This window comes from Bufo gargarizans, chromosome 9, assembly GCF_014858855.1.
Source record: "Bufo gargarizans isolate SCDJY-AF-19 chromosome 9, ASM1485885v1, whole genome shotgun sequence".
Classification (NCBI taxonomy): Eukaryota; Metazoa; Chordata; class Amphibia; order Anura; family Bufonidae; genus Bufo; species Bufo gargarizans.
This window is the reverse complement of record NC_058088.1, coordinates 159,991,543-160,063,631: the sequence shown is the minus strand read 5'-3', so window position 1 is coordinate 160,063,631 and position 72,089 is coordinate 159,991,543. Positions and strand designations below refer to the sequence as shown.

The 72,089-nt window shown below is 44.9% G+C and overlaps 2 protein-coding genes across 4 annotated transcripts; one reads left to right on the top strand and one right to left on the bottom strand.

The window, feature by feature from the left end:
• Positions 1–4,260: 4,260 nt before the first annotated feature.
• On the bottom strand, positions 4,261–7,345 carry ZBTB26 (zinc finger and BTB domain containing 26). Of its 3 annotated transcripts, none has more exons than XM_044306379.1 (2): positions 7,218–7,345; positions 4,261–5,969 (listed from the first exon to the last, which is right to left on the bottom strand). In XM_044306379.1, the coding sequence occupies exon 2, from the start codon at positions 5,900–5,902 to the stop codon at positions 4,658–4,660; it is 1,245 nt and encodes a 414-aa protein (XP_044162314.1). In that variant the 5' UTR covers positions 5,903–5,969; positions 7,218–7,345; the 3' UTR covers positions 4,261–4,657. The 3 variants fall into 3 exon arrangements, with proteins under 3 accessions (XP_044162314.1, XP_044162315.1, XP_044162313.1); XM_044306380.1 differs by having other exon boundaries at positions 7,233–7,345; XM_044306378.1 differs by having other exon boundaries at positions 7,205–7,328.
• A 9,751-nt stretch (positions 7,346–17,096) lies between these two features.
• FBXO4 (F-box protein 4) lies at positions 17,097–32,379 on the top strand. Its single transcript, XM_044305904.1, has 7 exons — positions 17,097–17,385; positions 18,477–18,712; positions 23,494–23,714; positions 24,447–24,522; positions 26,487–26,662; positions 28,988–29,163; positions 31,293–32,379. Exons 1-7 carry the CDS (start codon positions 17,206–17,208, stop codon positions 31,374–31,376), a joined length of 1,149 nt encoding a protein of 382 aa, XP_044161839.1. The 5' UTR covers positions 17,097–17,205; the 3' UTR covers positions 31,377–32,379.
• Positions 32,380–72,089: the final 39,710 nt, after the last annotated feature.

Below are 72,089 nucleotides of genomic sequence, written 5' to 3'. Positions count from 1 at the left end.
TCTTTTGTACCATTCCTTATGCACTATAGCCATGGCCGCTTGACCATTTTTCTGATCTCCACTCACCGTTTACAATTTACTATTTCTTAGGTCTGTACCTATGGGTTGGTCATTGTACCACACATTATTATTTGTCTTTTCCCATATTTACAGTAACCTTATAGATTATTATATCTTGTGACCAGTGTGTCCATCCAGGATGGCGCTCGTTTTCTTTTCCTCTGCTCCCTTACCTTGTCCTTGGCATTCATCATATGTGTGTTTTTTATCATGTATTTAATAAAAACGTATATATTTTTCCTAATTAATGGTACTCTAAGCTCTTTTCTTCTGTTTTCTTCTGTCACAAAGGGTTAACTTTTTTCCCCAGCTGTGTGAATTGTACTTTTACTTTGTGCCGGTCATCTAATAAACCTTAACTGTAAATTACTATTCGGTCATCTACACTTATTTAAGCCACATCTCATCAGTAAGATAAGAATTGAGCTATGAGTGTTTATAAGATCAGAGATAAGGAGCCTTCAGCTGAGCTGCCTGACGGGAAACAGTAAAAATACAGAGCCTGCAACTAGAGAATCTCAAGGCTGTACAGAGAAAGGGGCTCAACATTTTTAATAAAGACCAGTTGAAGAAAAATGATTTTTAGCTCAAAATGCAATAAAAAAAATAAATGCTGCCAAACGGTTGACATGGCCTTTAAAGCCCCCTTATACTTCTTTCTGCTGGATCCACTTCTGGTTTTGACCTTGGCTCCAATTTTCCATTTTTTTTGTCAGTCATATATTTTGGCTTCTTTTTTATAGAACAAATTGTGTTTTCTAACGACACACTTTAATACTGCATACAATGTAGTGAGAAGGTGGAAAAATTTAAGTGGGAAGGAATAAAAAAATAAAATAAAGCCATTTCACCACTGTTTTATGGATTTAGCTTTTATGGCGTTCCCTATGTGGTAAAGCTGACACGTTAACTTCATTCAACAAGTCACTACGATTACAGTGGTAACACATTTTTATAGTTTCTAATCTTTTAACACAAAAAAAACTTTTAAAAACAAAACCTTTTCTTTGCATCTACATATTCTGACACCCAGAACCTTTTTATAGCTACCTCTACCAAGCTGTGTGAGTGCTTTTTTTTTTTTTTTTTTTTTTTGCGGGGTTATCTGTAGTTTTTATTGACACCATTCTGAGGTATGTATGAAAATTATCATTTTTAACCCTACTTGCTTGCTCCCTGCCTACATTGTTCCAATCCTTGCAGTGTTAACATCCGATGCCGCATGGGCATGGTCACATGCTCTGCTGTAACATAGGCTGAAAAAAAATACACTTGTCCATCCAGTTTAGCCTGTTATCCTGCAAAGTTGATCCAGAGGAAGGCAAAAAAGTAAAAACAACCTCAGGAGGTAGAAGCCATATTTCCGCTGAAACCAGTCATTGGCTGCAGTGGAGCACGTGACCATGCCTATGCTGCACCGGATGTCAACATTGTGGGGATTGAAACACTGGCACAGCAGAGGCGGTGTGGAGCGGCAGGGACCCGGAAAGTATGAATCTTCTGTTTAGAGAGGCAGGTAGTGGGCATTTGCTAAAAACTGATTATTCTTGGAGAACCTCTTTAAGGTTTTATTTTTTTTGGTCAGCCATAACTTTATTTTTCTTTAGTTTTTTTGCGAAAATAGTATTTTGTAATGGCACCACTACTTACCAAGCAGGAAAAATAACATGATATCTTTATTTTATGGTTTGGCACAATTATGGTGCTACCAAATATATATTTTTTCTAAGTTTTAGTACTCATGTATAATAAAAGCATGTTTTCTGGAGAAATAAAAAAAAAAAAAAAACATTTGTGTCTCCCAAGAGATAACTTTTTATTATTCCGTCAATGTCTTCTTATGTGGGATAAGTAAATAATATGTACCCTAAAATGGTACCTATTTTTATTAATCATGTTAGAGGGTAATGGGAATAAAAAAAAAAAGGACAGCAGATCGGTCATTGTTTTTATACCATAAACAGTAAGATAAGGCCGTGGACGCCTTTGGGGGAATTTTTTATTTTATTATTATTACATTTTACTCATTTTGGGTTAAGAATATTTTTTTTCAATTGGCCTTTATTAAACATTTTCAACAGTTTTTCTTCTACAGCTTTCACTTTCAGTGTCCTTGCAGACTAGCAGGCTCTCTGCTAGCTCTGAAGGCTCAGTGTAGCCCTTATCTCTGAACTTCTGACAGCTCATAAACATCCCCTTATACTAAGGGGTTCATTTACAATCAGAAATACACCTATATCAGGTGTATTTCTGGCGCAGATTGCGGCACAAAGATTATTTGCGCCACAATCTGCTACTTTTTCCCACTCACGCCAGGTCTAAAAAAAAAAGTGTGCGTGATGTGGGTGGGCAAGGGGACAGGCTGGCAGATCTGTCTCATTAATTTTCTACGCCTGTTTTAGGCGTAGAAAATGGTCTAAATGTAAGACAACCAGGAACCTGGCTTACATTTAGACCGGCGCTGGATGCGCCAAAGTCATGTAGAGGTTTATTAAGACCGGGGTTTTAGTCCCCCTAATTTCTTATCCAACTGATAAGAGTTTAGCTACAAATAGGTATTTATGAGCTGTTAGGAAAGTACAGGTAAGGGCCACAGATCCAGCCAACAGAGCAATTCTCTGACGGATTCAGTGTGAAAGCTGTAGAAGAAAAACTGTTAAATAAAGTCCAAATGATAAAGTTATTGTAGTCCAAAATGAGTGTAATATCATAATTAAAAAAAGATTGGGCAAATGTTCACTATAAAAATTATTGCCAAATCAAGGACTATCAATAGAATAAAGTTAAAGGCTATGGACACCTTTTGGCAGCATTTTTTTAATTAATGTATTAGACTCATTTTGGGCTAAAAATCTTTTTTCAATTGGACTTTATTAAACATTTTCAACAGCTTTCACTTTCAGTGCACATGCAGACTAGCAGGCTCTCCGCTTGAGACTGAATCCCTCAGAGAACTTTTCTTGGCTGCATCTGTTACTCTTAGGGCTCATTCACGCAAATGTTTTTTGCGTTCTGTATACGGGCCGTTTTTGGAGTTCCATATACGGAACCATTCATTTCAATGGTTCCGCAAAAAAAAACGGAATGTACTCCGTATGCATTCAGTATTTGTATTTCCTTTCAAAGATAGAACATGTCCTATTATTGCCCGCAAATCACGTTCCGTGGCTCCATTCAAGTCAATGGGTCCGCAAACAAAACAGGACACATACGTAATGTACTCCGTATGTCTTTCGTTTCCGTTCTTGCTGAACCATCTATTGAAAATTTTATGCCTAGCCCAATTTTTTTCTATGTAGTTACTGTATACTATATATGTCATACGGAAAAACTGAATGGAACCGGAAACACTACTGAAACAAAAAACCGACCCGTTAAAAACGGCCCACAAAACACTGAAAAAGCCATAGGGTCGTGTGAACAAGCCTTTAGGCTGGGTTCACATCATGTTTTATGCCTCCGTTTGACCTATATGTTCCAAAACAAGGATACAAAAATGCAACAATGGTGAAAAAAAAAAGTGTGTGTGTATATATAATTTTTTATATTTTTTTTTTACAATGGAACTCTATGGTGAACAGATGCCACTGTATGGCATCAGTCTGAGGCATCCATTTTTTTAATATGTTAAACGGATGGGAAAAACATGATGTGGCCCTTACCTGTACTTTCCTAACAGCTCATAAATACCTATTGTAGCTAAACTCTTAGCAGTTTGATAAGAATTTAGTTTAAATGAGAGTTTATGAGCTGTCAGGAGTTTAGAGATAACGGCTACTATTTTTAGCTACATTTTTGCTGTTTTTGGATGAGGGGCTTTTAATTGCGCAAACTTTTTGTCCAACTAGGGGACTAGACGTAGCAATCACTTCTATATAATGCTTTGAAACAAAGCATTATTACCCATCAATGTATGAAGGGAAATCTAGGCAGATGACATCTGCAGACCTGACAGCCTTGGTCAGTCCCCAGCTGCCCTCTAAACCCACTGCCACCCTGCAGTCATTTTGCCAAGTGCCCCAGCAGTGGTTTCCTGCTCTGTAGATGACAGGGTTGCTTCTGTCCGCACTGTTCAGGGGTTTAATGGCCATTACAGTGGGAGCTCAGCTGTCTGCCACCATGAGAACCCCACTCTTGATCACACAAATGTAGCTTTTTGAGCCACATGCGATCCCATCACATAAATATTCAGCACTTCTATAGGGTTATACATAATTTTTTGACATACACATACATAAAGGTGTGTTACTAGAGAATTACATCTCTATACCTTCCCCTACATTAGCTGCTGTGTTCATGCCGACTGCAGTACAATGAACACTGTGCTCGTCAGACCTGCAAAATCATATCCAATAGTAAAAAGTTGCACAAAGCATAGCTGCCTAAAAGTTACTATTAAGTCACTCCATTTTCCGATTATAAAAACGCCAAAACCGGCCAACAAAACCACATGGTTCACGTTAAAAACCGCTACATAAAGTTGTTTCTCAAAACGTGAGTAGCCTTTATATGACCGATGTCCACCTATAGTCACTCCGCAGCTGAACAGTCTGCGGCTGCATTTAAAAGCGTAATTCTTAAAACACGTCCTTTTATTTTACTTATGTAGACTCTGAGTGATCATTTCGCTGCCGTCGTGGCCACCAGCAAAAGAGTCAAAGTCCAGACTGACGTCCTGGCTGCCCCTCTCGTGGGCATTGTCAAAGCTGTTTTTACCGTGCAGCTGCTTTAGGTGTTTCCGTAACACGGGCTTGTGGGCAAACACCATATCACAGTAGTTGCATTTGTGGGGCTTATCTCCACTATGCAGGTTCAGGTGGTCCTGTAAGGAGCATTTCTGAGAGAACGTTTTGCCACATATCTTACACTGGAAGGGTTTGATGCCTGCGTGTACCCGCATGTGCCTGTGCAAGTTGCCCTTTTGAGTAAATGTCTTTCCACATAGTAAACACATGAACAGCTTGTGCATCTTTAAATGGTTGGCGTAGTTTTCCAGATGGCGAAATACTCGAGTACACTTGGGACACTGGTGATGCCACTGCAGGGTTTTGTCTAAAATCCGGTTGCTGGGACCAAAGAGTTCTTTGGGTGATGGCCCCATATTGTCGCTGCTGTTGTCGGACACCGTGTAGTTGTGGATTGGGTTGTTGTCCGTCTCTCCAGCTCGGTTTTCTACAGTGGAGTTTATAAGCGAATGCTGAGGCTCCAAGGAGTGCAGAGACGTCTGTTCAGAAGACAGGAACTGGCTTTGGCTTACTTTGGCTTTGTCACTGGACATGTCACCGATAGACTCTACCTTGACGATCTGGATGTCATCGTTATCAGAACTATCTTCAGAGTTGGTGGTCGCTGGTGAATCTGGTTGCAGAGTATTGTCCATTTCCTCCTCGGGTTCCACAACTTCAGGTACTCCACCGGTTTCATCTTCTTCCTCTTTCGCCTCCGGTGCCTGCCTGGGTTTAATAAACTTCCACAAGGCCTGTGTGCATCTTTCCACGACATGACTCATCTGCAGAAAGCTGGCGGCCGTCAGGTAGTTCACAAGCTCCATCTCCGGGAATTCAAGGACGCCAGTGTAACAGGACAGAAGAAGGTATTTCCCAGCTTCGGAGTTCTGCAGAATGGAGATGTGCACTTCCTGGGCATTACTTAGAAGAAACTGGTCCCTTAAATAAGGTGACCCAGCGGCAAACACCACCTTATGCCCTGGGACCTCAACCTCATCAATGTACACGGTGACATCACAGAACTTGTTCTGTTCCCTCAGAGCATTCATCCTCCCCAGCATGGAGTCCCCATGGTTGTCCAGAGTGAAGTGGAGCATTCCAGTTCCCTCACTCATCCTTAGACATCTGCTTGTGAAACCTATTCAGAAACTCTAAGCATCATCCAGATCCGGAGCGGGACATCTGAAAACCAAACGTGAAAGGTAAAGATACAACAAAGGAGTCATTTCTGATGAACATTATCTCTTATGACCATCAAAGCAGTACAGGCCCCCATTCATATTAGTGTACTGTCTGCCAAACCCAGTTGTTTTTTAGCTCAGTCTAAGGCCTGTTTCACACTGACGTTAATGGTTCTGGCAGCCTGCTGGATCCGTAACTACCATGTTTGCCGTGCTGCGTCCGGATCTCTGCCAGTCCCCATTATAGTGAATGGGGTCGGGCGGTCTTCCACCAGCACAAGGTTGTTACAGATCCACAGTAATTCCCAGTAAGGTGTCCACATCCCCTCCTCTAAGGGAACTAACATGGCGGTTATTGGGGGCACTAGTTCTTACGCACCCCCCCTTCTCTAAAGGAACATGGTGGTTATTGGGAGGCACTAGTTATTACGCACCCCCCCCCCCTTCTCTAAGGGAACATGGCAGTTATTGGGGGCACTAGTTATTACGCACCACCCCCTCCTCTAAGGGAACTAACATGGCAGTTATTGGGGGCTCTAGTTATTACGCCCCCCCCCTTCTCTAAAGGAACATGGCGGTTATTGGGGGCACTATTTATTACGCACCAGCCCCCCCCCCTTCTCTAAGGGAACATGGCGGTTATTGGGGGCACTAGTTATTACGCACCGCCCCCTCTTCTAAAGGAACATGGCGGTTATTGGGGGCACTAGTTATTACGCACCGCCCCCTCTTCTAAAGGAACATGGCGGTTATTGGGGGCACTATTTATTAGGCACCCGCCCCCCCTTCTCTAAGGGAACATGGCGGTTATTGGGGGCACTAGTTATTACGCACCACCCCCTCCCCTAAGGGAACTAACATGGCAGTTATTGGGGGCACTAGTTATTACACCCCCCCCCCCCTTCTCTAAGGGAACATGGCGGTTATTGGGGGCACTAGTTATTACGCACCACCCCCTCCCCTAAGGGAACTAACATGGCAGTTATTGGGGGCACTAGTTATTACACCCCCCCCCCTCCCCTAAGGGAACTAACATGGCAGTTATTGGGGGCACTAGTTATTACACCCCCCCCCCCCCTTCTCTAAGGGAACATGGCGGTTATTGGGGGCACTAGTTATTACGCACCGCCCCCTCCTTCCCTGCCCCCTGATAGATTCCCACAGTCTCTCCCCCCAAGTGACCTCCCCTCCAGGTGAAGGTAGGTTGGCCACCTACAGCACATAGAAACCACTGACCCCCAGGACGTACATCTCCCGTCCCCACCGGTGTGTGGCGCTCTGCCCAGGTAACGCCTCTCCACGGTAACAATCCCAGTCCTCACTCCGCATCCGGTCCCCATAGAGTCACTGAGAAGTCGCGCCCAACATGACGTAGGCAGGCAGAGCTGTACAGGCTAAAGGACCTTTGATGATGTCATGACCATGTGATCAGTCACGTGTGCGGGCGGAGTCAGGCGGAGCTGCTGGGGAGATTCATGCAGTTATGTGAGACTTTCCAAGTTTCCTCATGAGATGTGTGCGCTTCTGAGCCCTGGACACACACAGCTCTGCACTGCACAATGTACACACAGCTCTGCACTGCACAATGTACACACAGCTCTGCACTCTACTCTATACATACACAGCTCTGCACTCAGTAATGTACACACACACCTCTGCACTGTATATACACACAGCTCTGCACTGCACGCGTTATACACACACAGCTCTGCACTGTACACTTTATACACACAGCTCTGCACGCGTTATACACACACAGCTCTGCACTGCACGCGTTATACACACAGCTCTGCACTGTACACTTTATACACACAGCTCTGCACTGCACGCGTTATACACACAGCTCTGCACTGTACACTTTATACTCACACACGCCATAGACCTCCCCCCCCCCCCCCCCCCACAAATTTAGTTTGCATTTTTTGGGTTATAATGATGGCAGAATACCACATGTGGTTATCCATCTGCATTATTTGCATTTTTTTTGGCAAACGGTGTTTCCTTACCACAGTTTTCTTCATGGCCTCTTTCTCTGAAAACCCCACCAAGAGCTCCAGCGCGCTGCGTTTTCAAAAATAAACCATAAAGACAGAAGAAACTCCCCCAAATTATCAAGGAGTAAGAACACACTTGTGTGTCCTGCCTTTTATAGTTCCCAGGGACCTTCAACTAACGTGAAGCTAGAATGTTTACCACCAAAATAAAAAAAACACTGAAGTACCGAAAAACACCAGCACAATCCTACATGTTACCGCAGCCTGGCAACCTTAGGCCTCTTTCACACGGCCGTAGTGCTACCGGCCTACGGCGGTTCCGCAATACACGGGGCACCGGCCGTGTGCATTCCGCATCTCGGATGCGGACCCTTTACCTTAAATGGGTCCACAAATCCGGAGATGCGGTGCGGAATGGAAGCACGGAACGGAACTTAACTTGTTCTAACATTTTGCGGAACAAACGGATCACGGACCTATTCAAGTTGAATGGGTCTAGATCAGTCCCGGCCGCCGCACGCAGGTTGCCCGTGCATTGGGGACCGGAACCAATACGTTTGTGTGAAAGATGCCTCACCTGGAGACGCTGTGCAGGAGCCAGGACTGCACCCCCATGGTTTAATTTTACATGTGTAGTTTAATTTTTCTTAATGTATCTTTGGTAAAATGATAGCGCAGAGCAGCGTGTGGGCAATAGGTCCATCTCACTCAAAGGAAACAGGCTCATGGTTAGGCTTATTGCACATGAACGTGTGCGCTCCGTGGCCGTATTGCGGACCGCATTTGCGGATCCGCAATACACGGGCACCGTTCCGTGTGCATTCTGCATCACGGATGCGGACCCATTCACTTCAATGGGTCCGCAAATCTGGAGATGCGGAATGGAACCCTACGGAAGCACTACGGAGTGCTTCCGTGGGGTTTCGTCCCGTACTTCCATTCCGCAAAAAGATAGAACATGTCCTATCTTTTTGGAGAACGGCCGGATCGCGGAACCATTAAAGTGAATGGGTCCGCAATCGGCTGCTCCACGGTGGGTGTTCGTGCAGCACGGCCACGGGGCGCACACGTTCGTGTGCAAGAGGCCTTACACAGTCTAGGCACAATTCTTAACCCCTTAAGGGTACTTTCACAGTTGCGGCAGAGGATTCCAGCAGGCAGTTCCGTAGCCAGAACTGCCTTCCGGATCCGGCAATCCGGACGCAAACGGATGGCATTTGTCAGACGGACCCATCTGACAAATGCATTGAAATACCAGATCCGTCTCTCTGGTTTCATCCGCAAAAAACTAATCCGGTATTTATTTATTTTTGCATTTTTAAAGATCTGCGCATGCGCAGACCGGAAAACCGGATCCATTTTGCCGGAACACATAATACCGGCACTAATACATTTCAATGGAAAGTGTTCCGGCATTCAGGCAAGTGTTCAGGATTTTTGGTCAGAGAGAAAACTGCAGAATGCTGCAGTATTTTCTCCGGCCAAAAAACGTCAGGGGGACTGAACTGATGCATCCTGAACGGAATGTTCTCAATTCAGAATGCATTAGGATAAAACTGATCAGTTTTTTCCCCGGTATTGAGCCCCTGTGACGGAACTCAACACCGGAAAAGAAAACCGCTAGTGTTAAAGTACTCTAAGGTAAGGTAATTCATTGCAGTCAATGGGACAAGCGATCTAACAGTTAAATGTTCAAGTCCCCTAAGGGGACTTTACAAAAGTGAGAAAAATAAAAGTTTATAAATGTTTTTAAAAATAGAAATCAGACCCCTCCTTTCACCATTATAAAATAAACAAAACAATTAAACCATTAGCGCTGCCACGTCCCAAAATGCCCATACTATTAAACTATGAATGTTACTTATCCCAGACATGCACCGAATAGAGAATATATATAAATAGCAGCTGCACTTTTTACATCTTTAGACTTGCACATGAGTCTCTGCTTTTCCAGGGCGTACATATAGAGCTTCTCTAACCTTTTCTGAGGACAAATTCTTAGGCCTCTTTCACACGGGTGTCCCGGATTTGCTCCGGATGCGTCGCGTGTGCATTGCAGGAAAACCGCACGAGTAGACAAGCAATTGCAGTCAGTTTTGACTGCGATTGCATTCCGATATTCATTTTTTTTCTGCGTGGGTGCGTGAGAAAAAACTGAATATGGTACCCAGACCCGAATCCGGACTTCTTCACAGAAGTTCGGGTTTGGGTTAGGTGTTATGTATATTTTATTATTTTACCTTATAACATGGTTATAAGGGAAAATATTAGCATTCTTAATACAGAATGCTTAGTAAAATGTGCCTTGAGGGGTTAAAAAAATAATAATAATTAACTCACCTCATCTACTTGTTCGCGCAGCCGGCATCGTCTTCTTTCAGGACCTGCAAAAGGACCTTTGATGACCTAATCACGCTCACCACGTGGGGAGCACGGTGACATAAGCGCAGGTCCTGCTGAAAAATAAAAATAAAAAACATAAAAATTCAAATCACCCCCCTTCCCCCCCCCCCAAAAAAAAAAATTAAAATTAAAAAAATACACATCATGGGTGTCGCGAAGATATATTCCCCAAACAGCAAAATGGAAAAAAGTGTCCAAATGGCCGATTTGCCATTTTTGGTTGCTTTATTTTCTACAAGAAAATTTAATAAAAAGTGATCAAAAAGTCATACACACCCCAGAATGGTATCAATGAAAAGTTCAAATCGCCCCGCAAAAAATGAGCCCCTAAACAGCTAAACACATAATTACAAAAAAAGTTATAGAGGTCAAAATATGGTGACAAAAAAATAAAACTGATTTTTTTTCCCACTTTTTATTTTTTATATTACTATCAAAATGCAAGAAAAACTATACATATAAAGGTATTGCCGGTTTCGTACTGACCTGTAGAATAAAAGTAACCAGTCAGTTTTATCGCACAGCAAACATCGTAAATAAAAAAATAAAAAAAATTAAAACTGTGGTGGAATATCTGGTGGAAATCTGTGGTGGAATAGCTGGTGGAATGGGCAATTTCACCCCATTTGGAATTTTTTTCCCACTTCCCACTACATCATATGCAATATTAAATGGTGGCATTGGAAAGTACAACTTGTCCCGCAGAAAACAAGCCCTCATATGGCTATGTGAACAGACAAATAAAAAAGTTATGGCTCTGGGAAGGCAGGGAGCGCAAACGCTAAAAAAAACTCTGAGGCTGAAAGGGTTAAGTGCATAACAGTGTTTTCCAGTTATTAAATGCATAATGCGTTCCATATTTACTCAGAAATTTAGAAAATGTCAGGAATTTCAGAAATTGTATTCCAATAAATCCGGTTGTTTTAGTTCTGTTTAAGTTGCCTGATTACTTACGCGATGGAGGAAATTTGTTATTACTGAATTATTAGCCATTTATGAAGGGGTCAGAGTTGGAGTCGGAGTGATACAATGTAGGAGTTGGAGTCCGAACCTTGGCTTACCGACTCTGCAGCCCTGGGGCCAGGACACACTGGAGATGATAAGGATGGAACAATACACCATGAGCCAGAGCAGAATGCATAATCCAGATGATGCAATGATGTCATGTGAGTCTTAGGTGACCTCAATGAGTCCATTAGGAACAGTATTACTAAACAAGTGCATACAGTCGGTCAGAAATACAGTGCATTTGAAAAGTCCCTTTTACTTTTCACATTTTGTTATGTTGCAGCATTGTGCTAAAATTAAAATCAAGATTTCCCCCCATCATTCTCCACTCCGTACGCCATAATGAGAACGTGATAACAGAAGGTTCGAAATCTGCTAATTTATTGAAAAATAAACACTAAGCTCTTGCATTGACATAAGTATTCAGACCTTTTACTTAGTACTTAGTTGAAGCTCCTTTGGCAGAAGTTATAGCCTCAGCCTTCCAAGGTATGATATGGGTTTACACCTGGATTTGGGGATTTTCTGCCATTCTTCTCTGCAGATCCTCTCAAGCTCTGTCAGGTTGGATGGAGATATCAGTGGACACCCATTTTCAGGTCTCTCTTGAGATATTCGATTGGGTTCAAGTCAGGGCTCTGGCCGGGCTACTCAAGGACATTCAAGAAGAGTTTTTCCTAAGCCACTCCTGTGTTGTCTTGGCTGTGTGATTAGGGGTATTGTCTTGCTGGAAGGTGGACCTTCGGCCCAGTCCTAGGTCCAGAGAACGCTGGATTAGGTTTTTATTAGGATTATCTGTGCACTTTTGTTCTACTTTCCCTCAACCCTGACCAGTCTCACTGTCTCAGCTGCTTAAAAACAACCCCATAGCATTATGCTGCCACCACCCTGCTTCACTGTAGGAATGGTATTGGGTAGGTGATGATCTGTGCCTGGTTTCTTTCAGACATTACGCATAGAAGTGAGGTCAAAAAGTTCAATCTGGGTTTCATCAGACCAGAGAATCTTGTTGCTCACAGTCTGATAGACCGGGGAGGTGCTTTTTTTTTTTTTTTTGCAAACTCCAGGTTGTCTTTCATGTGTCTTACTGTGGAGAAGCTTCTTTCTGGCCACTCTGCCATAAAGCCCAAATTGGTGGAATATTGCAGTGATGGTTGACCTTCTGGACGTTTCTCCCATCTGCACTCAGGATCTTTGGAGCTCAGACAGAGTGACCATTGGGTTCTTGGTCACCTCTCTTACCAAGGGCTTTCTCCTCTGATTACTTCATTTGGTGGGGCGGCCATCTCTAAACTTCTTCTATTTAAGAATTATGGAGGCCACTGTGCTTGTGTTTGGGAATTGTTTTGCTGATCTTTATTTTCTTTCTCTTCCATACAATGTGAGAGCTGTGTGTGACCCTCTCTGAGCCCCAAAAATCTTTCTGAGGTGCGACATTTAACCTCATTCAATGGAAGAATCCCAGGAGAAAGTGAAGAAGGAGCCGCCACCTCCCTTAAAGGGGACAAAGCCACAGAAATCCAAGAACATTTTATAATAAATAAAGTTTGTGTATGTGTTTCTTTAAAAATATATATTTTTTTTTTGTTATTAACTATTACATTTCTCCTTTTGTTGTATTGAATGGGTACAGGGTTGAACCATTGAAGGCTGGATGGCTAATAAACTCCAGAGGGGAAATTTATTAAAGGGATGTCCACATTTGGAACCTTTATAGTACATGTATAGCGCTAAGTTATGCCAGAAATGTCAGATAGGTGCAGGTCCCACCTCTGGGACAGGCACTGAAGTGAGTGAAGAGCACCCCAGGCGCGCACAGTGTCCTCTCCATTCACTACTATGAAAGGAGAGCCCCCAGTATTTATAATTCCCCTTGTAGTGCCCCTAATGTGTATATTGTCTCTTGTAGAGTGCCCAGTATTTATAATGCCCCCAGTGCTCATAATGCCTCCTGTAGTGTCCCCAATAGTTATATTGTCTGTTGTTCCCCCAGTATGCCTCGTGTAGTGTCCTTATAGTTATAACACCCCCAGTATTTATAATTCCCATTGTAATGCCCTCAATAGTTATGCTGTCTCTTCTAGTGCCCCCAGTACTCACAGTGCCCTCTTTTGTGCTCCAGTATTTATAATATCTCTTGCCAAGCAGGTGTGCTATTTATCTCATCATGTGTGATACTGTCTGCTGAGCTGTGTATCTAATCGTCGCCTTGACTGCCCTCATTAGCAACAGTGCCCCTAGTAGTTATATTGTCCCTTGTAGTGCCCCTAGTATTTACAATGCCCCCTGTAGTGCCCCCAATGTTTATAATGCCCCTAGTAGTGCCCCATTATCTATAAAGCCCCCCTGTAGTGTTCCTAATAATCATAATGCCCCTTATAGTGCCCACAGTATTGATCCTGTCTTTTGTAGTGCCCCCAGTATATATAAAGCCCCAATGTATTACCCTCAATAGTTGTAATGCTCCCAGTAGTTATACTGTCTCCTGTATTGTCCCCAGTATTTATAATGCCTCCTGTAGTGCCCCAACAGATACATAGGTCCCAACTTTTAAGAAGCCAAGGGAGAGACAATATTGCCAGCACCTGCAGCATGCCATAACAATTTTTTTTTTTTATGGTAATCAACACCTTTAACTCTGTCTAATGTCACAGTTAAATCCAGTAGAATTCCTTAGTGCCCCTACATCGTAGTTAGGCCCTCTTAGTGTCCCCACATGGCAATTAAGCCCCCTTAGTGCCCCCACACAATAGAAAGCCTTAGTGCCCCCATATAGTAGAATGCCCCCTTAGTGCCCCTAAACAGTAGAATGCCCTTTGTAGTGCCTCGCACTGTAGATATACCCCTTTAGTGCCCTGAGGGTACAGCTACACAACGACATTTGTTGCGTGACTATTGAAGTAATGTTGCACAATATTTTTTATAATCACATTCTATGGTGTCGCACTGTGACATTCAACATGTTGTGACTGTAACACGTCAGTCGCACAAAGATCCATCCAAAAATAAATACATTTTGACTGTTGTGTCGCAGTCGCAGCATGTCGCAGTGCGTGATCGTAGGCCATCATTACAAAAAATGTTGCGCAATATTACTGCAATATAAATTTACTACATCAAAAACAGGCCTTGCAAATCACTTCATGGCTCAGGAACCCTTCCAGCTATCATTGTCTGTGAACACAGATTCACAAATTCAAATTAAAGCTGTATCAAGCAAATAAGAAGCAATATGTAAACACAATCAGGAAACAGCATCTTCCTATCTGAGCCAAAGCTCATTTAAAATGGACTGGGGCAAAATGGAAAACTGTTCTGTGGTCAGATGGATCTAAATTCTATGTGGGAAACACGACTCTGTGTCCTGTGGATTCAAGAGGAGAGGGACCTTCCAGCTTGTTTTCAGCGCACAGTTCAAAAGCCTACATCTCTGATGGTGTGGGGGTTGCATAAGTGCCTATGATGTGTGCAGATTACACATCTGGAAAGACGCTATCAATGCTGAACAGTATATGGAGATTTTAGAACAACATATGTTCCCATCCAGACAATGTCTCTTTAAGGGAAGGCCTTGCATATTTCAGCAAGACAATACTAAACCACATACTACATCCATCCCAACAGCATGGCTTCACAGAAGAAGAGTCCAAGTTCTAAATTGGCCTTCTGCAATCCAGAACTTTCACCAATAAAGATATTTGGCACATCATGAAACAAAAAATCCGACAAAGAAAACCCAGAACTGTTGAGCATCTAGAATCCTACATCAGGCAAGAATGGGGAAAAAAATTCCCAAAACTCCAGGAATTGGTCCCCTCACTTCCCAGATGATTACAGAAGTTTTTTTTTCCAAGAAGAGGGGATGCTACACAATGGTAGACATGGCCATGTCCCAAGTTTTTGGAGCTACCATCAAAGTTCTACAGGAGTTTTTTTATGAAATGATAAAATGTCTCACTTTCAACATCTGATATGTGTTCTATGATCTATGTCAGGCATGCTCAACCTGCGGCGCTCCAGCTGTTCTAAAACTACAACTCCCACAATGCCCTCCTGTAGGCTGATAGCTGTATGCTGTTTGGGCATGCTGGGAGTTGTATTTTTGCAAGAGCTGAAGGGCCGCAGGTTGAGCGTGCCTGATCTATTGTGAATAAAATAAGGGTCTATGAAATTTACAAATCGTTGCATTCTGTTTTTATTAACATTTTACAAAGCGTCTCAACTTTTTGTTTTTATACAACGAGTTTTGGTTGTATAAAAATTTTTACAGGTGTCAGAATATGGCAGAAAAAGTATTAAAACATTTTAAAAAACTATATAAATTTGGTATAGCTGTAATCGTACTGACCCTCACAATAAGGGCTCGTTCAGACGACCGTTGGTGTCCCGTTCCCGTATTGCGGACCGCATTTGCAGATCCGCAATACACAGGCTCCGTTCCGTTGTCATTCCGCATCACGGATGCGGACCCATTCATTTCAATGAGTCCGCAAATCCGGAACGGAACACTACGGAAACACTACGGAGTGCTTTTTGGGGTTCCGTTACGTCCCTCTGCACCGCAAAAAGATAGAACATGCTCTATCTTTTTGCGGAACGGAGGGATCGCGGACCTATTCAAGTGAATAGGTCTGCGATCCCCATGCGCCTGCCCCACGGAAGGTGCCCGTGCATTGCGGACCGCAATTTGCAGTCCACAGCACAGGCACAGGACACCAACTGTCGTGTGAACGAGCCCTAAGGTTTACAAGTCGTTTTACAGCATAGTGAAGACAGGAAAAGCAAAGCCCATAAAACAATGGTGGAATTATGTTTTTTCCCCCCAATTCCACCCCATTTAGACTTGGATGGAATAGCCTGCAATATTAAATTGTGCCATAAGAAAGTACAACTTGTCAGGCAAAAATCAAGACCTAAGGCCTCATGCACACGACCGTTTTTTTTAAGGTCCGCAAAAACGGGGTCCGTAGGTCCGTGATCCGTTTTTTCGTCCGTGGGTCTTCCTTGTTTTTTGGAGGGGCCACGGACATGAAAAATGAAAAAAAAAATCTAAGTCAAGTTTGCCATTGAAAAGATAGGAAAAAACGGACACGGATCACGGACGCGGATGACAATCTTTTGTGCATCCGTGATTTTTCACGGACCCATTGACTTGAATGGGTCCGTGAACCGTTGGCCGTGAAAAAAATAGGACAGGTCTTATTTTTTTCACGGCCAGGAAACACGGATCACGGATGCGGCTGCCAAACGGTGCATTTTCCGATTTTTCCACGGACCCATTGAAACTCAATGGGTCCGCGAAAAAAAACGGAAAACGGCACAACGGCCACGGATACACACAACGGTCGTGTGCATGAGGCCTTATACAGCTAAATGAACAAAAAAGTAAAAAAGTTACAGCTGTTGGAAAGCAGGGAGTAAAAAACTGAACTGAAAAATCCTAAATGGCTGCAGCAATAAGGGGTTAAAGGCTGCAGAGTGCGTTGACTGACAGATCTGTCAGATCGCCTGCTCATGGCTCCCTCTCCAGCCCCTTTCTCTCCTAGCAGTTCTGCAGCAGAGAGGCTTCAGTCCTCCTGTGTGCCTGCTGCTCTCTAGTTCCTCCCTCCTGTAGACTTTAGACACATGATCAGCAGTGTATGCTTGGTTGCTATGTACACTGCTTGGGTTGCTAAGGACAGGTCACATGACGAGGAAGTACCTTGTCGAGGCAGTGACACTGGTTTGATGATGCTGGAGATCCCTGCAAATGAGGAAGTAGTTTTCTGCATCCGATGAGGAATCACTGCAGGCTGTAGCAATCGCTCATTACTGGGGAGAGAGGGGGGCAGGATGGCTGAAGGGGGCGCTGTGCCAGTCGTGGAATGGAGCCGGCTTGAAGCTGCTGTAATAAATGGATTCAGACAACTGAGGGATCGGTATCTGCACAGAGTGAAGGGTCGGGGGGCGCTGGAAGATGAAAGTGATGGTCTAGAGCAAGTGGATGGTGGTAGTCTCCTGGACACATTACCGGTAAGTGACCCTCTGCCCCAATAGACATACCTCCCAACTTTCAAAGAAACCAAAGAGGGACAAAGTCTGCAGCGCGCACAGCGCACCGCGGAAACTTTTCACGTGAGAGTAATGATACTCCTTAAGAGCCCCACACAGTAGTTATACCCCCTCACAGTAAGAATGCCCCCTTAGTGCACCCTCTGAGTTAGAATGCCCCTTTAGTGCTTTCCCTACACTATGAATGCCTCAACCCCAGAGAGAATGCCCCCTTTGTGCCCAGCAGAGTAATTATGCCCCCTTAGTGCCCCCTTAACAGTAAGAATGCCCCTTTATTTCCCCAACATAGTAGAAAGCCCCTTTATTTCAACCTGACAGAAGTAATGCCCCCTTAGTTCCCCTCTCAAAACAGTGTTGCCACCTTGGTGCCCTCCGATGAATGGAGCACATCAACCCCTGGCTTGTGCTCAGCAGGTGCTATGATGTCACTGCATGGTTCCTGCTCTGGAGAGCACAGGCCAGGGACTGGGGGAGGGAATGCGGATACAATTGAAACTGGGACCTTCTGCAGTCCTTCCTGGACAGCAGTTGAAATTCTGGACTGTTCTGCCAGACCTGTGATGGAGACATGAATACACATAACACACATTTATACAAATGTACATAATAGTAAGCTAAGACTACAGCAGGCTGACCGTCACCACTGCGGCCAGTGAGGCTGAGAAGGAGACCAAGCCACTTCCTGTGTTTCGAGCCCACGACCAGGAAGTGGTGAGAAGCAGGGACCTGAGCAGCATCAGAACAGCATAGGTAGGGGATCAGAGAGGTGAGTAATGATTCTTTTTAACCCATTACACTTCTTCTTTAGTTATTACCCTTGAAAAACCTGTTTTACACAGGCCCTGTCCAGTCACGGGATGTAGACTTCAGCCTTATGTATCTTGTTTTTGTGATGACCCTGTGGAAAGCTTGCAGATTTCATGCCTGAAGAACAACTGGTGCTGTGGTCCCATGCTTCTTATTACCAATGAATGGGTCCATTCTTGTAGGACTCTTCTCTCACCACATAGTAATACATGTTCTCTTCATGTTTCTGCTTCTGCACTTTGTAGGTTGATATGCAGTTATATATCCTGACATTTCTCTCACCACAAGACTTATGCAGGCTTGGAATGACAAACCAGTACTGGCATTCAATGGTGCAAGACCGTCTACTGTGGAAGTACTTTCTGCTGCGAGACCATCCATCGTGGTCCTCCATTGATTACCTCAGCCTGCCAGACTTAGACGTCCTCAACTCTTGTTTATGTGAATCACCAGATGGGAAGGAGTGTAATTATATGTCCATGTAAGTAAAGGGACTATCAGCCTACTATGGGCAGAATGCAGCACTAAAGGGGCTTGTCTAATTTAGGATACCCATTTCCATGTACTCTATTAGGTGGGTTCACAAAGAGGGGGGACTTCTGTTCAAGGTCTTCACCTATTGGCCTTAGCAGTTACACAGAGCATGTCCTAAATTACACAGACAACTCACAGATTTCGTACTTGAAAACTATATTACACTGGCGCTTTTATCCTCTGTGAACCTATAGCTGACGCTGCGGTACCGCCACTACTGCAAAAAACGGCAAAACTATTATCAATAATCTGGTTCCTACAATACCGTCTGCAGAGGTAAACGTGCATTCACAGCATCGATCCAAATATGTATATATGTACCTGTTTGAACCTAGCTGTCACTTTTCTGCGCGTGCCGATCCTCCCTTGTATGCTGGTACTTGTATTCAGGGTGGGTTAGACAGCCCTATATAATCTTATAAAAATAAGCTTGCTAAGATGTTTAAAACATTATTAAAAAACATTGAGATATTTTGAAAGAAGACAAATTAGTAGGTGATTATATCCCCAAGGCCACCAAATTTATATATAGGAAGGCGAGAAATGTGGGGAATATGGTGGCACCAACAAATACATATATAAATATACAGGTGAACAATCAGGGAAAATAAAGCAACCATTAAAAGGTTTTTTTTCCATGTGGGGTATGTAAAAGATTAAAAGAACTATACAAAAAAAAAAAAGAATACAGATGGCTCATTTGTACATGATATAAGAGATTATGTCACATGTAATAGTCGAGGTGTCATTTGTTCATTAACCTGTCCATGTAAGAAGATATACATAGGACGTACAAGAAGGTCATTGAATAAAAGAATCGGTGAACAAATTTATAATATCCATAGAAAATATGATGGCCATCCATTATCCCGACACTATAAGGAAAAACATGGGGTAATTAAGTGGAATATAAATAGTTAAGGGAGATAAAAGAGGAGAAGATTTTATAAAAAAAATGTCTAAAGTGGAGACACATTGGATTTTTAACATGAACACATTAGTACCAGAGATTGAACTATTTGCATTTAATGAAGGAGAAAAGCAGGCTGAAACATCAGAGTATGATGAGAGAGAACTAAGGGTTAAAAATGGCAGGGGAGGAGAATCCTATATAAAGAATACTAGGAGAGCCAGTCTATATCCCTGATGAAGAATAACGATTATCCGAAACGCGTTGGAGTTTTTTTGACACTCCTAGATACCCGTAACTCAGTTTAGTGACTTCACGAAGCGCTCTGATTTAAGCGCGAGTTAGCGAGTTTAATACTGAGCGGGGCCACCAGCTTATTTTTATAAGATTATATAGGGCTGTCTAACCCACCCTGAATACAAGTACCAGCATACAAAGGAGGATCGGTACGCGCAGAAAAGAGAGAGCAAGGTTTAAACAGGTACATATATACATATTTGGATCGATGCTGTTAATGCACGTTTACCTCTGCATATGGTATTGTAGGACGTGTGGGGAATTATCACGTGGAACCATATTATTGATATTAAAGGGAGTCTGTCAGCAGATTTACCCCTTTTTAACAGTTGCCATACCGCTGTAGCCGCAAAACAGATGATTAACACAGTACCTTTATATGCTTTGGTGGACTTTTAAATATGCCAAAAACGAACTTTGATGAGGGCTCGCAAGTGCCCAGGGCGGAGTCCACCGGGTTGGAGCCCAGGCAGCTCTGCCTCTTCGGCTCTTATCCCCGCCCAGCCTCCTCCTCTGCTCGCCTATCTGTTGTCTCTCCCCCTCAGCGAGATCCCGCGCCGACGCGATGACTTCCTTGGTCGGGGCATGCGCATAAGCTACTGCGATGCCGTGTCAGCAATGGGCATGGCAGTGCGCATGCCCCGACCAAGGAAGTCATCGCGTCGGCGCGGGATCTCGCTGAGGGGGAGAGACAACAGATAGGCGAGCAGAGGAGGAGGCTGGGCGGGGATAAGAGCCGAAGAGGCAGAGCTGCCTGGGCTCCAACCCGGTGGACTCCGCCCTGGGCACTTGCGAGCCCTCATCAAAGTTCGTTTTTGGCATATTTAAAAGTCCACCAAAGCATATAAAGGTACTGTGTTAATCATCTGTTTTGCGGCTACAGCGGAATGGCAACTGTTAAAAAGGGGTAAATCTGCTGACAGACTCCCTTTAACTCACAGATTTCATGGAACACAGTGTAATTCTTAATTTTGCCTGTGGTTGGCGCTGCAGGGAAATTGAACTCCCCACAGATGACAGCTAATTGAAAAAGGTCCCCACAGCAGGACTCCCAAATATTACGTTATCGTCAATGAAGCCCTTCTAACAATTTGGATTTGGGTACAAGACGAGCTTCCATGCCTCTGTATGAAATCGGAGCTATGTCAATGTACAGTAGAGGCTAGGGGATATACTGCTATGGGTGTTTTATAGATCAGAGCCGTCCGTATGTCAGAGGCTTAAAGGTTCTGCTACTCCTAACTCAGTCTATATAAAAAAATTAAATGTTTATTCATCAACCTAGCTAAACCGGTTGCGCAAAGAGCTTCTATTTTTTTTTTCATTTATAGTAGGTATAATACCACTTTAATTTAGTATAATCCCTATTTCCCAGTTTTATTGTTTGTATGTGAAATGTTGTGCTGCCATACCTGTTTTTGTTTGCTTCCTGCATGCTACTAGCTTTATGGATGTGCACCTGCGACTATGAATGTTCTAGTCTAAATTTTGTTGTTCCTGATAATTGGCTTAAAATTCGCTCAGTCTAATAGGGATCTTTCTCTCCTCATCCCACTGAAAACACATGCATGCTCGGCCGAGTTGACTGTACATGTCCATGGAGAAGTCAGGAAGAACAGCAGTCAGGCAAAGGAGCCAACGGCTATTCAAGGTGTATGGGCATCTTAAAGGGGTTGTGTCACTTCAGCAAATGGCATTTATCATGTAGACGCAGTTAATACAAGGCACTTGCTAATGTATTGTGATTGTCCATGTTGACTCCTTTGCTGGCTGGATTCATTTTTCCATTGCATTATCACGACCACACTGCAATCCAGCAGCAGTGCCTGTACTTGTGCAGTGAGCCCCTTAGGAGCCGGTGCAGAGGATCGGAGTGGTAGTGGTTCTGATGAGATGTGTCACAGTGTCCTCCCTCAGGCCATTGCTCCCTCAGCATCGGTGCAGTGGAAAGGTGGTTTAAAGAATCAGGACAGAAGTAAACATAGAACAGTCTCTCTTTACTTAGTGCAGGCACTTGTGGATATAGTTATCCAGTGTAATACAAGTTTGATATTTATCTGGCCTGGTGGTTGTTTAGGTAGGTGATGGTGTCTGAACTGTAATCCCTCACCTTGCAGCAGTGTTTGTACAGCGTATTTTACTGACCACTCTGCTGGTGCTTTCTGGGCTCTCTGAAGTGTTGGTCTCACAGGGGAATTAGATACGGTTCTTAAGAGTAGGAGCTCTGCATGTGCTTCCTTTCTCCCCCACTATCAGAACACAAACTCTCTTCTCCTCTCCTTTCTGTGTCTCACTAGCCTGGAACACCCCTTCCTGGCAGAAAGTAGGACCAGCCTACTCCTACCAATAGGGGAGGAGCAGGGCGGTTAGCCTTGTTCATGCCAACCATTACCTCCTCTGCTGGAATAAAATAGCATAGCATCACATTACATTGCATATAAAAAATAAAAAAGTGCAGATACCCCAAGGTGTGGTGGACAGCACTTACACACTATAGGAAAAGCACCGGTCTCTCTGGTGGCTAGGACTATGGGAGTGCGCATAGGCACGCATGCGCAGCAGCTTCTGTCCCAACCAACTTGAATCTGCGCTGCAGAGGTGGTCGCAGTCCCTGGGCATGAGCCGTGTATTACGAGATGCAAAAATCAATCAAGCCAGGAGGGAAGCAATATGGACAATCACAATACATTAGTAAGTGGCTTGTATTAACTTTCTCTACATGATAAATGTCACTTGCTAAAGTCAGACAACCCCTTTACTACTGACCTAAGGGTACTTTCACCCTTGTGTTAGCAGGCATGCTCAACCTGCGGCGCTCCAGCTGTTGTAAAACTACAACTCCCACAATGCCGTGCTATAGGCTGATAGCTGTAGGCTGTTCGGGCATACTGGGAGTTGTAGTTTTGCAACAGGTGGAGGGCCGCAGGTCGAGCATGCCTGTGTTAGAGGATTTTGGCAGGCAGTTCCGTTGCCGTAACTGCCTGCCGGATCCAGAAATCCGTATGCAAATGGATAGCATTTGTTTGCGTATCCGGCTGACAAATGCATTGAAATACTGGATCAGTCTCTCCGTTGTCATCCGGAAAACCGCATCCGTTTTTCCGGAACACTTGGTACCGAATATGGCATTGATACATTTCAATGGAAATTAATGCCGGATCCAGCATTCCAGCAAGTGTGCCGGAATTTTGGCCGGAGAAAATACCGCAGCAAAGGCATCCTGATGCATACTAAACGTAATGCTCTCCATTCAGAATGCATTAGGATAAAACGGAAGCGTATTGAGCTCCTGTGACGGAACTCAATACCGGAAAACTTTAACGCTAGTGTGAAAGTACCCTAATTCATCAAGGCCAGGATATTAGAAATGTCCTTTCTCTATGACTTCTCTTTCATGCAGTTGTCATGTTATAAACCAATTCTTAGGGACATAAGCAGGTCATCCATATATAACATTTCATATTATGGTGTAATCTGAAACTTTAACAGTTTAGTGACTGCAGTGCTTTTTTGTGGTTTAGCTACCTAAGGAGCTGCCCAAAAACCAGAAGGTCTATGCGGACCAGGAATCCCATTTATGGAGCCGTGACCTCATTTCTGCAGTCTCTTGTCATGCAGGGAGAGCCCCGCTTTGCTATGTTTGGTCCTGGTCTTGAACAGCTGGATGATTCTTTGGTCACGCGGATGATGACCTCTCCAGAGCTTATACCAGTTGTCAGCATACTTCAGAGGCAAATTAATGGTAAGACAAAGTGACATCATTAAATGTTCTCTCTAGGGCTGTGTTCACATCACAGCCTTTGTAGTAGATTGCATCAGACCTGACACTCAGCATGACAAAACCTGAAGGGCCCTATTATAAGTAATTGTATGATGGATCCAGGACTGCACCCATGACACAAGCGTCAACAGAACTTGACATTTTAGCTCGGCAGAATCTGTCTGCAAACCCCCTTCCTGGACAGACCTGCGAAGAGCAGCATACATACCTGCTCCACTCTGCTGGGTCTCGGCCTCGGCGGCCTCTCTCAGATCCCCGCTGCCGGCATCAGCCTTGATGCTGCTGCAGCCAATCTCTGGCTGCAGTGGTGACCCGCTCCCCTTGCATCATGGTGAATGGTCATGTGACACAAGGGGCAGGTCACCACTGCACTATTGGCTCAAGCAGTGTCAAAGTGGATGTTGTCAGCGGGGGACCTGGCGAGGCAGACAAGGCTGGGGAGCAAAGATGCCAGGACCCAGAGGCATGGAGCAAGTAAGTATAAAGTATGCTTCCCTTTGCATGTCTGCCCAGGTGGAGGGGGTTGCAAAACCTCTCCCCAAAAGGTGGCTAACCCCTTTAAGTGCTGTAGGATTTATAGAATCAGGTAACAGAGGTGCAGGTCCTCAGGTCCTCTCATAGACCTTGGGGGTAGCACACAAGCTTCAGTGCTGATCCAATTATATTTTCTTGTCTCCTGCCCTTTCCGCACAGGTGTTGGCTCTGGCGTCACATTTCAGCTTAATGGTGAACACAAATTTAATATTTTAACCCTTTATTCTACAACACGGTAGGATACTTCTTTATATTTTTCTATTTTACATCTTTTTTTGTAAATCAAATTGTGAAATATGTGAAATATTTACTGATAAAGGTGATGTGATTGACAAAAAAACACTTCCAAATTGACTTTATATATATAAGGGACCAAAAGGGGGTATATTTTTTTTAATCCCCCCCCCCCCCCCATCCCCCATCAGGACCTGGGAAGAGAACTATACTCGCCTGCTCCCCACTGCTCTGTTCCGGCTCCATGGATTTCCGGTCCCCCTCATGTAAACTTCCTGTACTGACGGGGTCAAAGGCGTAGCTGCAGCCAGTGACTGGCCTCAGGGAGGACGTGTCCCCAAGCAGCACGTGACCCATCAGTGACAAGCCACTTGGGGACACACCCGCTCTGGGGCCAGTTATTGGCTGCAGCAGTGCACACGACAGTCCATGCAAAAGGTTTATATGCGGGGACTGGAAGCTCAGTGACTATAGCTCAGGACCTAGCAAGAACTGAGTGGCAAGGAGCAGGTGAATATAGTTCCCTTCAGAGGGAGGAATTTAAAAATAAATTTTAAAAAAAGTGGACACCCCCTTGTAAGAAATTATTATATATAAAAACATATTACATATATACTACATATAATCCACCCTCTTACTGGGTATGATTGGGTGCAATAAATGACATACAGCAGTGAGCATATGAAAAGTATATTGTATATTGTGGAAAATTGATGTTACAGTTATTATTGATAAGTGTATGGAGATATAATGAAACAAGAAAGAGATAAATATTACCGAGAGACTTATTACAATTACAAGGTTACAATATAATGTTACTCACAACAAGACCATTTGGTAATTCCGCAACAGAATTCCTTAAAATTTACCATCCATGGGCACTTAGCACTTAGGTATCTCCACCAGTCTCTCTCCTCTGGCCCCTCCAGCTTCCATCTCCAGGTTCCTTCCATCCTCCATCCCTATGTGCCCAATCCATGGGGCTTTTATTCCTTAAAGGGGTTGTCTCACTTCAGTAAGTGACATTTTTCATGTAAAGAAAGTTAATACAAGGCACTTACTAATGTATTGTGATTCTCCATATTGCCTCCTTTGCTGGCTGGATTAATTTCTCCATCACATTATACACTGCTCGTTTCCATGGTTCCATCAGCGGTGGCCGTGCTTGCACTGGAAAAAGTTCCGGCTTCTCTGGTGGCCGGGACCGTGGGAGCAAACATAGGCCGGCACTTTTCCCTATAGTGTGCAAACACGACCACCACTGATGGACTGCAGGAAACGAGCAGTGTATAATGTGATAGAAAAATGAATCCAGCCAGCAAAGGAGACAACATGGACAATCACAATACATTAGTAAATGCCTTGTATTAACTTTCTTTACATGAAAAATACTACTTGCTAAAGTGACACAACCCCTTTAAAACTCTAAATGGATGTGTTATCTTGAAGATGAAATACTGATATGTTCATATATGTTCACAAACAAAACACTTTACATGTGGAAGGAAGCGCTTTCGTCTTCACTTGGCAATATTTGACAGGGGTTTAAATGCACAAGAATTTTTATACGGAAAAGATGCTATTTTTGGGAGTGGTTACATGGGGCAATGATCAGGAACGAACATTTGTACAAACATTTGTTTGCCAAGACAGGGGTCCTTGTAACAGGACCTTTAGTGAAACTAGCTAGTGAACCCTATATATGTGTGCTGTATGAGGTTAGATCGTGCGGACAACTATTATTTTATTATTAGGAAACAGACTTATGTTTTCTATATCAATTTTTTCTGTATCAAAAAAATTGGAGCTCCCACTCCCTTCAGGATAAAGCACCGAATTTTGGGCCTACAATAAAATTGGATTCAATGATGGACGTATACTTTTTACTGTCTTGGCCAATATTATCCTTGTGGATATGAATATTTTGATAAACAATCTTTTTTGTTTCATTTTTGTTCTTTACAGCTCAGAACGAGATCGAGCGCGCGTAGAACAGAGTGCGGCCGTCAACAAGATGTTCGTCTCTGAGGGTTTGGTACATGGAGACCAGAGGGCTGCATACAGCCTCATCCCTCAAGTAAAGGAAGTGTGCAAAGTTGTGGATGGTTTCATCTATGTGGCCAATGCTGAATCACATCAAAGTAAGCAAGTAATAAAGCTGCAGCTTACAATGTCCGAAATATTTCTGATCGATTATTCTCAATTACAATGAGACAAAAGTATGGCTAGAGATGAGCCAAGTATTCAAAAATTAGAGTCGGCTGCTTTACCAAATTTTACAAAACAATTTGCTTTGTGGCTAATTACTTTGTCACAAACCGCATTTCTTTGTATGTAGTCGCTGCAATGACAGGAAGCGTCGATTGCACTGCCCCCCGTCAATGTACCCGTCAGATGCCGCATTCATAGCTGATCAAGGCATCTGACAGCAATATTACCGTGTAACATAAAAAAAAATATATATACTTAACTCATCTATTTGATCGCAAAGAGCCAGCCGCCACCATCTGGATTGAAGATCTCGCACAAAATCTTTGGCGGCCTGTAATGACCTCATCACGTCGGCCGGCGTGGTGATGTCATATGTCACTGCGCACGAAACGGTTTTGTGCGAGATCTTCAATCAAGATGGCAGCAGCCGGCTCTTCGCTCTCAAACAGATGAGGTAAGTATTATTTTTTTTTTTTTTTTACAGCCTTACAGCCATTCAGGGAAAAATCGATTCGCTACCACGAAGCACGAGGAAATTCGGCTTTGCTGCGAATCGAATTGTTCCTGAAATTTTGATCGAATTCCATTTCATGGAGTTCGATTCCCTCAACACTAATACTGACAAATAAACCTAAATTGTGAAGAAAAAAAAAATCATTCTACCCCCCCCCCTTCATTCACCATGGCACATTGTCAAAATCCCACTCAGCACTTTATATTTATGGACACCATAATGCAACTTTGCATCAAACTGTAATTTGTTTTCTAAAAATTGCATAAATGCTGATAATAGTAGGCAAAAGAGTGACTCAAGCTAAAAATTATATGCACCATACCTCCTAAAAAAAATAATTATAACATGTGCAGAGTTTATACAAACAACTTACAAGTTAAATGCATTTCTCACTTCTTTTGTGGAAAAAGAACCCCATCTCTGACAATCAAAGAGCAAGTATGCTGATTCATTTGGGGGGAAGTGGGTTAATAACATGAACAGAAATCCATGTTATCTTCTCCCTGGGGACAAGTACAGTTAGACAGGGATAGAGAACACTCTGTTTCTGTTCTCTCCTTCTACAGTCTGTTAGCACTCCACCACTGGTCCCCCATCTCCTCCTCCAGGCTGACTGACATCTCAACTGGCTGAAGAGAGGAGGGTTGCATTATCAGGTTTATATAATGGAATATGTAGATCCAGTCGGGTTTTAAAGCTGTCAGTTAAAGCTTTAAAACAAGACTAAGATTGTATTGCTAGCTCCTCTACATCAGGAGATATAGCCCTTATAATTAAGTCAGGAGTCAAAGCTGCATGTATGTGCAGCACTGACTGGGACCCATTTTTTATTTTTTTTTAAACTCGTTTTATTGAAAAAGAGTAACAAGGCACATACATGGTATAGACATATGCATACCGTATAATCTCTTACAGCAGACAATATCGAATAAAATGAGACCGTTCCTGAGTATAAGACAGTACAATAAAGTAAAAGTATACAATTATATAAGTGTCTTCACCAATCCTTTCGCAAGTGTAATATGGACAATCAGCGCATTAAAGTAAGTTAACAAAACCAAGAGGCGTGTATGAAGTTTTGTTGCTGTACCACTCTCAAGGGTTAACTGACCTTACAGAGTCAGACGAGGTAGTCAGAGTAGAATCACACCACAAACCCCAAACTTTCTGAAATTTGTCAGGACACTTTCTATTCATATATAATACTTTTTCAAACGGGATGATCTGGTTCACTAACCTCTTCCAAATTCCCAAAGTAGGAAGTTCCTCCGCCATCCACTTGAGGGCTATTACTTTGCGGGCCATAAACAGGGATTCACTGAGAAGTATTTTATTGTAGTGTGTCCCCCCGTCATTATCCCATATGCCTACTGGGACCCATTTTTAAGTGTTGTAACTCCCGATGTAGTATGTATCCTGATGTATCCTGGCACTATTTTAAAGCGTAGGTTGTAAGCTTTACAACAAGCCCTGGCTGTTATCTCTAGCTGCTGTATAGCCTGAGATACGTCCTTGGCTACCGACGTGCCACCCTGCAAGTACGTATGAGATAAGACCCTGGCAGGAAAAGGGTTAATTTCTACAGGTTTCATGTAATGCTTTATTTTTCTTGTGCTGGCGCTGCATGGAAATTGAACACTTGCCGCCAAAGGCCCATTGATATATGCAGAAAATATAAAGTAAATACATTATTATGTGATAAAGACAATGCTGTGGTGACCTTCTTCCTTATCTTACGTAGAGCATAATCGTGAAGAGGAGGTAGCTCAGATCCAGGTGATGATGGATCCTCTACTTGGGGCGCAGAGGAGACCTTTGTTGGTGTTATCTTGTGTGACAAACCCTGGAAACAAGAGGATCCCTTGTGTCTATTTGGCTCATGAGCTGTGTCTAAACAGGTTAAATCGACCATGGATGGTGAGTGTTGTCTACTGGAGTTAGATCTGTGCTTTGGCATAATCTTGGAATTGTTCCCAGCAGGGGTGGGCACTCCAGCTGCATGCACACTTGCTCTGCTCTTCTCAGAACTGTCATAGAAATAAATGGAGCATGCTGGGAATTGTAGTTTCACAACAGCTGGAGTGCCACAGGTTGCCCACCCATGGCTGTTCCATTAGGTGGCAGGCTGGATTCTTCTTATAGGACATGTCTGTTTTAGTAGTAAAAAAAAAAAAAGGAAATCCAGCACTCTACAAAATGTGGTAAAATATAACATTTATTCCATGCTTGTTAAAATGCAATACATCATGTTGAAGCGCAGAGGTAGCACGCCAGCTGACGCATTTCCAACCCCTCCGGGTCCTTAGTCATCATCTAGTCAGATGGCGTGCTACCTCTGCACTTCAACATGATGCATCGCATTTTAACAAGCATGGAATAAATGTTATATTTTATTACGTTGTTCTGGAGTGCTGGATCTGCTCTCTTTTTTTTGAAGATCCTGGAAGGCTGAAATGTGCACCCATTCCTGGAGGTGAGCTGACAAACTATATACTCGTTTAAGTACCTACTTGCATTCTGGAGCATCTGTTCATGTAACTTCATGTTCTGCCATTTCTTTATTATTCCTGCTAGAAGTTCATGGATATAGGTGAGGTGCGTCCCTGCGTAGTCTGTCCCTGGCAGCACTGGTAGTAGTGTGAGACTGTGCAGGGACACTCCCTATCACCCAGATGGACCCTTGTTGCCGACTACTGGCAAGTCATTGATCAAAGTCTAGTAGGAATAATAGAGGAATAGCACAACAGAGTTACACCTAAATTGTTATTATATGAGGAATGCAAGTAGTTACTTAAACAGACAGGAGAGGTGATAGGTCCTCTTTACATAGGTCTGCTTTTGATAATAAGAATACAATATAGACCATGTTCATACCCCTGCAAACGAATTCCTGAGAAAAGAGGGTCAGGTCCCTTTTTTAAGATCATGCACTGATGTACTGCATAGTAAAGGACTTTAAAGGGGAACACTGATGCCATGTTGCTAGGATATGCCATCAAAACGAGATAGGGGTGGGTCACGCATGACTGGAGGGCAAATCACGCATGTGCGGTGTGCTCTCCTTCACTTCGGGGGTCCCGTTCTGGAGATAGTAGCCAGAGGTAGGACCTGCACCTATCTGACATTGATGGCATATCTTAGCAATATCCTAGTGAAATGCCATCCATGTTCCAGATGGGAATACTCCTTTAATGACAGAACAGAAAAATCTATCTTGGTTGCTCATAGCTGCCAATCCCAATCAGGGGTGCACCACCAATGAGGCAAGGTGAGGCGATTGCCTCAGGCAGCACCAAGAAGGGGCAAGAGGGAAGCAGAAGACGGGGGATTATCTGTTTCTGCAGTATAGTATTGGGAAGCAGAGTATGTGGTGCCGTATTACTCTGTATGTAATGTTTTCCAGGTATGTCTTTAACAGTAGTGGTGGAGGGAAGGGGTTTGGTTAAGAAATTGGCGATGGTTGGTTGGGCTGCCGTTTCAGTTTTTGCCTCAGGCAGCAGGTAGGCCAGGTGCACCCCTGATCCCAATGCAGCTTTCATTTCATATTCTGCTATTGAAAAATGAAATCTGTGCTGTGATTGATTACTATGGACCACAAAGACTTTTTTTAAATTTTTTATAAAGTTTCATAATCTGCCCCAGGGGCGCACCTAGCCTTTCTGCCTTTGGCGAAAACTTAAATGGCACCCCCCCCCCACCATGCCAATTTCTTAACCTAACCCCTTCACCACAATGAAAGCGCTCACTGCCCATGGCCCTTCTGCCCCCCCCCCTTGCCCCTACCCGGTGCTGCCTGAGGCTATCGCCTCACCTGGCCTCTTTGGTGGTGCGCCCCTGATCTGCCCTGTACAGAATATGTATATATCTATAAATGAAAACTGATTTCAAGAATCTGGGCATAAAACAGAGCTTGAGGTTTCTGTAGCATGTTCTGAAAAATATTACATTTCGCATTCTTTTTTACTGCATTTTTTCCCGGAAAATTGCATCACAAACGGAATAAAACCTCTGTGTGTGGACTCATGTATATCATTTATCATTTACAGGTGCAAAACACAGAAGCCTCCACGCTGTTGGGGTTATTAGATGGCATTGCCTGGATTTTAGCTGAAGTTGGGAGAAAGATATGAACGTTGCCCAATTTTTCACCTGCAATTGTTCTTAAAATGTGAAATTAGATTTTTATACATGTACTGTATATTGGGCAGATTTATTAAAACTGGTGCTAAGGAAAACCGAGCTAATTGCCCATAACAACCAATCAGATTCCACCTTTTATTTTTCACAGTAACTTTGGAAAATGAAAGGATCAATCCGATTGGTTGCTATGGGGAACTAAACCAGTTTTCCTTTGCACCAGTTTTAATAAATCTTCTCAATGGTCTGAAGCGAGGATTACACAACACATTTAAGTCACCGTGATCCACATTAAAGGCGTTATCCAATTTCTCAAAACTCCCCCATGTGCCGGGCCCCTCACCGGTAATATACTTACAACGCTCCTGGTCCCCGCACTGTCGCTGCTGCTTCTCCCTGCATCCGATGTCGGGGGGGGGGGCTCCCTAACATCGCGGGTGACACTAGGCAGGCTCATCCCCGGCTGCTCGTCCCCGACACCGGATGTTTTCATCCGTGTGCAGGGAGAAGCAGCAGTGGCGGTGGACCAGGAGCGGCGTAAGTATATTATGGGTGAGGGGCCTGGCACATGTGGGGGTTTTTGAGAAACTGGATAACCCCTTTAAAGGAGTTTTCTGGGAGTTTAATATTGATGACCCATCCTCAGGATAGATCATCAATATCAGATCGGTGGGGGTCCGGCACCGGGGAGCTCTGTTTGAAGAGGCTCCATACATTGCATAGCGGCTGTACTTGGTATTGCAGCCCGGGCCCATTCACTTGAATCGGACTGAGCTGCGCCTAGACCAAGTGACCAATAAACGTGACCTCATTGGGCTAGGAAAAGGCTGCGGCACTCACTGGAGCGCTACGTCCTTGTCAAATAGTTGATCAAAAAATTTGAAAAATTTGATTCGGCTACTTTTACAAAAAAGTTATTTTCGTGACGAAGAGCATTTCTTTGTAAGTAGTGGGTGCAATGGCAGGGAGTGGCGATTGCGCCGCTCCCCATCATTATACCCCTCAGATGCCACATTCATAGCTGATCGCGGCATCTGACATTGTAATATCAATGTTAAATAAAATTTAATTAAAATAAAATCATACTTACCTACTTATCCATTTGATCGCAATGAGCCGGCCACCACCATCTTAATTGAAGCTCTAGGGGGAAATCTTGCGCAGCCTATGATGACGTCATCATGTCAGCTGTCATGGTGACATCAAACGTCACCGCGCACGGGATTTCGTGTGACATCTTCAATCAAGGTGGCGGCGGTCGGCTCTTCGCTCTCAAATGGAGGCAAGTATGATTTTTTTTTTACCGCCATTCAGGGAAAATAGATTCACTACCACGAAGCACAAGAAAATTTGTCTTTGCGCCGAATCAAATTTTCCCTGAAATTCGGATTAAAGTCGCGCAACACTAGTGCTGTCCCACGCTGATCTGATATTGATATCTTATCCTGAGGACAGGTTATCAATATCCAACCCCTTTGATATCTTTCCATTATTGCAATACTGCCGCAGTGACCCCCTATGGGACGCAGGTCGCTGGCGACCTTGAGACCATCTCAGAAAGTTCATGAGGATGCATTTGCGGTAATGCCCTGATTTTACAACGGCTCCTGGGTGACAAAGCTCGCTGTGTACTCCAGCCTTATTGTATTTTTTTTATTTTTTATCATTGATAGTTTTTAATTGGTCTCAGTGTAATGAAATGTACGGTGTGATGGAGTCAGTGTAATGAAATGTACGGTGTGATGGAGTCAGTGTAATGAAATGTACGGTGTGATGGAGTCAGTGTAATGAAATGTACGGTGTGATGGAGTCAGTGTAATGAAATGTACGGTGTGATGGAGTCAGTGTAATGACGTATTCTGTTATCAACCCCTTTCGAGCTGTATATTGCGTATTTGCATATTAAAAAAAGTAATCCCAAAATGAAGCAAATTGACTTGTGTGCAGCTGGAAACCCATCTCATGTAGATCCTGGCGCACAGTTCCATTAGGTTCACATGGACAAAATCCACCGCGGATTCTGATGGCGAAAATTTAATTTTTTCTCAACATAATCTGTATTCAGAACACCATGATCAGCCTCCCATTGATTTATAGGGGTATGTTATATATTTAGGATAGGAGATAATGATTAGGACTAGGGATGAGCGAATCGACTAGTCGAAACATCCGAAGTCGATTCGCATAAAACTTTGTTCTAATACTGTACTGAGCAGGAGCTCCGTACAGTATAGAATGTATTGGCTCCAAGGTACCACTTGGAACCTGAATCCGAGTTTGGGAAATGTTTTTTTACAGTACAAATTAATTTATGAAGTTATTGCTCGAAGTCTCACAAGACTTCACGAAGCAATAACTTCCGCTCATCGAAGCCAATATATTCTAATACTGTACGAAGTTCCTGCTCTGTACAGTATTAGAAGTTACAAAGTTTTATGGAATCGACTTCGGATGTTTCAGCCGAAGTCAATTTGCTCATCCGCAATTAGGGCCCCCACCAATTACGAGACCCCCGTACCCTGTGGAGCCCCCCGAAATGAACTGAGCAGCTGGTTGGGTATATGCGTGGCAGCTCCATTCACTTCTAGAGGAGATAGCTGAGCGCTGCACCCAAAGCTTAAAGGGGTTATCTAAGAGAAAAAAAAGTCCCCCATATACCGGGCCCCCGTGCCGTTCCTGATCCCCGCACCGCCGCAGCTGCTTCTTCCCGTGCGCAGGTGAAAACGAGCCTCCCTAACGTCACCCGCGATGCTACGGAGGTTCGTACCCGTCGCCGCCTGCCATTGGCTGCTCCCCCCGACACCGGATGTTTTCATGTACGCACAGGGAGAAGCAGCAGCGGCGGTGTGGGAACCAGGAGGAGGCACGGGGAAACAGGTAAGTAGAATCAGTGTGAGGGGCCCTGCATATGGGGGACATTTTTATGTCTCGTATAACCCCTTTAAGGTAAAAATATTCTACTCGGTATTCATGAATTGTTATATTTACCATTTTCTGAAATGTTTCACTTCTTACAGCAGAATAAAAGCCCAAGAAGAAATCATTGTCAGGACATGAGTACAATGGGGGATGAAGGCTCTCCTGCTCCGGGCCCATGGCTTGCCTTCGCCCTGTGGACCCTTGTCGTTTTTTATGTACTGAATCAAACCCGTAGTCCTGTTGTGCTGCTCTCAGATTTTCTCCCTCAGCTGAATTTATACTATGGTATTGGCCAGTGTTAGCACTGTTGGGTAGCGTTTTATCGAAAAGCAAAATCCCACCAGAGGAAAGTACAGAAATCCGACAGGTTTTCCTGCTTTTCTCTGCTGAGATCAAGTCCAGTTTTTTGCTCCAAAATATACTGATTTATTTTATATAGCAGCATTGTACAGTTTGTGGCGGTATAGTCTGAGCACCCAGCAAAATGAAGAGTGTTATATAATGCCCAGATAAATAGTACCATTCTTCTCATAATGCTCACAGGCCCAGATTTCCAGATAAATAGTGCCTACAGTGCTCAGAATTCCATACTTACATACAGTACAGAACTCCATGTTCTCATGCTGACACTCTCCGAACTGTGCAGTCAGATTTATACTGCCCTCTGCTGGCAGCCTCAGGTAATGCTAATGTCTGCAAGACATAAGGCAGATTTATACTGCCCTCTGCAGCCAGTCTCAGGTAATACTAATGTCTGCAAGACATAAGGCAGATTTATAGGGCCCTCTGCTGGCAGTCTCAGGTAATACTAATGTCTGCAAGACATAAGGCAGAGTTATAGGGCCCTCTGCTGGCAGTCTCAGGTAATACTAATGTCTTGTAGACATTAGATTTATACTGCCCTCTGCTGGCAGTGTCAGGTAATACTAATGTTTTGTAGACATTAGATTTATACTGCCCTCTGCTGGCAGCCTCAGGTAATACTAATGTCTTGCAGACATTAGATTTATACTGCCCTCTGCTGGCAGCCTCAGGTAATACTAATGTCTTGTAGACATTAGATTTATACTGCCCTCTGCTGGCAGTCTCAGGTAATACTAATGTCTTGTAGACATTAGATTTATACTGCCCTCTGCTGGCAGCCTCAGGTAATACTAATGTCTGGTAGATATTAGATTTATACTGCCCTCTGCTGGCAGTCTCAGGTAGTGTAACACCCTGGAGTGGTGTTACTGTTCTTTCACCATGCTACTGTCTTTTATTGCTAACGCTTATGTCATCTGTATTTATTTCCAGGTCCTTTACAAGTGATATCAGGGCCGGCTCCAGGTTCATGTGGGCCCTTGGGCGATAAAAGCCTCAGTGGGCCCCCTTGTGGCATTTTGCACAACACACGCGGCAATAAAACTGCATGTAGCATAGATGTTGCCAAATACAATAGACAGATCACACTACAGAGTGGATGTGTGTGAATCAGTCCTTATGTCCCTACTTTTTTTTTTTTTATCTACCCAGTGCTTTAATCCCTCAGGTCTACTCATTTACTGTACACCCTCTAAAGAGAAACAGACATTGAATATGAAAATACATTTCAATATGAATGCTGCTGCCTGCCCCTGTGCCCCCGTGCCCCCATTACCCAATAACTATCAATATGATATTTTAATTTGGGGCATAGCAGAGCAGGCAGCAGACTACGATCCGCAGTCCAGCAGCCTCATATTTGCACAGGCAGTGTGCAGCAGAATCAGATTACTTTAGTACCTGCACACACAGCTCCGGCCTGTCATTACTGATTACCAGGGAACAGTACTGGTGAATAGTATTATTATCTATTATTTATTATTAGAGCGCCATTCATTCCATAGGGCTGTACATGTGATAAGCGGTGCACATACATAATACAGACAATTACACTAAGTATAAACAAGACGAGTTACAAACTGGTACAGGAGGAGAGAGGACCCTGCCCGCGAAGGCTTACAATCTACATGGTATGGGAGAAGGACACAGTAGGTGCGGGTGAAGCTGGTCGTGGCGGTATAGAGGCAGCAGGGTCACTGGTTGTAGGCTTGTCTGAAGAGGTGGGTTTTCAGGTTTCTTTTGAAGGATTCCACTGTAGGTGAGAGTCTGATATGTTGGGGTAGAGAGTTCCAGAATATGGCGGATGCGCGGGAGAAATCTTGGAGGCGATTGTGGGAAGAGGTGATAAGAGGAGAGAAGGAGGTCTTGTGAGGATCGGAGAGTGTAGCAGTGAAGTTCTCTGCTATACTATCCACCAGTACTGTCCTTTGGTAACCAATCATGACAGGCTGGATATGCTGAGCCTTGTAGTTCTCTGCTATACCATCCACCAGTACTGTCCTTTGGTAACCAATCATGACAGGCTGGATATGCTGAGCCTTGTAGTTCTCTGCTATACTCTCTGCCAGTAAAGGAGTATAAGGACAAGTCTGTCTGAAACCAGTTACTCACCACTTCCTTCCCTCACAGCCCAGCTGTGCGCCACACACTGCTAAGCCCCGCCCCCTCATGTGACTGGTCACCTGATCATAATACAACTCCTGGCTTCTTCAGCTGCTTTGCTGTCTTCTGCTAAGCTCCGCCTCCACCCCTGCTGTGATCCGTCCTCTGTATGTAATCTTGTAAATTACGGCTGATCCCACCCCATCAGTACAGTACAGGCTGTACTCACGCGCGGACGCTCTGCCCGCCTGAACATTCTGCGCAGTGACATCACAAACCTCCCAACTGTCCCAGATCCGGGGGGACAGTCTCGGATTACAGTGGCTGTCCCGGTTCGGGGAGATTTGTCCCACTTTCTGGCAGCTTTCCCTGCGTCCATAGGAAGCAGAGATAGTTTCCTGTGTATTATGATGAAGCAGAGAGTCGGCATCGGCTCCCTGCTTCATCATTCCACCTACCTTCCAGCTCTCCCCTCCTCTGGTCTGTGTGGGGGCTGGGGCCATCCGGCAGCCAGCCTCGGCTCTGTTTCCTTCACAGATGTCCTGCTGCTGCTAGGAACAAGGTAAGTATGTGGTGTTTATTTTTTAAACTTTCTGTGAGGGGCATAATGTGGGCATATTACTGGGGGGGCACAATGTGGGCATATTACTGGGGGCACAGCTGGGCATAATTCTGTGAAAGAGGCCCAATATGGGCATAAATACTGTGGGGCATTAAGGGGACTGGGTGGGATTAGGTGTATTGTTATGTTTTGGGGCGTGGTTAGAGGCGTGGCCTAGAGCCGAAAAAATTTGCTGCGGCGTACTTTGTGCACCACACAATGTGTCCTCTTTCTTCGTTTACAAAGTTGGGAGGTATAGACATCAGGCAGGCAGCGCAGCGGCAGTATGTCAAGGCCGGGTGATGTTTAAAGGGAATGCGACCGCCGGCAATTTTGAAGTGAGGAAACGAGTGGGCCTCCTAAGGTACATAGAGCCCGGCCCTTACCCGGGTATGCCAAGTGCTGACGCCCTGATTGATATTACTGTTCTGCAACTGTTTTGTTCATGTAATATGCCTGGTTCACCAACAGGTGGCAGCGTATATGGCAGAGCTGTCCTTAGATAGAATGGTACTCACCATTCCATTCTCCCCCCTTTGGGCAGAAGTGGGCCAGTCCTGCTTCCTACTAGTAGGGAGGGGTTGCATTTCTAGTTAAATCTGGTTTAGACTCCATATTGGAGCTGAGAAGACATGAAAGATATAGCAGCCAGAGGAAAGTGTTCTTTGGCTGGAGCAGAAGCCACTAAAGGGAAGTAGCTTGTAGAGCATTCGGACTCCATGCTAATTTAATTTACTGAGTGTCAGGAGGGGGATAACAGCCCAAAGCACCCCAATCCAAGGATACCAGAATCGAAGCAGAGTTTAGCACAGCAGAGAGAAAGCAGAGTTAGGCCTCTTTCACACGAGCAAGTTTTCCGCGCGGGTGCAATGCGTGATGTGAACGCATAGCACCCGCACTGAATTCTGACCAATTCATTTAATTTAGGTCTGTGTATATGAGCGTTCTTTTTCACGCATCAGTTCTGCGTTGCGTGAAAGTTCTATATTCTGCGTTTTCCACGCAGCCCTGGCCCCATAGAAGTGAATGGGGCTTCAGTGAAAGACGCATTGCATCCAGAAGCAAGTGCGGATGCAAGCCGCTTTTCAGTGATGGTTGATAGGAGATGTTGTTTGTAAAAAACACATCAAAACGCATTGCACTTGCACGGAAAAAACAGAACAACGCAATTGCGAGTTTCACTGAATGCATCTGGACCTAATCCGTCATGCTTGTGTGAAAGAGGCCTTATTATGCAAGCCTGTTTGCCCAGCAGAGAAAGAGAGAAAGCAGAGTAATCAAGTTTGTGTGCCAGTTTATGCCAAAATCTGCTGGCACCAAGAGAAAGCCTGAATGTAAGAAATGCCCAAATATTGTCTAAAATCAAGTTTACCCAAGTAAAGCTGCTGTTAAGGTTTTCCAAGGTCTGGACTCAAGTTATTCTTCATCCCCTAACTTAAATATTTCATTTTATTTGCTTCGGAGCCTAAGCCTGGGGTCCCGCTGTATCCAGGTAGGACCACCGTGAGACATAGAGACTATTAAGGGCCGCTCCATACCACTCGGCATTCCACTAAACCTGGGACGCGATAGGGCCCTGGGGGGCGGTGCCTTGCATTAGTACTAACGTCTTGTAGACATTAGTCAGATTTACACTGCCCTCCACTGGCAGTCTCAGGTAATACTAATGTCTTATAGACATGGCAGATTTTTACTGCCCTCTGCTGGCAGTATCAGGTAATACTAATGTCTTATAGACATAAATCAGATTTATGATTCAATCTCTTTTTATTAAGACAGTTTTGAAAATAACAAGGTGATATAAGCACAAAAACATTGTGTCTCCTTCAGTAAAGCTTGACATAATGCAGTATCATAGGCAAATGTAGCTACATAATACGGAGGAATATTAAGAACCGATGTAATAGAGACAGTAATGGAATGTAACCTAGGTAGAAACCCAGGTGTAAAGCACTATCATTTTTTAAAAAGTGCAAATAGGGAGTTATATAGAAATGATAAGACAGGCAAAAAGAACACAGACTTACATAGGAGACCGGACAAATACAAGGGGTTAGGGTGGGTAAGAGTGGGTACCTAATCAGAGACACTGACCAGCTAGGTGACCTGTGAAGGAACAAAGCCATTGATTAGCTAATCCGAGAATTGCAAGAACTTGCCGAACTGAAGCCAAGGCTCCCAAGCTCGTGCAAAGGCAGATACCAGATCGTGATCTTCAGCCCCAAGCTCTTCCATGTGAACAAGGATATTGAGTGCAGATACCCAAGTTATTCTCTGGAGACTCTCAGTTGATCTGGGCCTGTGTAGAGGATGGGAGCCAAAAAAATACCCGATGCCAAGTGTGGAACCGTTTCATGCTCTATCTCCACCCACAATGTCGTAGAGCGATTATGAAGAAGCTCAAGGACACAATTCGCAATCGCTGCCCTCTAATATGTGAGAAAGTTGGGAAGGCCCACTCCGCTGGAGGTCTTTAGATGTGTCAGCATACTATAGCTTAACCTCACCCTAGAGCTTTTCCATATGAATTGAGAAGTCAGTCTCCTGAGGCGGGCAAAAAATGCTTGAGGGATCCCACAAGGGATCGTTGGAAATAGATACAGAAGTCTGGTTAAAATGTCGATCTTAAGAGCATTGATTTTGCCAAACCATGAGATTTGAAGAGAGGACCACCTCTGGAGACTCAACTCAATGGATCTTAGTACGGGTTTATAATTAAAATTAAAATGGTGGGAAGGATTTGCAGACAGGTAAACACCTAAGTACTTAATGAACTGGTTTGCTCTAAGGGCATTAGCTAGAGACTCCATAACTAGGATGTAAAGGAATGGTGAAAGGGGGCATCCTTGGCGAGTTCCGTTCCGTATGGTAAAGGGTCGGACAGCGAGCCATTGACTCGGACCTGTGCTGATGGAGAGGAATAGAGCGCTGGAATCCTGTCTATCATCCTATCTCTCAGACCTATATAAACCAATGTCTCCGCTAAGAACTTCCAGTTAATCTGTCAAATGCCTTCTTTGCGTCAACTGTGAGCAGGCATAAGGGTGTTTTAATCAGCCATGCTCTAGCTATTAAACCCATGGACTTTAGGGTATTATCACGGGCCTCCCTACCTGGGACAAAGCCCACCTGTTCCCTATGAATGCATCCAGGAATGTGTGGGTGCAGTCGCAGGGCCAGAAGCTAGGCGTATAACTTTAAGTCTACATTAAGTAGAGAGATAGGTCGGTAATTGGCACATAGGGAAGCGTCCTTGCCCGGTTTGGGAATGACTGTAATGTTCCAGTAGAGCATGTAACCAGTAGAGCATGGTGGGGAAAAGGGCAATCCTTTGAGATTGAGTTAAGTGCCTGAATGATGGTTGGAGCCAGCTCCTCTCCAAGTAGCTTATAGAAACGGGCAGTCAGACCATCTGGTCCTGGCATTTTGAGATCCTTGATAGCAAACAGGAGCTCCGAGGAAGAAAAATCCTCCTCCAAGCTAGAGGATGAGGTAACTGAAATATGTGTAGGACCAAACTGACTTAAATAATGTTGTATGTCTTCAGGGGTAGAACCAAAATTGGCACCTCCTCTAGCCCCAAGATCATAAAGGTTTGCATAGTAGGCCTGAAACTCAGATGTTATTTCCGAGGGAGAGTTAACCGGGCCTCTAGAAGCCGTGTTAAGAGTTGACACATATGATAGAGGTATTCGAGGGTGGAGTGCCCTCGCCAACCATCTGCCACTTTTATCTCCATATTCATAGAAGCCTTGTTTGATTTTATCTCGGATACACAGGGATTTTTGATCTAGTATCTTAAGTATTTGCTGGCGTAGTGAAGAGATAGAAGAGAAGGTTACAGCCAGCTCACCTATATCATCCTGTGTAGCGGTGCACAGAGCGGACCCAAGCCAGTCCCGATGTAAGTCCACATAAAAAGAAAAGAGGCTCCAGCACCAGTGGCAGACGTTTCAGCAGTCCCGATCTTTATTCACCAAAATTGTTCAGAGTAAATACAGCATACAGTGGCACTGATTCCCACTTAATCCCAGTAGCTTAACGCGTTTCGAACAGTAGTGTTCTTAGTCATATTCCCTCCACTCCTCGGTGGCCATCACCAGGTAGGGTTGTAAGTTCACCTGACATAGCGCCTTGATAACATCAAAAAGGACATCCTGGCTGGGAAGGATGTAAATCTGGCCTCCATTCTTATTGCCACACATGATTACCTAGAGAATAAGACAATCGCCTGTGGCAACGTATTCATCATCTTAAAATCCAAAGATGCCCGCCTCAATAAGAAGTTGTCCATTCCAGAGTTTGTCCTGGCTTTTCAGGCGATGCGAGGAATTAGATACGTATCTCTACAGGGTTACCGATCTGGGGCACAAATACGGTGGTTCCGCATTCTATGATTATCATCGTTCCTTTTCAGCGAAGGCAGCTGCTTCCCTAGCTCAGTTCCAGTATGTGACAAATTGGGCTGTTCTTGACATGGAACTTTTTTGCCGTCACTTTGCAGGGCTTGAGGCTCCAACCTGCGCTTCCTGAATGGTGCCCTAATTCAGCTCCCATTCCCCACGACAGGTATCTTTCCGGTCCAGCCGGCATACAAAAACAGGTCCCGACGGTAGATAAATTAGGTAGGCTTATAGTTCTCTTGGGTAAGAGCCAAGTTTGCAATAATTACAACATGGCTGTTTGCAATTATAATAAGTGCAGAGCTCTTCACATTTGCTCGTTATGCTTTAGAGCCCACCCTCGGTCCACTTGCCCTCAAAGGTCGCCAAAACAATCCTGACTAGCCGGGATCCACGTTGATCTACTGGCTATCCTCCTGCAAGATCATCACCAACCCCAGTTTGTTCAGTTTCTAATCTCCGGGTTCACAGAGGGTTTCCATACAGGTCTAGTTGCCCTACCACAGTTCACCTGGGAGGGCGAAAATCTCCAGTCAGCTCTCAGGGATCCTGATTCGGTCGATGCTCTGAGTATCATAATTGTTTTATAATTGGTCCTTTTGTTACAGTTCCTTTTGATTCCTGGTGAGTTAGTCCCATTGGAGTGGTGTCTAAAAAAGTTTCTAATAAAAAAAGTCTAATCTATGATCTTTCAGCTCCTCATGGTTCATGCATACCTACTTTAAACTCCTTGATTCCCTCCATGTGTAACACCCCAGAGTTGTGTTACTAAACTCTTTTACCCCGCTACAATCTGTTAAGGGCATTAACCTTGTCATCCAATGTGATTTTACATTATGTCTTCACAAATGTGCATAAAGCCATGTTAAATTCCACTATTGTTGCAATTTCCATGTTCACCAGCAGGTGGCAGCAATGGTCTGGTAATGTCACGACCCTTGGACATGGTCGTGACTCTTTGAGCCGCATGCAGTTGCCAGCGGCCAGGTTGGTTGTTTACCACAGGTGAGGGCTGTTAGTTGGTAGCCTCATGAGCGGTTGCCGCTGGCAACGTGGTGTTGTTGGCAGTGTAGCAGCCTGAGCTTGTTGCTAGGCGGCTCACTGTCAATGCATGCGGTTGCCTCGGGCATCGTGTGTTTATATGTGTGCACATTCCCTGTTTGGTGTGCACAGGGTTTGAGTTGTATGCACTTCCCCTTTAAGTTGATGTTTTCCCTTCCCTGGTGTTGGAAGGGTTAATCTCCATCCTAGGTGTGTCTGGTAGGTGTGGTGGGTGTGACCTCAGGCCTCCTTATATGTTGGTGTGGTGGAGCCTGAAGGTCAGTTTGATTTTGTTGTCAGCTTGGTGTGGAGCTCTGCTCCTGGGCTGCTTGTGATTACGTCTGTGTGAGTCACCCTTATTTATTATTCTGTTTCCTTTGCTGTGTCTGTTGTCCCCTCCGGTGTGTTTGTCATTCCTCCCCCCACCTGGTGTATGTAGTTATGGTGTGGGTTTTGTTTGGAGGTTTGATTGTGGTGTGTGACGGCTCCGGAAGGGGCGTGCTTTCCCGGAGGGGTTAAGCGAAGGCAAGACTGTGGGTCTCCCAGCCTGGAGCCTCCGTCCATCTCGGCTGCGGCAGGTAAGTGTTGATAGCATTGTTATGTTGCTGTGGGACTTACCTGCCGTACTGCTTCACCCATAGCCTTGCATCCTGTCTGCTACTGGGCCTCTGGAGACTCCTTTCATCCGTGTCGTGGATGCACAGGTAGTCTCTGTCCTGTCATCAGGCCTAGGGCGTAGCAGGGATAGCAGGGTCCTAGGTTGGTGAGCATGAGCCCCCTTACCTTCTGAGGGGGCTCATGCGCTAGGAGTCTAGGGAGAGCTCAGGGTTACGTTAGGAGGTGACCTGCTCCCTGTACCTTGCTATCTGGCGTTGCAGCCTCAGCTATTGCACGGTGGGGGGTTTTCCCCACTCGTCCACCGTGACAGGTAAGGACTTGAGTTCAGTTTAGTACATCTAGGCTGGAATGGTTCATTCCAACTTAGCTCCCCCTCTGGGAGCAGCATGGTGAGAGAAGGAAGTTAGAGTGTGCCAGCCACCCCTGTTGGTGAAGGCTGTGTGTGTAAGGAGCTCCCAGATATAGAGAAGAAAGCCAGGATCTTGTCTCGGCTGAGACATCGATCAAATCCCCAGCCTGAGCCCTGCAGCCTCGGTTGGATGAAGCAAGCAGACAACTCCAGTTACAGGAAGAAAGCATACCCTGAGAAGATAACTATGATTTAAGTCCAGAGACCCAGGAGAATCCATATTCCTCCTCAGCTAGTCAGTCCCCATACAGCAGAAGATAGAGAGTGCAGAAGCCAAATTCCTGCCACAGTATAGAGCTAACAAAGCAGACGTCCTTTCCTGCAAGCTCTAGGTTGATAGAGCAGAAGATAAATTCCTGCCAACGATTGCCAATACCTACTGAGACCAAATACTAAAACTGTATCTTGCTTGGATGAAAGTTACAATCAGTAAAGACAAGTTTGAACTTCACCTAAAGGTCTGGATTTCAATTTCTGCTGCAAATTCCTCTATTACTCCTACTATTACTACACTCATTTTATTGCAAGTAAGCCAGGATCCAGGAGTCCAGCCGTACGCAGGTAGGAGACACCGTTGACACCATTACTACTACCATACAGAGACATTACACCACTGTGGTATTCCTAACCTGGGGCGTGAGTTATAACATCTTAAAGGGTCCTGTGACAGTACCCTGCGCACGCTGCAATTGGCGTCACGAACAAAACTATAGACTATTATACCATATATCCTGACCCATTGCATTTTTGGCGTCAGAGTGCATACCCCGGTCCAGCTCATTGCACATGCGCTATTCTTTGGTAGATGAAGCTATTCAGCCCATCCTTCGGGTAGGTACAGGGGCATGGTTGACTAAAGCTGACATTGCAGATGCTTTCAAGCTGTTGCTGGTCCAGGCACAACTTTGGAAATTTTATGGGATCAAATGGAGGAATGTGTATTATTTCGCGAATAGACTAATATTCGGATCTAAAAGCAGTCCCTGGCTTTTTGACCAATTCGCTCAAGCACTAAATTGGATCTTGGTCAACCATTGTGCCTGCCTGAAGGTCATCCATTATCTGGATGATTTCCTCTTAGTAGAAGAACTAGGTTGTAAACCCAAAAAGCTTGCAAATCTCCTTGCAATGTTTGCAGTACTCAGCGTTCCTGTCAAAAACAGAAGGGCCTTCAACTACGGTCACTTTTTCGGGCATAGTACTAGATTCTGTCAGAATGGAAGCCAGACTTCCAAAAGAAAAATTGGCAAAGATCAAAGAGACCATCTCCAAGTCAGTGACCTCCAGTGTAATTACCAAGGTAGAGCTCCAGTCCCTACTAGGAATGCTAAATTTTGCCATGAGGGTTATGCCTCAGGGCCGGGCATTCATATACAGATTGCTCTAGCTACTTCCTACGGCTCCCGAACAGGATTCTCCCATCCATTTGGATTTCCAGGCCATTGCTGACCTTGCGATGTGGAAGGTGTTCTTATCCGATTGGAATGGTATTTCCTTGTTCGTTCCTCAATGGAGCCACACATCACCTGCGTTTTTTTTATGCGGCCGCTTCAGGTGGGTTTGCAGCGATTTTAGATAAACAATGGTTCGCGGGTCCATGGCCACCGGAAATCTCTTTGGCAAGAGAAGCTCTGAAATCTTCTCCCCTGTTAGAAATGTATCCAATTGTAGCAGCCGCCCAAGTCTGGGGTAGGCACTAGGTTAACTCCCCAGTGGCCTTTATCACCGACAATCAGTCAGTAGTCGAGATACTTGAGGGTTGAGAAGTTGGTTTGGCTTTCTATGCATTTCAATTTCCACTTTTCCTGCAGTCACATCCAAGGTTCTAAGAACCTCGCGTCTGACGCCCTGTCACGTTTTAACTTCCCTGCTTTTTTTTGTTATTATCTACAAATACGGCCAGAAATTACAAAACCGCCTGCAACACCTTCAACAATTTTCCGCGCCTGCATCCCAGGGACGGCACAGACAAAACCACATACATGATGGCCTTCCTAGCCTACTGTCATACGAAGCTTGAACTTTGCTATAAACACCATTAGGTTGTATTTAGCGGGGGGTTTTTCATGCTAAAACGTTCAGATTCCAAATCAATTTTTGTGTCCCAGGCGATCAAAGCAACCCTTAGGGGCATTCAAAAGAGTTGCAAAGGGTCTACCTCAACCAGGCAGCCGGTTTCAGGAGACGTGTTTAGGAAACTATCCAGCTCTTTAGACGGGAATCCTTTTGGGCTCTATGACAGCACTATCATCAAAGCTGCCATGTATCTGAGTTTTTACGGCTTTCTCAGGCCTGGAGAACTCACCAGCACCTCTCCCAAGAATAGAAGCTTGAATAAGGGACAACTAAAGTGGCATGTGGATCATTTTATTCTATCTCTGACATCCACCAAAACTTCTCAAACGGGACCTCCGGTAACAGTCAGCTACTACCAGACTTTCAACGACTGGTGCCCGGTTCAGGTGTTAAATAAGCTTTTACTAGTTCTAGGTGATGCTCCATCAGAGAGTCCTTTGCTTCCGTTCAAGAACAGTTGCCTCACATCGTCTCAATTCATCTCACATATCCACACTCAAGCTTCCGGTCTAGGTTTTGATCCTAGGTTTATTTCAGGACATTCATTCTGCATTGGAGCAGCTTCCTCAGCCTCCCGAAACGGAGTACCTGGTCATATCATCAAAAAGATGGGTTTTTGGCTTTCCTCATGCTTTGATCGTTACATCCCTAACTCTCATGTAGAGATCTCCAATGCTTTCTGTAATTTGGCAGTTTGAGACGTACTCATCTAATAAAAAAAAAAAATAAAAAAAAAAAAAAGGTCCTATGGCTGCTTTTTGTCCCCTTATAGGGCTACCCACGCTCAGGGCTAAGGACACTCTGCTAGCTTTTTAAATAGGTAGTTCCTGGCCATTCAGGTAAGTTGTCATTTCTCCCTTCAGGTTAGATCGGTATCTCCGCAGCCATGACCACAAGTTCAGCAGGCTGAGAGTTCAGCCTGCATTTGTGGGAGGGGTGTAGGGCTTATATACTTCTCGGAGTGCGATCATGTCACACATGCACTTCCCGTGCCCCTTCCTCCCTCCCTTCTTTCAGCACCTCACCTAGGGTATGCCCCGTTATAGGCCTACTGTGACGGTACGTACACTACACACAGGGGGCAGGATAGTGACCACTGCGCTCCACCCTCACCCCTGGCCCTGCCTACTTGCCTCGCAAGTCCTAATGACAGGGGACAACTAGACGGCAGTCCCTAACTTAGGATACGTGCTGGGAAGACAGACAAGACAAATAACGGAACGTGAACGGACCGGGTCAGTACCTAGAGAGCTATGCAGTACTGAGGAATGAGCAGAGAATAGTCAGGAAAAGCCGAGGTCAAATACCAGGAGAGAAACGAAGTACAACAGGAGTCCGCAAAGAATTGTCTCACGCCTGTTTACGTTATTCAGGCCACGTCTGTCATTTACGTCTCATGCCTGTTTATGTTATTCAGGCCACGTTTTTCCCTCCGGAGAGCAGTTGTCAATGTCGACAATCCAGTTGTCATTGACTTAGCTGCACTCCACCATCAACACCCTACCGACTTTCATCCAGATCGTCCAGAGATCCGCCTCCCAGCCTCCCCGTTCCTTCTCTCCCAGTCGCTTCCACGTCCCAATCTGAAACCTCTGGTAGGGTTCCCGCCTTGTCCGAAGTAGCCCCGTCCCATTTTGTGACCGACAACATCAAACGAAACATCTTGGAGGGAAAGGACGTCAATTTGGCCGCTATTCTCATTGCCACCCACGAGACGGTTGAGAATAGGACCATCGCTTGCGAAAATGTGTCAATAGTTCTCAGGTCCAGGGATGCCCGATTAAACAGGAAACTTTCCATCCCAGAATTCGTCCTGGCATTCAGCCTGTTCAGGGACATATTCTGTTCTGCCTTCCCCGAAAGGCGCGAGGAGCTAGATTTGTACTTGTACGGGGTCACGGACCTGGGGCATAAGTACGGAGGGTACGCAATTTATGATTACGATCGCTCCTTTTCGGACAAAGCCGCGGCGGCCCTCGCCCAGTTCCAACTGGTCAACAATTGGGCATCCCTGGACATGGAGCTTTGCCAACATTTCGCCGGGCTCAAAGCCCCTGCTTGCTCGTCATGCCAATCTATTCTGCATTCCTTCGATTGGTGCCCAAATCCCAGCCTTCCAATGTCCCAGCCTAGGCCCGCGGCAGGCACTTCGGGGTCCTAGCCAAGACACAACATGGGCACAGACAAACTGGGTCGCCCTATAGTCTTCCTAGGCAACAGTCAGGTGTGCAACAATTACAACTTTGCAACCTGCAATTACAACCAGTGCAGAGCACTCCATGTCTGCTCCACTTGTTTTAGGGCCCACCCCCTGTCGGTTTGCCCAAACAGAACCACCAGAAACAAGTGACTAGGCGTGGTCAACGTGGACCTGCTAGCCGCACTCCTCCGTGATCACCACAACCCCCCACCAGGTTCACTTCTTAATCAAGGGTTTCACGGAGGGTTTTCACACTGGTCTCGTGGCCCTTCCTCAGTCGTCTTGGGAAGGCCCCAACCTCAGGTCCGCAGTTTCTGATGCCACTTCGGTGGGTCCTCTGATCCAGGCGGAACTGGAGAAGGGTTTCCTCATCGGGCCTTTCTCTAGTGTTCCCTTCGATTACTGGAGGACAAACCCTATCGGCATCGTCACCAAAAAAATTTCTAATAAAAAAAGATTAATCTCTGACCTCTCAGCTCCTCATGGTTCAAACATCCCCAGCCTCAACTCCCTAGTCCCGTCTGAGCAGTTCTCGATGAAATACTCCTCTCTCAGCTATGCCATCTCTCTCATCCTCCTGGCAAGCCCAGGGGCTTGGCTGTCCAAGGCAGACCTGGCGGACGCCTTCAAGTTGCTACCCATCAACCCACAACTCTGGAAATTCTATGGCTTAAAATGGGACGGCTTGTACTATTTCGCCAACCGCCTCACCTTCGGCTCCAAAAGCAGTCCTTGGCTATTTGACCAGTTCGCCCAGGCCCTCCACTGGGTCCTGGTCAACCACTGCGATTGCCCCATGGTCATCCATTACCTGGACGACTTTTTGTTGATAGAACAACCTGACGCCACACCCTGCAAACTCGCCAGTCTTCTCCAGGTTTTTGCCAGCCATAACATTCCTGTCGCCCCTTCCAAAATCGAAGGGCCCTCAACCACCATCACCTTCCTCGGCATTGTATTAGACACCCAAAAGATGGAAGCGAGGTTGCCTGAGGACAAACTATTAAAAATCAAGGAAATCATTTCCAGATTTGTGGGTTGCAGGGTCGTCTCGAAGCAGGAATTACAATCCCTGCTGGGTATGCTGAACTTCGCCGCCAGAATCATGTCCCAGGGCAAGGCCTTCTTATCCAGATTGTTGGATCTGCTCCCGATAGCCACAGAGCAGGACTCCCCGATAGTCCTGGACACCCAAGCGATGGCCGATTTATCCATGTGGAATTCCTTCCTGACCTACTGGAATGGGATCTCCTTATTCGTCCCTTAATGGCGTCCCTCTTCTCCCACCATTTTTTATGACGCAGCTGCCTCCAAAGGTTTTGCGGCCATCTACAACAACCAGTGGTTTGCAGGCCAGTGGCCTCCCGAAATCTCTTCTCTCAGCGAGTACCTCAGATCCTCCCCCCTCCTAGAAATCTACCCAATCGTAGCGGCCGCACAAGTTTGGGGCAGGCAGTGGGCAAATTCCCCGGTTACATTCATCACGGACAATCAGACGGTAGTGGACATCATCACCAAGGGCAGGTCAAAATCACGTCACATCATGCCTTTCGTCTGCAAATAATTTTGGCTCTCCCTACAGCACAATTTTCAGGTATCATGCAGACACATCCAGGTTGTCCAGAATTCCGTGGCTGACGCACTGTCACGCTTCCATTTCCAACATTTCTTCCAGGTCATGCCGGAGGCGGAGCCAGCAGGATTGTCCCCTCCAGAGTTCAACACCCTACGCATGGACTAGCCCAAATCATTTCATCCGCCAAATCCCTCATACAAAAATCACTATCAGCCAACACAGCTAGAAACTATTGATGAAGCCGCCCTAAATTAGGGCATTTAAGATACACTCTGGTGTGCCAAATCAATGTACCCCCCAGGGGTTAATATCCACGCGTGGCTGAGAGACTAGGCACTGACACAGAAGTTGGTCAAAGCAATCTCTAACTTTAATTACATGGGGGTAAGCGTATATACATTTTCAGAAGAGGGCAGTCCTCACTGAGGCTAAAACATTGTTTCATTGGTCAAAAAGGAAGAAGAGATAAGAGAGAGGAGATAGCACCCTGGCTTCTGCGCACTGGGTCCTACTTTGGAATGTGAACTAATGTAAACATCTGGTTACCATCGCCATTTTGTAATGGAGTTTATTCTAACAAGAATACTGCCTACGTCATATGTGACACTTCAAAGAGGTGCTTCTCTATAGGCAGTGAATAATATATACATATCATCAAGCCATATGATTGGCTTACGCATTCCACCACACTCTATGGGAAACCTCAAAGAAAGATGAGAAATCAGACACTTCCCACAGCACAGCTATTTGCCCCCCTCTCTCTCCTCTCCAGTCTTGAAACAAAGAGGGGGGTGGGTGGGCACTTGGAAGTAGAAAAAGTTAACTCATTACAATCCTAGATATAAAAAATATAGAATAAAATTCACACATCTTTAACAGTCCCCCTTTGTATTTCATTCTCTCCCTAAACCTAAACATCTGTCCCAATGCTCCGCCTCCTCTTCACCAGCTTCCACGACAAGCCATACCTAGCGAACAGCCTCCCGTGACACTGGATTTGAGCAAGGGGAAGTCAGATGATCTTTCCCTAACTGGCGTTGACATTATATGGGGGGACTAGAGGTCATCAGTGCTCCTGATTTTCTGGATCGAAGTTTTCATACAATTTTTCCATATTCTTTTGAGTCATGATCAACAGTCACACAAGGAAAAACCAGTCTCAACACTTCCTTGAAATCAATCCAATTATGCTTTTCTTTGAGCTTCACTGTGCTTGTGGTCAACAACACTCGGAATGGACCATCAAACCAGGGTTTTGGGACTTTTCTAACGTGTCTTTTTCTACCACCCAATCTCCAGACACAAGTGGGTGGGTTCCTGGTACTTTATCAAAACCTGGCAGCAAAAACTTGAAAATGTACTTTAGTCAAATGCTTATACAAAACTGATCACATAATCTGTCAGACAACCATGTTGCATCTGGAGCTGCTGTGGGAAGTAAAATCCTATTCTAGGGGCTGACCCAAAAAGGACCTTATAGGGACAAAGGCCTGTCTCACGGTTTGGCGTATACCTTACTAAAAGAGGGCTACCAGCAGGCACTCTATTAAGGCTTTGAATCTTTAACTTAGTGTCCCGTTCAGTTCCTTTTTCCTACTCTACTGCTGCTTTGTGGATGGTATGAAGCATGTAAGGCCTGTCCTACACCCAAAACCTTCGTCATCTCCTGCATCACTTCACCTGTGAAGTGAACACCTGTCTCATTTTTAATGATCTAAGGTACCCCATACTTGCACACAACTTCGGCCATAATCTTCTTTATTTCTTTGGGTACGGTTTTGGCCACCCTGAAAACAAGTCATCACATATCAATACATACTCATACATGCCCACCTTGGGTATTTGAAGGTTGTCTGCTAACGTTGAAACAGATACAAAAAGCAAGACGTGTTTCTTGGGTACCTTAACCACCTTGCCCACGTTGTTCTGGGCACAAACCATTTATCCTTGAGTATGTCTGACTGTTACAGTGCTGAACCCTGGGGCGTACCATATGCTACGTACTAAATCACACATAGCAGTTTTTGTCTGGTGCATCACTCCATGGGTTGCCTGTGCCATCGTGGAGTAGAGGGACCTGGGAAGGTAAAGTTTCCCTTCTTATTTGTAGTCCCCCCTTTTTCATCCACCAGTCCCTTTCCTCCTTCCCCATCTGGTTCTGTAAGGTCTTAAGAACTTTCGGGAGACAGGAGGAGTTATTTCAGGGACCTGAACTGTGGCCACTTAAGACAGGGGTCTGCTTAGGTAATTTGGCAGCCATCTTTGCCGCCTGATCTGCCGTGGCTTTCCCCTTTGCCTCCTCTGCAGCTGTTTACAGTGGCCTTTCGTTGCTATCATCACCCCTCATGTTAGTGACAAGAGGGCTTCCATCAGAGACCTCACTGCTTCCCCATTTTCAATGGGTTTACCTGAAGCGATCAAGGAGTCTCTGGCTTTCCATATAGGCCCATAGTCATGGGCTATCCCAAAGCACACCTGGAATCAGTGTAAATGGTGGCTGTTTTTCCATCTGCATATCTGCAAGCCATCTTCAGAGTCTTTTAGCTTCACTTCTTGAGCAGACATGTGTGGTAGTTCACGTTTAATCACCACTGCCCAACCTGTGTAGTACCTGCCATCCTGGCCATACCTCGATCCATCCACAAAGAGCACATGATCTAGATTACCTAATGGCTGATTTACCAAATCCCACTACCTCTTGTGACTAGAGTTGAGCGAACACCTGGATGTTCGGGTTCGAGAAGTTCGGCCGAACATCCCGGAAATGTTAGGGTTCGGGATCCGAACCCGATCCGAACTTCGTCCCGAACCCGAACCCCATTGAAGTCAATGGGGACCCGAACTTTTCGGCACTAAAAAGGCTGTAAAACAGCCCAGGAAAGAGCTAGAGGGCTGCAAAAGGCAGCAACATGTAGGTAAATCCCCTGCAAACAAATGTGGATAGGGAAATGAATTAAAATAAAAATTAAATAAATAAAAATTCACCAAAATCAATTGGAGAGAGGTTCCATAGCAGAGAATCTGGCTTCCCGTCACCCACCACTGGAACAGTCCATTCTCAGATATTTAGGCCCCGGCACCCAGGCAGAGGAGAGAGGTCCCGTAACAGAGAATCTGGCTTCATGTCAGCAGAGAATTAGTCTTCATGTCATAGCAGAGAATCAGGCTTCACGTCAGCCACCACTGCAACAGTCCATTGGCATATATTTAGGCCCAGCACCCAGGCAGAGGAGGGAGGTCCCGTAACAGAGAATCTGTCTTCATGTCAGCAGAGAATTAGTCTGCATGTCATAGCAGAGAATGAGGCTTCACGTCAGCCACCACTGCAACAGTCCATTGGCATATATTTAGGCCCAGCACACACACAGGCAGAGGAGAGAGGTCCCGTAACAGAGAATCTGGCTTCATGTCAGCAGAGAATCAGTCTGCATGTCATAGCAGAGAATGAGGCTTCACGTCAGCCACCACTGCAACAGTCCATTGGCATATATTTAGGCCCAGCACACACACAGGCAGAGGAGAGAGGTCCCGTAACAGAGGATCTGGCTTCATGTCAGCAGAGAATCAGTCTGCATGTCATAGCAGAGAATCAGGCTTCACGTCAGCCACCACTGCAACAGTCCATTGGCATATATTTAGGCCCAGCACCCAGGCAGAGGAGAGAGGTCCCGTAACAGACAATCTGGCTTCATGTCAGCAGAGAATTAGTCTGCATGTCATAGCAGAGAATGAGGCTTCACGTCAGCCACCACTGCAACAGTCCATTGGCATATATTTAGGCCTAGCACACAGGCAGAGGAGAGAGGTCCCGTAACAGACAATCTGGCTTCATGTCAGCAGAGAATCAGTCTGCATGTCATAGCAGAGAATGAGGCTTCACGTCACCCACCACTGCAACAGTCCATTGGCATATATTTAGGCCTAGCACACAGGCAGAGCAGAGAGGTCCCGTAACAGACAATCTGGCTTCATGACAGCAGAGAATCAGTCTGCATGTCATAGCAGAGAATGAGGCTTCACGTCACCCACCACTGCAACAGTCCATTGGCATATATTTAGGCCTAGCACACAGGCAGAGCAGAGAGGTCCCGTAACAGACGATCTGGCTTCATGTCAGCAGAGAATCAGTCTGCATGTCATAGCAGAGAATGAGGCTTCACGTCAGCCACCACTGCAACAGTCCATTGGCATATATTTAGGCCCAGCACCCAGGCAGAGGAGGGAGGTCCCGTAACAGAGAATCTGTCTTCATGTCAGCAGAGAATTAGTCTGCATGTCATAGCAGAGAATGAGGCTTCACGTCAGCCACCACTGCAACAGTCCATTGGCATATATTTAGGCCTAGCACACAGGCAGAGCAGAGAGGTCCCGTAACAGACAATCTGGCTTCATGACAGCAGAGAATCAGTCTGCATGTCATAGCAGAGAATGAGGCTTCACGTCACCCACCATGTCCGACCATGTCCACGACCATGTCCACGTCCGCGTCCCTTACTAGATGTTTTTCTCATTGTTATGGTTCACCACAACAACAAATATATTATTTGGCCCAATGTATTGTATTCAAATTCAGCGGGATATAAATTTGAGGCCTAGTATTTAGGCGCTGGGTGACCGGTATGGATTTAGTGACAGAATTAGACTTGGAAATGCACAGAAGCGTGTGTGTGTGAAGTTATTCTGAATGACCCAATGTGCACCTTGAATATTATATACCCTTTTAGGGATAGATTTCAAATAGCTCTGATATAGCAGAAACCACTAAATTATGAAATTGCTAAATTGGGAATTGTATTTCAACCCAGAACAAGAAATGTGCTTGAACGGACACTAAATAACTCGCCCAGCTACAGCACTAGGGACAGATTTAGCGGGATATAAATTTGAGGCCTAGTATTTAGGCGCTGGGTGACAGGTATGGGTTTAGTGCCAGAATTAGACTTGGAAATACACAGTAGCGGGTGTGTGTGAAGTTATTCTGAATGACCCAATGTGCACCTTGAATATTATATACCCTTTTAGGGATAGATTTCAAATAGCTCTGATATAGCAGAAACCACTAAATTATGAAATTGCTAAATTGGGAATTGTATTTCAACCCAGAACAAGAAATGTGCTTGAACGGACACTAAATAACTCGCCCAGCTACAGCACTAGGGACAGATTTAGCGGGATATAAATTTGAGGCCTAGTATTTAGGCGCTGGGTGACAGGTATGGGTTTAGTGCCAGAATTAGACTTGGAAATACACAGTAGCGGGTGTGTGTGAAGTTATTCTGAATGACCCAATGTGCACCTTGAATATTATATACCCTTTTAGGGATAGATTTCAAATAGCTCTGATATAGCAGAAACCACTAAATTATGAAATTGCTAAATTGGGAATTGTATTTCAACCCAGAACAAGAAATGTGCTTGAACGGACACTAAATAACTCGCCCAGCTACAGCACTAGGGACAGATTTAGCGGGATATAAATTTGAGGCCTAGTATTTAGGCGCTGGGTGACAGGTATGGGTTTAGTGCCAGAATTAGACTTGGAAATACACAGTAGCGGGTGTGTGTGAAGTTATTCTGAATGACCCAATGTGCACCTTGAATATTATATACCCTTTTAGGGATAGATTTCAAATAGCTCTGATATAGCAGAAACCACTAAATTATGAAATTGCTAAATTGGGAATTGTATTTCAACCCAGAACAAGAAATGTGCTTGAACGGACACTAAATAACTCGCCCAGCTACAGCACTAGGGACAGATTTAGCGGGATATAAATTTGAGGCCTAGTATTTAGGCGCTGGGTGACAGGTATGGGTTTAGTGCCAGAATTAGACTTGGAAATACACAGTAGCGGGTGTGTGTGAAGTTATTCTGAATGACCCAATGTGCACCTTGAATATTATATACCCTTTTAGGGATAGATTTCAAATAGCTCTGATATAGCAGAAACCACTCAATTATGAAATTGCTAAATTGGGAATTGTATTTCAACCCAGAACAAGAAATGTGCTTGAACGGACACTAAATAACTCGCCCAGCTACAGCACTAGGGACAGATTTAGCGGGATATAAATTTGAGGCCTAGTATTTAGGCGCTGGGTGACAGGTATGGGTTTAGTGCCAGAATTAGACTTGGAAATACACAGTAGCGGGTGTGTGTGAAGTTATTCTGAATGACCCAATGTGCACCTTGAATATTATATACCCTTTTAGGGATAGATTTCAAATAGCTCTGATATAGCAGAAACCACTCAATTATGAAATTGCTAAATTGGGAATTGTATTTCAACCCAGAACAAGAAATGTGCTTGAACGGACACTAAATAACTCGCCCAGCTACAGCACTAGGGACAGATTTAGCGGGATATAAATTTGAGGCCTAGTATTTAGGCGCTGGGTGACAGGTATGGGTTTAGTGCCAGAATTAGACTTGGAAATACACAGTAGCGGGTGTGTGTGAAGTTATTCTGAATGACCCAATGTGCACCTTGAATATTATATACCCTTTTAGGGATAGATTTCAAATAGCTCTGATATAGCAGAAACCACTCAATTATGAAATTGCTAAATTGGGAATTGTATTTCAACCCAGAACAAGAAATGTGCTTGAACGGACACTAAATAACTCGCCCAGCTACAGCACTAAGGACAGATTTAGCGGGATATAAATTTGAGGCCTAGTATTTAGGCGCTGGGTGACCGGTATGGATTTAGTGACAGAATTAGACTGGGATATGGCCAAAAAATAAACAGACTATTGCTGGTTAAATGCACTTGGTGTGACAGCTTCACCCTGATGTAGGCTTTAGCCAAAAAACAACCACACCATTGAGGGTTAAATGCACTTGGTGACAGGCGCAGCTTGCCCCTGATTTAGTATATGGCCAAAAAATGAACAGACTATTGCTGGTTAAATGCACTTGGTGTGACAGCTTCACCCTGATGTAGGCTTTAGCCAAAAAACAACCACACCATTGAGGGTTAAATGCACTTGGTGACAGGCGCAGCTTGCCCCTGATTTTGTATATGGCCAAAAAATGAACAGACTATTGCTGGTTAAATGCACTTGGTGTGACAGCTTCACCCTGATGTAGGCTTTAGCCAAAAAACAACCACACCATTGAGGGTTAAATGCACTTGGTCGCAGCTTGTGCTGGCGCACCACAAGACACAAAATGGCCGCCGATCACCCCAGAAAAATGTGACTGACAAACGGTCTGTGCAGCCTAAAAACAGTGAGCAATTGAGGATCAGCAGCTCAATGATCCACAGCTGCAGATCGATCAGTTAATCAAGTCCTTTGGAGGAGTTAATCTGCCTAATCTCGCCCTACTGTCGCAGCCGCAACCTCTCCCTACGCTAATCAGAGCAGAGTGACGGGCGGCGCTATGTGACTCCAGCTTAAATAGAGGCTGGGTCACATGGTGCTCTGGCCAATCACAGCCATGCCAATAGTAGGCATGGCTGTGATGGCCTCTTGGGGCAAGTAGTATGACGCTTGTTGATTGGCTGCTTTGCAGCCTTTCAAAAAGCGCCAAGAAAGCGTCACAAAAGCGCGAAGAAAGCGACGAACACCGAACCCGAACCCGGACTTTTACGAAAATGTCCGGGTTCGGGTCCGTGTCACGGACACCCCAAAATTCGGTACGAACCCGAACTATACAGTTCGAGTTCGCTCATCCCTACTTGTGACATCATCTGCAAACAGTCAGGAGCCTCTTCCTTTGAATCTGAAAGAAAAGTTTAAAGTGCGGTGCCCTAACTCTTCCCTCCCCCCTTGGTCCAGAGGCAACAGGGTGGCTGGGTCCAAAGTATTACACCTTTGGAGAGCAACATTGTCAGGCAACAAAATGGAACAATAATGGGCAACAAAACAATCATTTGGATTGTACATTCATGAGGATAGATGTAATATCACCATCACTTTGTGGTTCAGAACTATCTCAGAGCTTTCATCAAGCATAGCTAGTACAACTACTACAGCTCTGATGCAGACAGGGGCACCTCTGGCCACGGGATCAAGTCTGACTGAATAATATGCTACAGGGAGTTATTGCTGGCCATGCAGTTGGGTGAGGACAGCTGAGTCATGGCCACTCACTTCATAACAATACAATCTAAATGTAATAATCTGATAGGCTCAGTGTGTGGGAACACAAAATTGCCAGTTCTAGGCATTAAAAAAAACATCTACCACCTCATCTGTGAGGCGGTAGGGATTAAAGGACAAATCAATCACAGTGGAGTGAGTAGGGGTAATGGGAACCTGAGCCGACAAGGTGTCTGTGTGTGTTGGGCACGATGTGGGTGTTAGAAACTGTGGCTTCATTAACGCCATGTAGGTCATGTACCATCCAATGGTGAGTGGTTTGCTTTTCTCAGCTTCTGGGAGTACTGATACAAACATGGACCAGGGAATTTTATCACTAATGGCCAACAAACAAAGTTCTTGGTCGTGGAGGGCACCTGTAAGCTTCACAGTGCCGTCCTCCTGATGTGAGATACCAGCATGTACTTTTGCAAACAAATCTGCACCTAGGAGGCAACAAAGGGCGTTTCCACTGACCAGCAAACGGGCAAGCGCATCTTGGTTAGGGGCAAATCTAATATGGATGGTTTCTGTTGAAAAAAAAGGGAGCATACTACTTTCCCATCCACTTCTACCCAAAGGCTGGTGTCCTTGGAGAGTAAATCAGGGGAGGCCATGTTTGCTGTGCACAACTGTCTTGGCTGCTCCAGTATCAATCAAAAATGGGACTACTTCTTTATCACCCAGAGTGAGGGATATCATTGGGCCAGACTGAATCTGCTAAAAAAAAATTAAAAGTAGAGCCGATACTGGATTTCCTGTTTCCTAATCTTGATCCAACCCCCCCCTCACCTGTCTGTGTTCTCCTTATGACAAAAAAAACATGGGTGTCTGTGGGGACGGACAGTGATCCGGGCATGGTCAACATAGAATACAATCCTCTCGTGTGGTGTGGACGAGGAGTACGAAACACAGCACAATACTCTCTCTTCTGGGATCTGGGTCCCACAGACTCTGCAGGCCCACCATAGGGTGGCAGACTTACTTTTTCCTTTACTTCAATGAGGCATTTGACATCAGGGCTGAAGCAATGCCAAAGGAACTCTACCTATGGTTGGCACCACTGAACCACCCAATGCCGCTTGATGTTACTCTGCATTTTGGCTTACAGAAGTATCCAACTATTCCTATCGCAGAATTAATAGACTGGAAAACAAAACAGGACTTCTCATCTTCCATGGGAGTGTCTGTAACTAGGGGATGGGCACAAGGGCTGTCGTTGTCTGTAACGTCCACCCCTATCCTGTCCCTCCGCTCTGAGTCATCTAAGTCCACCCCCTTCAGTCGGACGCTGTGGTCCTCCTTCTTTCTGTCATTAGTGCCCCAGCCGCTCATGAGAACAGAGCTCTGATGTGAAGCACAACACTAAACATGTAACACGTAACTTCAAACATTGAAACAAACAGATCGGACAATACAGACATGAACACACAAAGGGCCCATAAGAAACTTTTCATTGACTTCAATTTAAAAATAAAATAAATAAATAAAAATATACAGCTTGATCAATGCTGTTGGCACCAATAAAAACCCAAAAACTTCCAAGAAAAATAAAATAAAATACTCAATGCGCATATTATTTTAAAAAGAATTAATAAATAAATAAAAATACCATACTCCATACGCATTCATATTTTCATGTACTCATTTTCACAAGCAGCTCATAACCACGCCCACATACATAAAAACTGAATTGCATTCACAGCTCTGCTAAAAACCTCCATCAGTCTTCACACATATTTGCCTCAATTACAACTCAAAGCCACACCCATTCACATTCCACTGAATCATTTATGTCTTCCAACCCACATTGTTTCATCCCAAAACTTGCAGCACAGACAAACACAGCTTTCCTGGAAAAAGATAGCCACACCACACCCAGAATTGCTGATGGTCTGTCGCTGTAAGACAATATACATGTTATAATCATACAGTCATTTTGTTAAAAGCTAGATTCCCACAGTACCCTGCTTGGGAAAGAAGAAAGAAAATTATTGAACAATTCTTTGTCTTGTATAATATATTACACATCACTTACTCTGCATCATTCCCTCATTCCCTCCCCCCTCTTTCCTTCGCCTGCTCCCCTTATCTCAAGAATGTTTCTGTTAAGGTGGGGGAAGTGAGTCTCTGTAGCTCACACTGGATACAACACCTATCCATTAACTGACCATCTTTTACTGCTGTAATCTCTAGGATATTCCCTATTTAAACACACACATATTATTAGGGTAACAAAACTTAACCGGTTCGTTTCGGAACATTTAACACAAGCGCCGTTCTGATTGCAGACACTGGGGCACTTTCTTTCTTTCTTGTTAATGCCATCAATTAACATCCTGACATTGCTCTGTTTTCTTCACTCATTAGAACTCCCCCCTCAAAATCACGGGAGTTCTGATGCCCACAGTCTGTAAGCTCTAACTTCACAGATTCTTACAGATCTTCATCCCTGTTGCCAGGGGGCGACCTCTGTCCGAGTCTACGCTTTCTCTAACATTCTTTTTCACATTTTAACTTTCAATTCTTCCCTCGCTACTTGCTAGGGGCTGTATTTTCTCTTTCTTCATAATACTGGCACTGACCCATATCAAAACAACAATATTTCAGACTGACACACACACAAAACAGAGGAGTGATCAGCACCTTTAACCCTTTCCTCCGCAGACAAAGGATTCACCCTCCCCTCTGGTTGGCTCAAATCTGACTATCACGTCTGACTAGTCAGCTGGGACTCCCCGCACGTCTTCCCCAAGACCAGGGGTCGCATCTTCCTGGGGTCAGGTCAGGTGGAGAATATCTCCGCAGTCTTCCCTTATCTCAAAGATCTAAGGATCATACGGCTCCACGCCTCTTCCTAAGGTCAGGTCAGGTGGAGAATATCTCCGCAGTCTTCCCTTATCTCAAGGATCTAAGGATCATACGGCTCCATGCCTCTTCCTGCCAGGTCAGCCAGAGTTTACTTTGTCCCACACCTCGGCGCTACAGCGCCCTCTTCCCAACCAGGAGGTTACTGTCCCCTCCCTTTGTCTGTGGCTTTACCGTCTGTGCTCAACTCACTCCTCACATAAATCACAGACACACACAAAACATATACACACCAGAGTGATCTATGATTTCAGACTATTGGTTCTATAGACTCCAAGCTTTCAGCATTACAGCCGACTACTATACTTACATGGGTACCACCTCACAGCAGACTGAGCTATCTGAGCATGACGAAGTAACTAACAGAAAGGCAGATGAGATAAAAAGTTTTCTCACCTTTCTTTGAGGTTGCAATCCTCTCTCCTCTGCCGTTCGTCAAGCTCAGGGGCCCGTCTTGCCAGCTGTCTGATGCTACGTTTGCTCAGAGTGCCATCTGGGGTGCCATTTGATGAAGCCGCCCTAAATTAGGGCATTTAAGATACACTCTGGTGTGCCAAATCAATGTACCCCCCCCAGGGGTTAATATCCACACGTGGCTGAGAGACTAGACACTGACACAGAAGTTGGTCAAAGCAATCTCTAACTTTAATTACATGGGGGTAAGCGTATATACATTTTCAGAAGAGGGCAGTCCTCACTGAGGCTAAAACATTGTTTCATTGGTCAAAAAGGAAGAAGAGATAAGAGAGAGGAGATAGCACCCTGGCTTCTGCGCACTGGGTCCTACTTTGGAATGTGAACTAATGTAAACATCTGGTTACCATCGCCATTTTGTAATGGAGTTTATTCTAATAAGAATACTGCCTACGTCATATGTGACACTTCAAAGAGGTGCTTCTCTATAGGCAGTGAATAATATATACAGTCATGTGAAAAAATTAGGACACCCTTTGAAAGCATGTGGTTTTTTGTAACATTTTTAATAAAAGGTTATTTCATCTCCGTTTCAACAATACAGAGAGATTAAAGTAATCCAACTAAACAAAGAAAACTGAAGAAAAGTCTTTTCAAGATCTTCTGTAAATGTCATTCTACAAAAATGCCTATTCTAACTGAGGAAAAAGATAGGACACCCTCACATGTATTCCCTCTTAAATTGGCTCAGATCTCACACAGGTATATCACACCAGGTGCACATAATTAGTAGATCGTTACTCTGCATGTTGAATGAGGCTTGCCCTATTTAAACCTCAGACATTTAGTTTGGTGTGCTCCTGACTGTTGAAGTGAGAGTGAGCACCATGGTGAGAGCAAAAGAGCTGTCAGAGGACTTCAGAAAAAAGATTGTAGCAGCCTATGAGTCTGGGAAGGGATTTAAAAAGATCTCAAAAGATTTTGAAATCAGCCATTCCACTGTCCGGAAGATAGTCTACAAGTGGAGGGCTTTCAAAACAACTGCCAACATGCCCAGGACTGGTCGCCCCAGCAAGTTCACCCCAAGAGCAGACCGCAAGATGCTAAAAGAGGTCTCCAAAAACCCTAAAGTGTCATCTCGAGAACTACAGCAGGCTCTGGCTACTGTTGATGTAGAAGTACATGCCTCTACAATCAGAAAGAGACTGTACAAGTTTAACTTGCATGGGAGGTGTGCAAGGAGGAAACCTTTGCTTTCCAAGAGAAACATCGAGGCCAGACTGACATTTGCCAGACATAAAGTTGACAAAGACCAGGACTTCTGGAATAATTTTCTTTGGACAGATGAGTCCAAAATTGAATTATTTGGACACAACAGCAGAGGACATGTTTGGCGTAAACCAAACACAGCATTCCAAGAAAAGAACCTCATACCAACTGTGAAGCATGGAGGTGGAAGTGTCATGGTTTGGGGCTGCTTTGCTGCAGCAGGACCTGGTCAGCTCACCATCATAGAATCCACGATGAATTCTACTGTGTATCAGAAGGTGCTTGAAGAACATGTGAGACCATCAGTTAGAAAATTAAAGCTGAAGCGGAACTGGACCATGCAACATGACAATGACCCAAAACATACTAGTAAATCAACCAAAGATTGGCTGAAAAAGAAGAAATGGAGAGTCCTGGAATGGCCAAGTCAAAGTCCAGATTTGAATCCCATTGAGATGCTGTGGGGTGACTTGAAAAGGGCTGTACGTGCAAGAAACCCCTCAAACATCTCACAGCTGAAAAAGTTCTGCATTGAGGAGTGGGGTAAAATTTCCTCAGACCGATGTCGAAGACTGGTAGATGGCTACAAGAACCGTCTCACTGCAGTTATTTCAGCCAAAGGAGGTAACACTCGCTATTAGGGGCAAGGGTGTCCTATCTTTTTCCTCAGTTAGAATAGGCATTTTTGTAGAATGACATTTACAGAAGATCTTGAAAAGACTTTTCTTCAGTTTTCTTTGTTTAGTCGGATTACTTTAATCTCTCTGTATTGTTGAAACGGAGATGAAATAACCTTTTATTAAAAATGTTACAAAAAACCACATGCTTTCAAAGGGTGTCCTAATTTTTTCACATGACTGTACATATCATCAAGCCATATGATTGGCTTACGCATTCCACCACACTCTATGGGAAACCTCAAAGAAAGATGAGAAATCAGACACTTCCCACAGCACAGCTCTTTGCCCCCCTCTCTCTCCTCTCCAGTCTTGAAACAAAGAGGGGGGTGGGTGGGCACTTGGAAGTAGAACAAGTTAACTCATTACAATCCTAGATATACAAAATATAGAATAAAATTCACACATCTTTAACACTATAAAACCGGTTGGAAAAGCTTCCAAAAATTTTCACGTCTCCATCCTTGGAGCGGCACGGATAGAACGACCTATTTGATAACATTTTTAGCTTATTGTCACCATCACCTCAAACTTGGCTACAATTCCATCAGATTGTACATGGCAGGGGTGCAATACTACTCCACCCTAAAATATCCCGGTAGTAAGGCGGTATCAAGGCCATCCTTAGGGGGATTAAAAAAAGCAGCCAACCATGCACTCCTATCAGACAACCAGTTTCAGGGGATCTGTTTAGGAAGCTTTCCAATTCCCTAGACAGCAACCCTTTCGGGCTCCATCCCAGCACCATTATAAAGGCAGCCATGTATCTAGGTTTCTATGGTTTTTTGTGACCAGGGGAATTCACAGGTTTCTCCCCAAAATCCAAGGGTCTGACCAAGAGCCAGCTAGCTTGGAATCATGACCATTTCATCTTGCTACTGCCTTCCACCAAAACGTCGCAATCAGGGCCTCCAGTCCAAGTCAAATACTTCAAGTCATTCAACAAATGGTGCCCAGTCCAGGTCTTCAACCAATTAATGAGCTCCTTGGGCCATATCAGGACACTCCTTTCGGATCGGGGGGCTTCCGCAACATCCAAGCCAGTGGCGTAGGGATCGCCATAGCAACCATAGCAGTGGCTATGGGGCCTTACGCCAATGGGGGCCCGTCCGGACCGCCTTCTGTTTTATTTTTTTTATTAACACACACACACGGTGACACTACACACAGGAAGCCAGGCCCGACTGCCCGCCCGGTCGCGGGCGGTCCGCGGCTCGGGCCTGGCTGGGGAGAAGCCAAGGAGTCAGGTCAGGACTGGAGCAGGCGGGGTGCACGGCTGCACGAGCAGCAGATGAGGTAGGCGGTGGAGGGGGCCAGAACCGGGGCGTGCCTGAGGGATGGAGGCGGAGCCAGGCACAAGCGCCGCAGGCCCGGCCGCAGCGCAGGAAAGAATGAAGGATTACTAGTAACTAGAGGGAGGAGGCGGACTCAGGCGGTGGAGGGGGCCGGGCCGGGGGTGTACCTGGTGTGGAGGGACTAGGGAGGGAGTGGTCCCACCGGCCGCACTGGCGCCAGTCAGATTCGCGCTCTCTGACTGCCCGAAACCAGTCTGAGGCTCTGAGCAGAGCAGCTCAGAGTGAGGGAGGGGAACCTCACTCCTCACTGGTCTCCAGTCTCCAGTCCTGCCACTCCAGTCTGTGCCTGCTGTCTGTGACTCTAAAAGTAAGTGATTCACTTAAAGTGAATTTAAGCAAGTGAGAACTTATGATTTCTGAGATACTCGATCTAAATTCTTAATTTAAAAAGAGCTGCCTGCAGAGTGGGGCCCCCAAGAGAAGCAAGGGACGCCCTCCTTATCCTTGCAGGTCTGCAGGCAGCAATTTTTAACTTCAGAATTCAGATCATCAGACTCTCACTAATTACAGCACACACCCTGGCCTGTAGTGTCCACCATCAGACAGGGGAGGGAAGAAACCCCAGAACTAGAGTGTGCCCCCCAACTTGGGGGCACACTGACACTCTAGTTCTGGGGTTTGTTTTCTTCCCTCCCCTGTCTGATGGTGGACACTACAGGGGTGTGTACTGTAATTAGTAAGTGAGAGTCTGATGATCTGAAGTTAAAAAGAGATGCCAGCAGTGATAAGGAGAGCGCCCCTTCCTTCTTTTGGGGGGCACACTCTTATATGACAGACTAAGGGTACTTTAACACTTGTGGCAGGACGGATCCGGCAGGCTGTTCAGCCTGTCGGATCCGTCCTGCCGCTATTTCGCTGGACCGCTGTCCGTCACCATTGACTATAATGGGGAGGGGGGCGGAGCTCCTGCGCAGCACGGCACTGCGCGGTGAGAGGCCACCGGACGAAAAAGTCGGACTTGCAGTACTTTTTGGCCGCCAGCCTTTCACCGTACACTGCCGTGCTGCATCGGAGCTCCGTCCCCGTTCCCATTATAGTCAATAGGGATGGAGTGGCGGCAAGGCAAAATTGGGAAACTACCCTAAGTTCTGCTCCTTATTGAAGGTTGCTGTACTCGCAGTAGATGGTTCCAGTTCCACTGTGGGCGGGCTCAGGGCTGGTGGTCTGGTGGTGGCAGAGGCACTACTGTGGCAGGCACCAGGCTAGTCTGGACTGGGAGTCTGATGGGACTGACTTATAAAAGTTAGATGAGAGAGAAAAGTCTGAGTGCACTCAGACTTTTCTCTCTCATCTAACTGAAGACGCATGGTAAGGCCCCATTCACACGTCCGTAAGTGTTTTGCAGATCCACGGGCCCGTGGATCCGCAAAACACTGACATCGGTAATGTGCGATCCGTAATTTGCGGACCGCACATTGCCGCTACTGCATAGAATATGCCTACTTTTGTCCGCAGTTGCGGACAAGAGTAGGACATGTTCTATTTTTTTTCGGGAACGGAATTGCGGACCCGGAAGTGCGGGTCCGCAACTCTGTGTCCAGGCTGCACATCCGCAACTCTGTGTCCAGGTGCAGCCCCATAGAAATGAATGGGTCCGCAATTCCGTTCTGCAAAATGCAGAACAGAATTGCGGACGTGTGAATGGGGCCTTATTGGTAGGTGCCAGACCAGATGTGACAACTCCAGACCCCAGAATCTGCTCTGCACCCCTATAGTATATGAAGTGGCACTGCCTTGGGGTGCCCGATTACAGGACCAATGATCCAGCTTCCAGCCCGTTACTCTCCTGGGGCAGAGGGCTGGTCTGGTGGTGGCAGGCAGTACTGTGGGACTTGTAAAAGTCTGACTTTTCTATGGTCATGGCGGTGGGAGATCTAGGATGGATTTTTGGATGGGAGCTCTGGAAGGGGTGGTGGTAGGCCCGATAGATATGTGGGGGCTGGGGGGGCCATACATTTTTTTTGCAATGGGGCCCATGCATTTCTAGCTACGCTCCTGATCTGGAGGATACCGGGAGGTCACTGGAGGCGCTTTTGGAGGTTTTCTGGCCTGAGGGTTAATTGGGCCAAATCAGTGCTCTATTTGGCAGATGGGCGCTCGGTGTCACCTAGATGTAAGTTACTGGTTTTTGACCAATTTAAATATCTGGGAATCATAGTGCATAAAGACATACAGCAATTCTTCCCACTCAACATTTTACCAACTATAGAATACATTACCCAAAAGCTGAAGGCGTGGGAGACCCTTCCTCTGTCCCTTGTAGGGCATATCAATATTTTCAAGATGATAATCTTACCCAAACTTCTCTATATGTATAGGGCAGCAAAAGTCGTCCTTTAGAAGTCCCACTTTGTGGCAATTGACAAATTTCTGACTCCATTCCTCTGGGCCAATAACCAGATTAGCCAGAGACACTCTGAAAGCGCCATGTATTCGGGGCGGTCTGGCCCTGCCAGATATGTATAGATACTATTGTGCTGTCCATCTGACGTATGCAAGTTGGTGGGTGAGGGGGATGCCAATAACCCTGCAACAGTGCTGGAAGCGGCACTTCTGGGATCCTATGAGGCTCTGACAAATTTCCTCTACAGAGCAGGCAAGTAATCAGTTAGGTGACAGCGGTAATAAAAGTATGGAAGGAACGCGTTTGGGTGTGGGGTGACAGAGGAGGAGGGGAAGGATGGTCCCCTGTGTTGCCATTATGGAGGAACTTAAAGCTACCAGAATTATACACACTACCTGAGTTTGAGTTTTGGCCACAGCTTGGTGATAAGTAAGTGAACCAATTGTACTCAGAGGGAGTCTTTAAAACCTTCCTAGATCTACAGAAGGAATTCCACCTACCCCGGACTAGCCTCTTTAGATACTTCCAATTAAGAGATGCCTGTGTAGAGCAATTTGGAAGAGGTAAGATCTGTAGAGCAAATATGGAGAGATTGATCATACCTTATTCTGGATGCAATTAAAGGGATTCTGTCATGAGATTTTAGCCCTATAAGCTAAACATATGGCCATGTCCGTACTAATGTCTACAGTGCCGCCTCCCTGTCTACAGTGCCGCCTTCCTCACCTCAGCGCCGCCTCCGCAATCCTCCCATCCCTCTGCCAGATCCGGTGCCTGCTCACTAGGCTCATGATGCGCATGCGCACTTCGCTAAACGAAGCCGCCGCCAGGAGTCCGCGGCGCATCAGGCTGAGCCTAGTGCGCAGGCGCCAGATCTGGCAGAGAGACGGCAGGATTGCGGAGGCGGCGCTGAGGTGAGGAAGGCAGCACTGTAGACAGGGAGGGCGGCGATTAAGACTGGGCACCTTAGGTAGGTGATTGACAGGTTATAAAAAACTGTTTTTTGGGCTAATAGAGCCACAAGCAGTTTTAATAAGGCCAGTTTAGGATTCATGTTATTAGTACGGACATGGGCATATGTTTAGCTTATAGAGCTAAAATCTCATGACAGAATCCCTTTAAGGGGTGACATGGTGTCATGACGCCTGTTAATTGCATGTGCAATTACTTATACTATGTGGTTCTTACCTGGTAACAGATGCCAAGTGGTGCAATCTGCTGAACTCGTGCGCGAAACATCTTCACCTGATAGGAGGGAATCCAAGCTGGCTCGTGAGTACCTACAAAAGAGAGAGAAAGACAGTTGGTACGCATACAGGTAACGGCAGCGACGAGACCCGGACTGGAATCTGAAGACTCTGACATGGAAGAACTCCTCAGGCAACTTATCTGCAGAGCGGAATCATCTGGAGGAGAAACGAGGCTCAAGAGGGAACATCAGAGAGGCAGTTACAACCGTCATCGGTCTCCTGAAGCAACTGCCAGGACCACCGCAACCATCAATAACAGACCAGCAAAGGATGATACGAGGAATGGTGAGATTAATGATACTGTGACTCATGGATGACACTGTACTACAAAGCAACTTACATCTTAGTACTTCAAATCCTTTTAGTACTGACAAATTAGATAATTCCAAAATTCTATTATTCAAGGAATTTATCTTTTTCATATAAAAAAATGAAGGTTCTCATAGTGCAGAGTCTGTCTGGTCTTCTCCAGATAGTGACTCAGTATCTGTGGTTGCACGTGACAAAATTAATAAATGTAAAGTTCAATTTCCAACTGAAAACAAAATAAGATTTCTGGAGGATAAATGTTTTATCCCATCTTTAGAATCTGGCATGGGCATTAAAGAAATGTATTTAAAAGAAGCAATGCCGTGTCAGATCTCACCATTGGGATTTGATTTATCCCAACAAATAAAGGAAAAAAAATAGAAAAGGGAATATTTAGACTTATTTACTTCACTCCCATCTTCTAAGGATACTGTTAAATCTGATAAGAAAGATGAGGAAGAAAGGAAAAAGAACCATCAAAAAGTTTTTTTAATTGGGTCCAAGCATTCTGCATTTATGCGGCGGTTTTAGGCGAAAAATATCCACTACATTGTAGTGGATTCTTCCAACATTTAGACAGTATCTTGGAAGCCTATACAAGTTTTGGTGGAACAGCTTGGATTAACTACAATGAGTCATTCAGGCAGAAATTGGCGGTATATCCTGAACTTAAATGGGGATATAAAGACGTTGGGCTGTGGATAAACTTAATGTTACCACAGGTACAGGCATGAATGCAGTTTTTGTGCCGGCAACCATCCGGCAACAAAGTGTTTTAAAAAAACACGGACACCCGTCTAATAAGGAGAATAAAAGAGGAGGTGTATTTACATTTAGTCAAATGACTACTAATTGCCTGCTCTTGACATGTGCATTGTGATTTTATTAATCTCAATTTACTTAAAATTTAACTTTGATTAGTGATTGATATAATATTTTGTGAATTCTTAATTCTAACCTACTAAGTTAAAACTTTCAACAGTCGACCAGTTGTGTGCTGTGCTTCTATTAATTCTCTTATAGTATTTGCTTATATTAGAGAGGCAGGGTTTTGCATTGCATCTGTCTTTTTGCTATATGTCTCTATATTCGCTCTCTGGGCTATTGTGATAGCGCTGTTGCTAGCTGTACTGCCTACTAAGGGCTCTTTCACACCTGCGTTCTTTTCTTCCGGCATAGAGTTCTGTCGTCGGGGCTCTATGCCGGAAGAATACTGATCAGGATTATCCTAATGCATTCTGAATGGAGAGTCCGTCCTTCAGGATGCATCAGGATGTCTTCCGTTCCGGAATGGAACGTTTTTTGGCCGCAGCAAATAGCGCAGCATGCTGCGCTTTTTGCTCCGGCCAAAAATCCGGAACACTTGCCGCAAGGCCGGATCCGGAATGAATGCCCATTGAAAGGCATTGATCCGGATCCGGCCTTAAGCTAAACGTCGTTTCGGCGCATTGCCGGATGCGACGTTTAGCTTTTTCTCAATGGTTACCATGGCTGCCGGGACGCTAAAGTCCTGGCAGCCATGGTAAAGTGTAGTGGGGAGCGGGGAGCAGCATACTTACCGTCCGTGCGGCTCCCGGGGCGCTCCAGAGTGACGTCAGGGCGCCCCAGGCGCATGGATGACGTGATCGCATGGATCACATGATCCATGCGCATGGGGCGCTCTGACGTCACTCTGGAGCGCCCCGGGAGCCGCACGGACTGTAAGTATACCGCTCCCCACTACTACTACTATGGCAACCAGGACTTTAATAGCGTCCTGGCTGCCATAGTAACACTGAAAGCATTTTGAAGACGGATCCGTCTTCAAATGCTTTCAGTACACTTGCGTTTTTCCGGATCCGGCGTGTAATTCCGGCAAGTGGAGTACACGACGGATCCGGACAACGCAAGTGTGAAAGAGGCCTAACTGGTCTTTGTCTATATCTGCTTGCACATTTTTGCAACATTTCGTGCTACTTTGTAGCTGTAGTGTAGATTTGTTTCTTATTAAATGTGTGATTGTTACACATGGCTCTATTGGCTGTTTGATTCACTCTATGGTGACGTCAGGGATCGCGCGATGATTCCATGATCTCGCGCATGTCTTTACACTTAGACCTTTTAGCTGATCGCTATTTTGGTTTTCCTGACTTATTGAATCTGCGCGGTGGTTCTATATTCCCGCGCATGTCACTGCACTTTGAACTTTTACCATGATGGATCAGTTAGTTAACCTACAGGTATTTAAAAATATCTGTAGTCTTTATTTTGGATGGCGTATTTACTAATTTGATAGATGTAATACTTACTGTTCCAAATGTTTACATATTGTTATAATAATAGTGATATTCGTTTGTGTATATTTTTATTAGTATCTTGAGTCTGATGGATATTGTTACAGACTTCTGCACATATTTAGTGCTGGAATACTTCTTTTTGAGATTAATGTCTCTCACATTTTTTCTGTTATAGCATGACTTTGAATTTTTAAATTTTTGTTGATATTTATTTGTTTATTTATTTATTCATTTAATGTACTTATATTTATATTTAATGTACATATATTTCTTTGGAAATTTTTCTGACTAATATTATCATCTGTTCTGAATTGTATGGACTACTTGAGATTGCTCTAATTATGATTTTTTTCTTTTGCTTTTCTTATTTTTCCTGCAGGTTGGATTATATTGCCGGATCTATTGGGAGGTATATTCACCAAATACATCACATATTGGGGTCGTTATATCGACAACGTTATAATTTTGTGGGAAGGCACTGAAGAAGAATTCTACGAATTCATTAAGAATCTTAATATAAATACAATTGGATTACAATTCACAGGAGAACGTCACAAAACCAGACTCAACTTTCTGAATATAGCCCTTAGCCTATCAGAAGACGGAACCATAACAGAAATTTATAGAAAACCCACGTCAAGCAATAGCCGCCTTCACTGGTCAAGCTACCATCCAGTAGGCCAGTATGTAAGAGCCAGAAGGAATTGCTCAACAGAGGACGGGTTTGAACGCGAAAGCAAAATACTATACCAAAAATTTCTTGAACGAGGATACCCCAAAAAGGTACTACACAAAGCATACAGAAAGGCAAAGGTAAAGGATAGAAATGACCTTCTATTGGACCGAAAAACAACAAGCACTCCAAAAACTACGTTGTATAGGTACATACGATATCAAACATCAAGAAGTAAGTAATATTCTTAGCAAATACTGGAATATCCTAAGACTAGATCAAGATATTGAGAGTGTAATCACTAAATATCCGTCTATAACATACAGAAGAGGACAAAATCTCAGAGAACAGCTAGTACACAGCCACTTTCAGTGGAACTCTCAAGCAGTAGAGAAAACCACATGGCTAACTACCAAAGGGTCTTACCCATGTGGCAACTGCCAATTCTGCAGCAAAATGAAAGCCTGCAAAGAATTCGTCAATCCGGTAGACCACAAAAAGTATAAAATTGCCCATTACATAAACTGCAAAACCACTGGAGTGGTATATGTGATACAATGCAGCTGCCCAAAAATGTATGTAGGCAAAACTACACAAGAGCTCCGGAGACGAATATCAAAACATCTTAGTGATATTAATCTAAAAACAGACACCACTCTATCTAGACATATACTAGCAGAACACAATGGAAAAAGTGACAACCTAAAAATATGGGGGATAACAAATATCAAATCAGGCCCCAGACAGGGTGATATAGACAGAAAACTGCAGCAAGAAGAAACCCGCTGGATATACAGATTGAAAAGCCTTTCACCTTTAGGCCTTAATGAAGGTTTCACCTGTGCATCATTCCTGTAAAATCTAATAGTTAA

Coding starts and splice junctions, on each gene's coding strand:
- ZBTB26 (XM_044306379.1), bottom strand. CDS start 5,902: ATGAGTGAGGGAACTGGAATGCTCCACTTCACTCTGGACAACCATGGG.
- FBXO4 (XM_044305904.1), top strand. CDS start 17,206: ATGGCTGAAGGGGGCGCTGTGCCAGTCGTGGAATGGAGCCGGCTTGAA. Junction 18,713..23,493: donor GAGTGTAATTATATGTCCAT/GTAAGTAAAGGG, acceptor TTTGTGGTTTAG/CTACCTAAGGAGCTGCCCAA. Junction 29,164..31,292: donor GGTTAAATCGACCATGGATG/GTGAGTGTTGTC, acceptor TATCATTTACAG/GTGCAAAACACAGAAGCCTC.